At 46.2% G+C, this 69,123-nt stretch overlaps 6 protein-coding genes across 7 annotated transcripts in view; 3 read left to right on the top strand and 3 right to left on the bottom strand.

Moving 5' to 3' along the window:
- COQ5 (coenzyme Q5, methyltransferase) overlaps positions 1–1,959 on the top strand; it is a 28,593-nt gene extending 26,634 nt beyond the window's left edge. For both annotated transcript variants that reach the window (XM_032241775.1, XM_032241765.1), the window contains one exon: positions 1,435–1,959. In XM_032241775.1, the coding sequence (XP_032097666.1) occupies positions 1,435–1,452 (18 nt within the window). In that variant the 3' untranslated portion in view covers positions 1,453–1,959. The remainder of the gene's footprint in view (positions 1–1,434) is intronic.
- Positions 1,960–2,178: 219 nt separating this feature from the next.
- Positions 2,179–4,434, bottom strand: DYNLL1 (dynein light chain LC8-type 1). The gene is made up of 3 exons (XM_032241732.1): positions 4,285–4,434; positions 3,938–4,075; positions 2,179–2,380 (listed from the first exon to the last, which is right to left on the bottom strand). The coding sequence occupies exons 2-3, from the start codon at positions 4,067–4,069 to the stop codon at positions 2,243–2,245; spliced, it is 270 nt and encodes an 89-aa protein (XP_032097623.1). The 5' UTR covers positions 4,070–4,075; positions 4,285–4,434; the 3' UTR covers positions 2,179–2,242.
- A 28,294-nt stretch (positions 4,435–32,728) lies between these two features.
- Positions 32,729–40,874, top strand: SRSF9 (serine and arginine rich splicing factor 9). The gene is made up of 4 exons (XM_032241685.1): positions 32,729–33,060; positions 36,735–36,895; positions 38,407–38,579; positions 40,385–40,874. The coding sequence occupies exons 1-4, from the start codon at positions 32,873–32,875 to the stop codon at positions 40,526–40,528; spliced, it is 666 nt and encodes a 221-aa protein (XP_032097576.1). The 5' UTR covers positions 32,729–32,872; the 3' UTR covers positions 40,529–40,874.
- Positions 40,875–41,745: 871 nt separating this feature from the next.
- GATC (glutamyl-tRNA amidotransferase subunit C) lies at positions 41,746–53,527 on the bottom strand. The gene is made up of 4 exons (XM_032241700.1): positions 53,396–53,527; positions 53,120–53,292; positions 44,376–44,479; positions 41,746–42,512 (listed from the first exon to the last, which is right to left on the bottom strand). Exons 1-4 carry the CDS (start codon positions 53,474–53,476, stop codon positions 42,460–42,462), a joined length of 411 nt encoding a protein of 136 aa, XP_032097591.1. The 5' UTR covers positions 53,477–53,527; the 3' UTR covers positions 41,746–42,459.
- Positions 53,528–53,547: 20 nt separating this feature from the next.
- Positions 53,548–56,629, top strand: TRIAP1 (TP53 regulated inhibitor of apoptosis 1). The gene is made up of 2 exons (XM_032241723.1): positions 53,548–53,744; positions 55,635–56,629. The coding sequence occupies exons 1-2, from the start codon at positions 53,553–53,555 to the stop codon at positions 55,716–55,718; spliced, it is 276 nt and encodes a 91-aa protein (XP_032097614.1). The 5' UTR covers positions 53,548–53,552; the 3' UTR covers positions 55,719–56,629.
- Positions 56,630–59,634: 3,005 nt separating this feature from the next.
- Positions 59,635–61,986, bottom strand: LOC116525672 (cytochrome c oxidase subunit 6A1, mitochondrial). Its single transcript, XM_032241711.1, has 3 exons — positions 61,829–61,986; positions 61,546–61,685; positions 59,635–59,922 (listed from the first exon to the last, which is right to left on the bottom strand). Exons 1-3 carry the CDS (start codon positions 61,929–61,931, stop codon positions 59,839–59,841), a joined length of 327 nt encoding a protein of 108 aa, XP_032097602.1. The 5' UTR covers positions 61,932–61,986; the 3' UTR covers positions 59,635–59,838.
- Positions 61,987–69,123: the final 7,137 nt, after the last annotated feature.

Here is a 69,123-nt window from a genome sequence, read left to right as displayed (position 1 = left end):
AGGTGTGGTGGCTCATACCTGTAATCCCAACACCTTGAGAGGATCGCTTGAGCCCAGCCTGGGAAACACAGGGAGACTCCAGCTCTACAAAAAATTCAAAAGTTCACTGGCCATGGTGGCACACACTTGTGGTCCCAGTTACTTTGGAAGCTAAGGTGACAGGATCACTTGGGCCCAGGAGGTCGAAGCTGCAGTGGGCTGTGATCGCACACTGTACTCTAGCCTGGGCAACAGGTGACCTTGTCTCAAAAAAAAAAAAAAAGTTAGAAAAAAGATAGAATTATGGGAACATTTTCAGCTGTTTATGTAAGAACAAATATAAATTACCCCAATTGCAATCTTCTGTTTATTCCATAGTACCTCATCCTTTTTTGCAGACAGCAGGGAAAAAACTGCTACAATAAATAGTCAAAATTGTCAGGCGTGGTGGCTCATACCTGTAATCCCAGTACTTTGGGAGGCTGAGGCAGGCAGATCACCTGAGGTTGGGAGTTCGAGACCAGCCTGACCAACATGGAGAAAGCCCATCTCTACTAAAAATACAAAATTAGCTGGGTGTGATGGCACATGCCTGCAATCCCAGCTACCTGGGAGGCTGAGGCAGGAGAATTGCTTGAATCTGGGAGGTGGAGGTTGCGGTGAGCCAAGATTACACCATTGCACTCCAGCCTGGGCAACGAGCGAAACTCCATCACTCACACGCGCACACAGTCAAAATTTTACACCTCTACCCTGAAACCCTTCAAGTCCTAAAGTAGCACAACTTCACTAGGATTCTTAAAGCTACACATTCTGAAGAATAATAAACTTCCAAAGAGGTTACTGACCTAAGGCTCTTACGATGGGAGTTACCACCCATCAACTACAATCTATTGCCCTCTTCTGTGTAGCAGTCGCGTGGCTGCTGAGAAATCCCAATGGCATCTTAGAGATCCATGGGAACGGTGGGTGTGGGTTGTTTCAGCCTGTCATATTTCCTGTCTTCCTAAAAGTCTGCCCTATTTGCTTTTCTAAAACTGTAGTCCTCTAAAATTGATAGCAGGAAACCTTTGATGGCTATGCATCCCCAGCTTAATTGGGTCTTTTCAGGAAAAGGCATCAATTCACACTTGTTCCTGACCACAGCAAAGCAAAGCACAGCACGCCGATAATATAAATTCCTGCCAAGACTTTATTAGAAGAGAGACCATGAAGACTGCTGCTCAAAAACATTTACTTTCCCTTTTAAGGCCCCCTTCTTTCTAGGCAGGGGAGGGGGCTAGCCAAGGGTCCTTGAATCCATTTCATTATCCCAACTTTGAGTTGATTTCCATTTTATAGCCATAGAAAGCTTAAAGTACTACTACACATCCATCACCACCACCCAAGCCCAAAGCCCCAGAACATTCTGTAGCAGTGTCTTAACAAATATCCTTAAACACTCATTTTTTTCAGATTAGGATTAAGATTTAAATGTTTCTCTGCCATGCATTGCATTTCTCAACATGCACAACAGTTGCAGGATGGGTGAGAATGTGACTAAGAATACTGAAGTACCCCACAGAAACTTCTGTAAGGACGGACTCATCCCAACCAACCTGGAGATCTCATCAAGTGACCATCTTCAACACTATGTTATTTGAAAAAATTGTAATTCACACACATACACATCTGCAACATTTATTTTTTAAAGGAATGGATTTTGAGAGAAAACAACGTGGCGCAGAAATATGGAATAGAAAATAAATACAAATGTAGGCTATTTTGCTAATTGTTTTATAACCACAACAAACTAGTACAGAGAATGCCCTGTACAAAAAAACAAAGGTTCAAACATCAAGGTGTTCCCTTAGCAAGGCTGAAAATTTCAGTCTCTGGTATTTGGAATTTAGGCTGCAGTCCTTGTTTTTGGATGGATCAACTGGGTGTGTGGCACAACAGTCCATGCTTTTTTTTTTTTTTAAATGAGATGGAGTCTCACTCTGTTGCCCAGGTTGGAGTACAATGGCTTGATCTCAGCTCAATGCAACCTCCACCTCCCAGGTTCAAGTGATTCTCCTGCCTCAGCCTCCCGAGTAGCTGGGATTACAGGTGTGCACCACCACACCCGGCTAATTTTTGTATTTTTAGTAGAGATGGGGTTTCACCATGTTAGCCAGGCTGGTCTTGACTCCTGACCTCAGGTGATCCACCCACCTCGGCCTCCCAAAGTGCTGGGATTACAGGCGTGAGCCACCACGCCCGGCCTTTTCAGTCCATGCTTTTAACCAGATTTGAACAGAAGAATGGCCACTTGGCCCAGGTAGAAGTAGATGAAGTGTTTGGTTTCATGTGTCACATAACTACCGAAGTTCCTCCCCACGATGCAATGCCAGGTAGGATTGTACTTCTTATCAAATTCCTGGGGAAAAAAAAGAAAAAAAGTAGAATTTTAATTACCAGAGGTGTTTGAATTTTAATTACCTCCTGGATAAGCCAGAGCCTGCAGGGGCAGAAAGGAAGAACGTTAGCATCTGCAAATTCTTCTAATGAAAGAATGTTCCCCAGCTCCAAGTCGCCTACATAGTGCATTAATACAAACATACTTGCAGTCTGAGCTAAGATGGGAATGGAGGCTGAGGAGGTCAGAGGAAGAAAGGTCAGCCTTAAAGACAGGATGCTTTGTTACTCTGGTAATTACACCTTCATACCTTCTATAGTATTCTCACTCATTAACAGAAGGTGACATCAACAGGTGTAGTTTATCATGTTCCCTGTAAAGAACTAAACTACCCTACTGTGTTTGCCATGCCCCCCCAATCCAAGAAAATGGGTTAAAAAAAAAAAAAAAAAATTAGCACTTCCAATTCCTCATCACAAAGATCTTAACTGCACCCCTGCAACACTCAAACAAGACTTCCAAAAGGATAAAACTTCAAACAGCATTGTATACCGAATGATTGCTGATCAAAATTAAATTTTCAGGGACACGATACTTAAGCCCCCACCATTGCTGTAAACAGAATCCGACAGTCAACTGGCTCAATTTTATCCTTAATTATTACCTAAACAGCCGTCCTCTCCACATCTATCCGGATGATGCTAACCTACTGCACTGTCCACTAGGTTAGCAAGTTGTAGGAACAACTCTTTACCAACTCCCCCACCCTAAGAGGTACTGGGAGTAGAATGCCTGTTGGGGGCAGAGGGCGGCAATGGTAATCTTTCCCTACAAAATTCTTACAAGTGTTTGCGGAGAGTCACACAAGATTTAGCTACTCTAACTGCACGCAGTGCGAAAACCTCTTTTAAAGCTATGAAGAGGAGTAACGCTCTTGCAAGCTAGACGCACGCACTGCTGCGTTTGTCAAAAAAAGCATTTATTTCTGTTTCATCTAGTCTTTCATCTTTCCATTCTCGACTGGAACCCTCCCACGGCTTAGGCTGCCAGCTTTCTTCCCTTCCAGCAAACATTGCTAGAGAAGTTGGCAGTCCTGCCAGCTTTCTACAGACTGCCATTTACCAAGCCCCCACCCCAGTCCCCAGTCCCGCCACCACCCACTTTCCCTCAACTGCCGACTAACTCCCCACTGGAAGGCTGGCAAGATCTCCTCCCGGCCCGGCTGGAAACACCCACGCAGCTCCCCCCTCCGGAACACCCAGATGGATCCTCGGCGCAGGAATCACACAGAAGGGGGAACCGCTGCTCCCTGATCTTAGATACCGTTGCTAGGTGGCGCTTCCCCCCGCCGAGCTGGGTAATTAAAAAAAAAAAAAAAAAAAAAAAACTTCGGACGCCGAGGGTCTGGTCTTCTCCAGAGGAGCGCAAAATGCATCTGAGTCCTTTCTGGAAGCTTCTACGCCCCGAGACGCCCGGGGTGCTCCCGGGACCTGTCAGGCGCCCTAGGAACGCAGGATCGGGGAAAGGGAAGGAACCCCCGGCTCCCGGCTGCGCCTCGGCCCCCGCGCCCGTCCTCACCTTCTTGATATGAGCCGCAATGTCCTTCTCTATGTTGTATTTCTCCAGCGCCTGAGTAGCGCACTCCACCGAGTCCTGTTGCATCTCTTCCGACATGTCCGCATTTTTGATCACGGCCTTTCGGTCGCACATGGTTACCTAGTGGGCAAGGCCCCGGGTAAGGGGTGGAGGAGTTGGGCCGCGCCCCCCAGGCACTAGCTGCACAACCCCCCGGCCCCCGGCCCGCGCCACCACAGGACGACGCCCCCCACCCCACTTTTCAGGAAGCGCGGGCTACGCGGCGAGCTAAGTCCGGAGGGGGCGAAATGAGGCAACGAAGACACCCCCTGGCCTCCAGAGTTTCTCACCGTGGAGAAGGGGGCTGGCTGACAGCAAGTCTCCTGGAGGAGGTGCTAGCACTGCTCAGTCACAGATTGAGCTGCTGTCGCTACCGAAGCCGTGGCGCATCTAAGCCGCCCCACGCCAGTCGCCGCCGCCTAGTGCTCAGGCCCCGCCCTGCTCCCGCCGACCCCGCCCCTCGCCGCGCGTCCCTATTGGCTTGACGCAGTCCACGGCATTCTTCCATTGGTCCATGGACTCCATGGTTCCCTCAGGATCTTTCTCCTGCATTTTGTTGCAGACCACAATGCACCTCTCACGGCGTCGGTTGCCCAGGCAATAGGCCCCACGCGGCGAGGCCCACACACCCAGAAGGTGGAGCCCCGGCCGGGTTGCGAGGACCACCCAGCTGTCTGGAGAGGTAGGAAGGGAGCTTCTGCCGGGGCCAAGGGAAGTGATCCCAAATTCACGGAGGTTGTCCCAGGGTGTGCTCTCGAACGAAAGTCTCTAGAAGTTGGTGGCTACCACTGCCCCACCCCCCCACGTCAGGTCGCAGGATCTCCCACTCTAGGTCAGCAGGATTATGACAAAGGTGGCCTCTCCCTTTACGGAAAGGGTATGTGTGAAGCAGGGCCGGCTTCATGGGCAAACCAGCAGGGCAGTCGCGCAGGAGGGGCCCTTACGCTTTCATTTTGCATTGGGTCCCATTTGTAGTCGGTACCGCTCTGAAATACTTGGGAGAGAACATCCTCAGGATTGAGTGAGGGCTTCAAGGAGGGAGGATGTTTCCTTAAGAATTAAGGGATTATCCCCAAGAGTGGGGTCTCAGCCAAGCAATGCAGAAATCCTTTAAGGGGGTGGGGATGGGGATCCGGGTGGATTTGGGAGTGTTGAGTCCCGGGGTTTTTGTCCAGGGTAAGGCTTGTTGCTCAGGTGAGGCAGAGATTCTTGGTTGGGTTTTCTCTCAGAGGAGGAGGTATTCTAACGGACGAAAAAGCGACTATTAAAGAGATGATGTCCCCTCTACCTTAGGGAGGAGACACGAATTGGTTAAAAAAGCAAGATCTTGGGGGAGTTGAGGGACAAGTCAGATCTGGATTTAAATTCCAGCACTGTCATTTACTAGCTATTTGAACACGTCGTCTTTATTTAATTAAAGGGGGACTAAGTGTAAAAGGAAACCACTTCATATGTATGTTAGGAGTGTTAAACATTTGAAGTTCTCAGCACGATGTGTGGCACATAGTAAATGATCAATGAATCTTATCAATAATAATTGTCAGTTTATAGAACTATCCCAAAGGCCACAGCAAGGTTTTGATCAACCAACTCTGAAATGCCTATAATTATTTTTGAACCTGCATAAATAAGTTATCAGGTTAATCATGTAACTGGAAGCTTCCTATTTACATTTCTGCATTTTCCTCTTGACACCCTACTCTCATTACCCCTTTAAACAATTTGTGGCTGGGCATGGTGGCTCACACCTGTAATCTAAGCACTTTGGGAAGCTGAGTCGAGGGGATCGCTTGAGCTCAGGAGTTGGAGACCAGCCTGGGCAACATCGCTAAACCCCATCTCAAAAAATAAAAATAAAACCATTTGAGCGGAGGTACACAACTCCAGAAAGAAAAAGATGGGAATAGGCCAGGCACGGTGGCTCACACCGGTAACCCCAGCACTTTAGGAGGCTGAGGTGGGCGTATCTTGAGGTGAGGAGTTCAAGACCATCCTGGCCAGTGAAAACCCGTGTCTACTAAAAATACAAAAAATTAGCTGGGCACAGTGGTGCATGCCTGTAACCTCAGCTACTCAGGAGGCTCAGGCAGGAGAACTGCTTGAACCCAGGAGGTGGAGGTTCCAAGATCATGCCAGTGCACTCCAGCGTGGGCGAAAGAGTAAGGCTCTGTCTCAAAAAAGAAAAAAGAAAAAGATGGGAGTAATTAGAACCTCTTCAGGTTCAACATACGCATATCAATTAAGTCAACAGCTTTTTCCAGTTCCATATTTCTAATGGTGAGATTTGGGGTTTTAAGATTTATAATATTCCTATATAGTATGTCTCTTGAGGAAGAAGTAGGGTAACGACAAGTGAGGACCCTGGAAATGCAGATGACACTAAAGTAAAGCCACGGTGACTCCACTAAGTAGAAACCCCAAAGAAATGTCCTAAATCATCCTCATGTGTTGTTTTTTTTTTCCATGTCTACACTACCTCTACTATTATTTATTTAATTTTTACTATAATAATACTATCATTGGCCAGGCGTGGTGGCTCACGCCTGTAATCCCAGCGCTTTGGGCGGCTGAGGCAGTCAGGCAGATCAGGAGGTCAGGAGATCAAGACCATCCTGGCTGACACAGTGAAACCCCATCTCTACTAAAAATACAAAAAATTAGAGGCCGGGCACAGTGGCTTATGGCTGTAATCCCAGCACTTTAGGAGGCTGAGGCAGGTGGGTCCTGAGGTCAGGAGTTCGAGACCAGCCTGGCCGACATGGTGAAACCCTGTTTCTACTAAAGATACAAAAAATTAGCGGGGCATGGTGGCACACCCCTGTAATCCCAGCTACTCGGGAGGCTGAGGCAGGAGAATCTCTTGAACCCGGGAGTTGGAGGTTGCAGTGAGCTGAGATCGTGCCATTGCAGTCCAGCCTGGGCAACAGGGCAAGACTGTCTCAAAAAAAACCCAAAAAAACAAAAAAAAAAACCTATCATTATATATAGGATACCTCTCTCTATATAGGATACCATTATATATAATACTGTAATTGTTCATTAATAATACTTTATAGAATATATTGTTTAATATTTTTCTTTGAACTCCCTTTATTTATTTATTGTATTTTTAGTAGAGACTAAAAATACTATTGTATTTTTAGTCTCTACTAAAAATACTAATACTAATAGTATTTAGTAGGGTTTCTCCATGTTGGTCAGGCTGGTCTTGAACTCCTGACCTCAGGTAATCCACCTGCTTTAGCCTCCCAAAGTGCTGGGAATACAGGCATGAGCCACTGCGCTCACCTATTTTTTAAATAAGTATACTTTTTATTTTATTTTATTTTTTTGAGATGGAGTCTTGCTCTGTCACCTGGGTTGGAGTGCAGTGGCATGATCCGGCTTCAAGCAACTCTCCTGCCTTGGTGTACTGAGTAGCCGGGATACAGGCTCACGCCACCATGCCCAGCTAATTTTTCTATTTTTGTAGAGATGGGGTCTCACCATGTTGGCCAGGCTAGTCTTGAACTCCTGATCCACCTGCCTTGGCCTCCCAAAGTTCTGGGATTACAGGCATGAGCCATTGCTCCCAGCCTAATAAGTATGCTTTTAAAAGACAAATTTATATCATTACCATAAATGGAAAGCCAGTTTCATTTACCATAAATAGAAGGTAACTATAAAACATAAATATTAGAGTATAAAACATTGGTCTTTGCATTGTTAAACTGATTTCAGACACTACTAGTGATCTGTGTCCTGCACTTGGAAAATGCTGCCCTAAAGGAGGGAGGGTTCTTTAGATATCCACGGCTGGATTTCTTTCTTTTTTTTTTTTTTTTTGAGACGGAGTTTCGCTCTTGTTACCCAGGCTGGAGTGCAATGGCGCGATCTTGGCTCACCGCAACCTCCGCCTCCTGGGTTCAGGCAATTCTCCTGCCTCAGCCTCCTGAGTAGCCGGGATTACAGGCACGCACCACCATGCCCAGCTAATTTTTTGTATTTTCAGTAGAGACGGGGTTTCACCATGTTGACCAGGATGGTCTTGATCTCTTGACCTCGTGATCCACCCGCCTCGGCCTCCCAAAGTGCTGGGATTACAGGCGTGAGCCACCGCGCCTGGCCCCACGGCTGGATTTCAAAGGTTTCACAAGCCCTCTGCAGTTGTGCACAAAAATGTATGTAGTGCTTACAGGCATTTTTCCAAAGAGAGGATCCTTCGCGTCCATCAAATTCACAAAGGGATTCAGAACCTAAGGAGGATTAAAAAAAAAATAAACTGTTCTAGAATAACCCAAACTCCTAGAATGGATGTGAGATTCCTTCCCACTGAAGTGGCCCATATGGGATTCTGTAGCATCACACATTTTGGCAACTTACACTATCTACTCCTGCCTGGTAAGCTTGCTTAAAAATCCTTCTAAGCCTGAAAACCTGCATTTCTCATTCTTGCCACAGGAAATTATAACTAGGGCTTGTTAATGTTTCTAAGAGCACAGACTTTGGAATCAACCTAAGCTATGAGCTCCTTCAAATTAATTAACCTCTCCGAGGTACAGGTTCCTGATTTTTATTTTTTATTTTTATTTAATTTGATTAATTAATTAATTTATTTATTTATTTTTGAGTTGGAATCTCACTCTGTCACCCAGGCTGGAATGCAGTGGTGCGATCTCGGCTCACTGCAACCTCTGCCTCTCGGGTTCAAGGCATTCTTCTGCCTCAGCCTCCCGAGTAGCTAGGATTACAGGCACACACCACCACGCCTGGCTAATTTTCGTATTTTTAGTAGAGACAGGGTTTTACCATGTTGGCCAGGCTCTGGCCTCAAACTCCAGACCTCAGGTGATCCACCTACCTCTTAAGTTCCTGATTTTTTTTTTTTTTTTTTAATAAATAAAGACGGGGTTTCACCATGTTGGTCAGGCTGGTCTTGAACTCCCAACCTCAGGTGATCCACCCGCCTTGGCCTCCAAAGTGCTTGGATTACAGGTGTGAGCTACGACGCCCAGCCTAGTTCCTGATTTTTAAATGGAGATCACATCTTCATTACAGGTTAGTGGCGGGATTATATTAAATAATGCATCTGAAGACCTAGCCATGGTATAATAAATGGTAGCTATTGTCACTATATATTGAGACCCTACCATGTGCCAGACATTTTGGACACATTATCTCATTGGCTTCTCATAACAATTCTACAAGGTAAAAACTATTTGTCTCTTTATTACACAGATGAAGAAAATGAGGTTCAAAGAGATAAAGTTCCTTGCCTAAAGTCACAGTTACAGGAAGTGACAGAGCTGGGATTTGAATCTTGATTTGTCTGACTCCACAGTCCCACATGGTAGATGGAACCTCTAAGCTGTACCCTAAACAAAGGGACCTGATGCCTCAGAACAAAGTGACGTGCCCGGAGATGCTAAGCATCTTCGGCCCCCGGCAGGAGCTCCCTAAATATATGTTAGATAGGTGGATGGATGGATGGAAGAAAGGATGTATAGTTCAGACTAATTCAGCATTGATTCCTCAACAACAAATACCTCAAACTTGACCCTAGATTGGTCCTTGACTGTCGTGATCTTCCTTGGACAGAATCATCTTTCAACTCCAGTCATCAGACTTTCCAAGGGCCCTCAGAAAGCCCTTCAGAGTTGTTATTCACAGGCAGACTGAGGGATCCCTTGCAGGGCCTGCAGCTCTCCTCACCTCATCCACAAATAGGACAGTGGCCTGTGCCTCACTGCCACCCCAGGATCATTCTGTTCCCAGCCCAGTCCAGCAATCACTTGTCTAGCTTTCTGGGACCTTGAGTACTTTCTTGGACCATGAGTCCTGTGACCATCCTAGCAGCTCTAACCCTCCCTTATCTGAGAGGAAGTGTGAGGTGACCTTGCAGGCCCCAGAGTTGATTGAAGACCCCCGTCCAGAAAGGAGGCACCCTGTAGGAGGGAATGCAAGGCCTAGGTCTGAATCTGGAAGCTTCCACCCTCTGGAGAAGGGCTGGCATCAGCCTGGGGCTGGCAGGGGAGCTAAGCTTTAGAGCCAAGGACTGTACTGCAGTGCAGGGAGAGTGAAGCCAGACAGGCTCAGACAACTCAGGGAAGGAAAACCTCCCTTCTGACTAATAGCCAAGCATCTCCCAAGTGGACTGACACTCCTGTCCATGGGAACAGCAGATAAAAGACACATCCAGAGAGGACTAACACGCTCCCTCTGCTCCCAGTCAGTGGGCAGAGCAATCCAGAACAGACATGAAAGGAACAGACTTTGAGGTTAGGCACCTTGCATGTACATCTGTCCCTACTAAGGCATGTGACATCAGGCAAGTGAGTCCATCTTACTGAGCCTCAGGTTCCTCATCTGTAAAATGGGGATTGTAAGAGTCCTTGTTTCTCAGGGACAGTGTGCAGATTAAGTGAGATGGTGCACACAGAGAATATAGTTCAGTACTGGGCACATGGCAAAGATCAATGATGCTAGCTACCATTTATCATTAGTGTTCCTATAGACCAGAACTTCTCAACCTTGGCAGTATTCACCTTTTGGGCCAGAAAGCAGAAAGTTTTTTTGTTGTGGGGAGCTGTCCTATGCATTTGAGGATGTTTGACAGCACCCCTGGCCTCTACCCACTAGATGCCAATCACACTACACCCCCAGTTTCAACAACCACAAATGTCTGCAGATGGTGCCGAATGTCTTCTGGAGGGTGAAATCACTCCCCCGCAGTTGAAAACCAGCACCCTAAACAGTCTGGACTGAGTTTGAATGTCACAGATCCCAAGCTCACAGCTCCATGTAAAGGCCACAAGGCAGGCAGGCCTGCTTACAGATGAAGGATTGGAAAGAGCAACAATTACAGATCAAGCTGGCTAGCTCCCCTGTAGACTAAAAGGCAGGATCTGTAGTCTGCTCTAAGAGCTAACAAGGCCTCTGTGACTCAATAGGTGACCTCAGTGTCACTCTTTAATTATATGCAAAGTGGTCTTGAGTTAACTCACAATTATTCTAGGGCTCCAAGCAAGAGGATAGGTAGTTGGTATCTGATTTCTGGCACCTGGATTCTGAATCACTGGGAGAAAATCTGACTCTCTAAAACTCTTTTAGAGTTCATTTAGCCCTTTATTTATGACTATGGGGAGATTTCTGAGCGAGAATTAGGTGTCAGGCCCTTTCTAGGTGCTGGGGATGCACAAAAGAACAAAATAGGCAAAGGTTCTACTCCAGCTCTCTCCTGAAAAAGAAGAAAAAAAAAGTAGGCAAAGATTCTTCTTCATGGAACTCCTAACAGGAGAAAAAAAATAAAAACAAGCAACAATACTTAGAGCCTGATAAAGGCAATGGATAAAAATAAAGTAGAATAAGCCAGGAATGGTGGCTCACACCTGCAATCCTAGCACTTTGGGAAGCCGAGATGGGTGGATTGCATGAGCTCAGGAGTTCGGACCAGCCCAGGCAACACAGTAAAACCCCATCTCTACTAAAATACAAAAAATTAGCTGGGTGTGGCAGCGTGCACCTATAGTCTCAGCTACTTGAGAGGCTGAGGCAGGAGAATTGCTTGAACCTGGGAGGCGGAGGTTGTGGTCAGTCGAGATCCCGCCACTGCACTTCTTCAGCCTGGGGGACAGAGTAAGACCATCTCAAAAAAAAAAAAAAAAGTGGAATAAGAGAACCAAGCATGACTAGATGAGGGGTCTTGTGTTTGCTTTTCTTTCTTTTTTTTAAGACAGAGTTTTACTCTTGTTGCCCAGGTGCTGGAGGCACCTTGTTGCCCAGGATCGTGCAATGGCACGATCTTGGCTCACCACAACCTCCGCCTCCTGGGTTCATGTGATTCTACTGACTCAGCCTCCTGAGTAGCTGGGATTACAGGCATGTGCACCATGCCCAGCTAATTTTTTGTACTTTTAGTAGAGACAGGGTTTCTCCATGTTGGTCAGGCTGGTCTTGAACTCCCGACCTCAGGTGATCCGCCCACCTCGGCCTCCCAAAGTGCTGGGATTACAAGCATGAGCCACCACGTCTGGCCCGAGGAGTCTTGTTTTAAAGAGTTTTCTGGGAAGACCCCTCTGAGAAGGGACCATTTGAGCCAAGACTTGAAGACCTGGCTCCCACATGGAGGATGAAATGTGGAGAAGCTGATGGGAATAATAAGAGAGGTAGGAGCAGTTAGAGGCTATTGCAACAGTCCAGGTAAGAAGGAATGATGGCTTGGACAAGGAGGTAGTGGCAGAAATGGGGCAGAGATGGCCAGATTCCAGATGTAATCTGAAGGTAGAGTTGAGATTTGCTGAGGAATTTGATGTAGACTAGGAGGAAGCCAGGGGCAGTCAAGGATGACTCCGGACTTGTGAGGTGAACAATGAGAAGAATAGATTGAGAAGTGGGAGTCTGGCAGAGGAAACAAAAAGTTCGGTTTTGGCCATGTGAAGTTCGAGATTCCTATTAGATATTCCAAGTGGAGATGTCAAATATGCAGTTGGATATATGAGTCCTGGGAAGATGGCCAGTCTTGAGCTATAATTTGGAGAGTCATCAGCTTATAGATGACATTTAAAGCCATGGGACTGGATGAGATCACCACTGAGGGCAGAGTACGTGTATATGGAAGTTATGCTTATTCAGCTAGCAACATTCTCTGAGCATTTACCATGGGCCAGGCCCTGAGCTAGGTGCTAGGTAGACAGATGGACTTCCCTTGGCACCTGCCCAAAAGAAACTCTACTACTTACTTAATTTTTCCTGCCTAAGTGCTTTGGCCATGTAGAGGATGAGCCTTGAGTTCCTACCCTGCCTCTTAGTCACTTATTCATTTATTCTTTTTTTTTTTTTTTTGAGATGGAGTTTCGCTCTTGTCACCCTGGCTGAATCGCAATGGCAGAGTCTCGGCTCACTTCAACCTCCACCTCCTGGGTTCAAATGATTCTCCTGCCTCAGCCTCTCAAGTAGCTGGGACTATAGGCACGTGCCACCATGCCCGGCTAATTTTTTATATTTTTGTGGAGATGGGGTTTCACCATGTTGTCCGGGATAGTTTTGATCTCCTGACTTTGTGATCCACCTGCCTTGGCCTTCAAAAGTGCTGGGATTACAGGCAAGAGTCACTGTGCCTAGCCAATTTTTTAATTGTTACTAGATACAGGGTTTCTCCATGTTGGTCAAGCTGGTCTCGAACTCCTGACCCCAGGAGATCCACCCACCTTGGCCTCCCAAAGTGCTGGGATTACAGGTGTGAGCCACCACCCCTGGCCTCATTTTTTCAACAGACATTTGTTGAGCACCTGTTTGATACAAGGCCCCCAGCTAGGCACGAGGGACATGAAAGGAAGCGAGTCAGACACAGTTCCTATCCTCTTGGAGTTTACATTTTATGTGTGGAGGCAGACATTGAACAGGATGCACACACAGGATGTGGCAAATGCAGTGGAGGAGAAAGATAGGCTGGTGTGAGAGCTGTTAATGGGGGTTCTGCTCTAGCCTGGGAGGCAAGGAAGGCTTTTCCAGGAGTCACATTAGAAGAACAATCTATCCAAGCAGGGAACTGGGCTGGGGGAAGTGCAGTGAGCTTTTTAGGTGGAAGGAACAGCATGTTCTAAGGCCTGAAGCTGGAAAGAGGCTGACTTGGCTCCAGAGAATCTGTTGGGGGAGTGTTGGAGAGACAAGGCAAGGAATAGGGGTGGGCAGCAGCCAGACCTTTGGAGTCTTGTGAGCCTGCTAAGACATGTGGACTGTATTCTGTGGCCACTAGTAGCTCTGAAAGGTCTTGGGTAGGGATTCACATGATCAGAGGGCCACTGAGGTGGGTGGGTTAGTGGAGCAGCCAGGACACCAGTGAGGAAGTTATTGATTGTTGCCTCTTTGCTTTAGGCTCTTGGTTTCAGCTAAGGCAGGAGGATGGCTTACCCAGGAGTTGGAGACCAGCCCGGGCAATATAGCAAGACCCCATCTCTTCCAAAAAATAAAATAAAAAATTAACTAGTATGGTGGAGTGTGCCTGTATTTCCAGCTACTCAGGAGGCTGAGGCGGAAAGATCACTTGAGCCGAAGAGTTCAAGGGTACAGTGAGCTATGATTGCACCACTGCACTTCACCCTGGGCAACAGAGCGAGACCCTGTCTCAAAAACAAAAACAGAAACATCTGTTTGCAAAGCTCTGGTTCTCTCAAGGGACAGAGAGGGGGATGCAAAAAAGCTGCTGTTCTCTCTCAGTAAGAGCAGAACCCTTGGTACCCCAAACTTATCATCTGGGGATCACAAAGCCAGAGCTTAAGGCTGTACATAAAAATTTGTTTATTATACGAGCCACTTCCCCCAAGAAGCTCCAAAGGTATTATTTCATTAGCAGGGGTGCCAAGTGGTTTTGGCCAGAACCTCTGCAACTCTTTTCTCTGTGACCATATTCCATTTCAGCTCATATAAATCAGCCTACCTGAATTTATGGGTCCTTTACTGCCAAGCTATAAAGTAAAATAATGTAATTAGTGCAGCCAACTAGAGCTGTTCTCAAACTCAGTGTCACGGCCATTACACATGTGAAATATTTATAGGAGTTTTAATCAGTTTTCTTTCCTGACACCCATTTTTTATTAAAAATTACAAAAATAATAAATGCACCTGGTAGAAGATACAGAAGAACACAAGGAATAAATTATGTTAACTGTACAGAGATAACCATTGTCAATATTTTGTCCTAAATACATCTAGTCCTTTTTCTTTTTTAATTTTTTTTTTTTTTTAAAGACAGGGTTTCACCATGTTGGTCAGGCTGGTCTTGAACTCTCGACCTCAGGTGATCCACCCGCCTTGGCCTCCAAAGTGCTTGGATTACAGGCGTGAGCCACCACGCCTGGCCTAGTCTTTTTTCTACATATAAATACACATTCATATCACATGATACCTATCACACTATATGTATCTTTTTTTTTTTTTTTGAGACAGTCTTGCTCTGTCAAATAGGCTGGAGTGCAGAGAGGCAATCATAGCTAACTACAGCCTCAACCTCCCAGGCTCAAGTGATCCGACTGCCTCTCCCCAGTAGCTGGGATCACAGGTGCACAGCACCATACCTGGCTAATTCTTTTGATTTTTAGTAGGGATGAGGTATCACTATGTTGCCCAGGCTGGTCTCAAACTCCTGGGCTCAAGCAATCTTCCTGCCTTAGCCTCCCAGAGTGCTGGTATTATAGGCATGAGCCACTGAACCCGACCAGTGTATCATTTTTGTTACCTGCTTTTTGTAATCCCAGCTACCTTGGGAGGCTGAAGTGGGCGGATCATCTGAGGTCAGGAGTTCGAGATGTGCCTGACCGACCTGGAGAAACCTCGTCTCTTAAAAATACAAAAAAATAGCTGGGTGTGGTGGTACATGCCTATAATCCCAGCTACTCGGGAAGCTGAGGCAGGAGAATCACTTGAACCCGGGAAGCAGAGGTTGCAGTGAGCTGAGATCGCACCACTGCACCCCAGCCTGGGTGACAGAGTGAGACTCTGTAGCCAAAATAAATTAATTAATTAATAAAAGCCTTCTACAACATAACTATTTATTTATGGGTGTTTTTTTTTTGTGTTTTTTTTTTCTTTTTTTTTTAATCAGCCCCGCGGAAACAGGGCCTCAAAAAATTGGATTAAGTCTCAGAATTGTTTCTCTCCATGGAAATTTTTTTTTTTTTTTGAAACGGAGTTTTGCTCTTGTTACCCAGGCTGGAGTGCAATGGCGCGATCTCGGCTCACCGCAACCTCCACCTCCTGGGTTCAGGCAATTCTCCTGCCTCAGCCTCCTGAGTAGCTGGGATTACAGGCACGTGCCACCATGCCCAGCTAATTTTTTGTGTTTTTAGTAGAGACGGGGTTTCACCATGTTGACCAGGATGGTCTCGATCTCTTGACCTCGTGATCCACCCGCCTCGGCCTCCCAAAGTGCTGGGATTACAGGCGTGAGCCACCGCGCCCGGCCTGGAAATCTTTAGTAAAAGACAAAAGGTTTATACGATTTGAAGAGAAACCAGAGTATTTTTGTTTTGTTTTTTGAGACAGAGTCTCAGTCTGTTGCCCAGGCTAGAGTACAGTGGCGCTATCTTGGCTCACTGCAACCTCCACCTCCCAGGTTCAAGTGATTCTCCTGTCTCAGCCTCCCGATTAGCTGGGATTACAGCACATGCCACCATGCCTGGCTAATTTTCATATTTTTAGTAGAGACGGGGTTTCACTGTCTTTGCCAGGCTGGTGTCAAACTCCTGACCTTGTGATCTGCCTGCCTCAGCCTCCCAAAGTACTGGGATTATAGGTGTGAGCCACTGCACCTGACCTATTTACGTATTTTTAATGATGGGGTCCCACTCTGTCACCCAGGCTGGTGCAATCCTAGCTCACTGCAGCCTCAAAACTTCTGGGCTCAAGCAGTCGTCCTGCCTTAGCCTCCTAAAGTGCTGGGATTACAAGTGTGAGCTACTGCACCCAGCCCAATTTTAATAGCTTCTTAATAGTCCATGCATAACTTTTTGAAACAATCCCTTATTGATGGACACTTAGGTTGTTTCCAGTTTTTCTTTTTTTATTTTTTGAGACGTAGTCTCACTCTGTCACCTAGGATGGCGTGCAGTGGCTTGATCTCCGCTCATCGCAACTTCCACCTCCTGGGTTCAAGTGATTCTCCTGCCTCAGCCTCCTGAGTAGCTGGCATTACAGGTGTGCACCACCATGCCCAGCTAATTTTTTATTTTTAGTAGAGATGGGGTTTCTCCAGGTTGGTCAGGCTGGTCTCAAAGTCCTAGCCTCAGGTGATCCTCCCGTCTTGGCCTCCAAAAGTGTTGGGATTACAGGCGTAAGCCATGACGTCTGGCCTCCAGTTTTTCAGTATTGTAACAGTGCTTTGTTCTGAATATCTTTCAAATATAAAAATAATCTTTTAAATTCTACTTTCAGAAGAAATAGGAACTCATTGTATAAAAGTGAAACACTGTAAAAATTTAGAATCTGAAAAAGACAGTTCCTTTGTAAGATTTGTGATCTTACAACTCAAAGATAATGTCAAAATTCGATTTTTTTCCCCTGCATAAGACAGGCTTTTTTCCTTTTTACCAAAATGGGATGATTCTGAGTTTTCCCTGTCACGATATATAAATCTACTTTATTCTTTTCATAAACTTCCATACGTTTCCACCACTTGTCCCCACCCACCCACCCACATCTGTATATACACATTCTGCCTCCCTTGCCATTACCCTGTGTGAACCGTTCATGCTCCTATCTGAGGCCCTCTCCTCTCATTCCTATGATGATCTCTTCTCCCTCTCCTGCATCATCGCTTTCCCCTGTCTGCTGGATTATTCATCAGCATGCAAACATGCTGTAATATTCTTTTAAAAATGTTTCCCTTGCCTACACATTCTTCTCTAGCGACCACCCCATCTCGGCTCTCCTCCAAGAGTCGTCTGTACTCTCTGTCTCTGATTCCTTGTCTCCCATTCTCTCTTTAATCGTCTGCACCGAGACAGCTCACCAAGGTCACCGGTGACCACCATGCTGCTAAACGCAGTGGCCAATTCTCAGTGCCTTCGTGGCCATACTTGTCACAGTTGCTCTCTTCCTCTGAATCCTCCCTTGGCTTCCAGGACCCCACATTCTCTCAGCTCTCCTCCGGTCTCTTTGGCTGCTCCACCTCAGGCTCCTCTGTTTCTCCTTTTCTCCCTGATGTCTGAAGGAAGGAGTGGCCCAGGCCTTCTCTATTGGGCCACTTCTCTATTTAAACTCCTTTGGGAGTCTCCATTTTCATGGCTTTAAATACCATCTCTGTGCTCACGACTCCCAAATTTGTATTTTCACCCCAAACTTCACCCCTGAATGCCCATCCCATATCTCTAAGTCCTATTGGAAATAGCTCTAGGATGTCTAACAGGCACCTGTCTCAAACCTAACACATCCACAACAGACCTGCGTTACTCCCAAACCTGCCTGCCTATCCTGCAGGCTTCCTCATCACTATAAATAGCCACTGCATTTTTCCAGGTGCTCAGGAGAAAGATCTAGAAGTTTTCCTTGACTTGTGTATATTCCTTACACCTCACATCTAATCCATCAACAAATTCTTTTTTTTTTTCCTTTTTTAACTTACAGACGGGGTTTCACCATGTTGGCCAGGCTGGTCTCGAACTCCTGACCTTGTGATCTGCCTGTCTCGGCCTCCCAAAGTGCTGGGATTACAGGTGTGAGCCACCGAACCCGGCCAACAAATTCTTTAAGCTTAATCTTGAAAACATATCTCCCTACCTTCGCTCTGCTGATCTTTTTTTTTTGTTTTTTCTTGTTGATCTTTTTTTTTGAAACAGAGTTTTGCTCTGTCATCCAGGCTGGAGTACAGTAGCACAATCTCAGCTCACTGCAACCTCTGCCTCCCAGGTTCAAGCAATTCTCCTGCCTCAGCCGCCCTAATAGTTGGGATTACAGGCATGTTTCATCACACCCAGCTAATTTTTTTATTTTTAGTAAAGACAGGGTTTGCCATGTTGGCCAGGCTGGTCTCAAACTCCTGACCTCAAGTGATCCACCTGCCTCAGCCTCCCAAAGTGCTAGGATTACAGGCATGAGCCACCTCGCCTGGCCACTCTTCTGATTTTCGTTCAAGTTACTGTTGTTTTCCTTATAGACAATTACAGTAGCATCTAATGGGTCTTTCTGTGTCTACTTTTGCTGGGTTACAGACTATTCTTCACCAAGTGACCACAGTGAGCTTTTTAAAAATCCAGTCAAAACAAAAGATAAATAAAAAAACTCAAGTAAGGTTGGGCATGGTGGCTCACGCCTGTAATCCCAGCACTTTGGGCGGCTGAGGTGGGCGGATCACCTGAGGCCAGGAGTTGGAGACCAGCTGGCCAACATGGTGAAACCCTGTCTCTACTGAAAATAGAAAAAAACATTAGCCAGGTGTGGTGGTGGGTGCCTGTAATCCCAGCTACTTGGGAGGCTGAGGCACAAGAATCGCTTGAATCCAGGAGGCAGAAGTTACAGTGAGCAGCTTTAAGAGATGAGGCTTGCTCTATTTTCCAGGCTGAATATTGTAACTTTTTTTTTTTTTTTTTTTTGAATACTGTAACTTTATAGTGAGTCTTGAAGTTGGGTAATGTGTGTATGTGAGTCCTCTATTTTTTTTTTTCCAGAATTGTTTTGGCTAATCTAGTACCTTTGCCTTTCTCTATTGCCCAGGCTGGAGTGTACTGGCTGCTCACAGGCATGATCATGGTGTATGATAGCCTCAAAATCCTGGCCTCCAGTGATCTTCCTGCCTCACCCTCCCAAGTAGCTCCCGAGTGTGCAACTGGGACTACAGGTGTACAACACAGTGCCATGGCTTCTGTGTAAATTTTAGAATCAGTTTGTAGACAGTGTCTGGGAGGAAGCACTTTTTACCTACCCTCAGGTGTAGTCTTTGGGGGCCTGTGAATTAAACAGAGAAAAGATATATTAACAAGAAAAGGCCAGGCATGGTGGCTCACACCTGTAATCCCAACACTTTGGGAGGCTGGGGCAGGAGGATCACTTGAGTCCAGGAGGTCGAGGCTGCAATAAGCTAGGATCATGCCACGGTACTGCCTCCTGGGCAACAGAGCAACACCCCTGTCTCTGAAACAAACAAAAAGGAGAAAAGACAAAAGCATTTATTTTATTAACATGCATATGGGAGTTCACTAGAAAGACCATCCACATTATTAGAGATGGGAACTTTCAGCTCCATCCCCCAACCTCCAGGCAGGCGAGTAGAGCTAGAGACTGAGTCCCAAACACTCTTGAACAGGAGGTTCAGAGAGTCTGGAATGATGAACACACTGATGTGTTGGGAAGGGGGTGCACCTGGAAAGGACACGGAAGCTCCGTTCCCACCTCCTCCCACTGTGCCCTGCCCCATGCCTTGCCCTATGCATCGCTTCCATTTGGCTGATCCTGAGTTGTATCTTTTTATTTTCTTCTTCTTCTTCTTCTTTTTTTTTTTTTTTTGCTGCTCTTATGGTGGAAATTTGTTTATTAATATCCTTTATAATAAACTGGAAAATGTAAAAAAGTTACTGTCCTGAGTTCTGTGAGTCACTCTAGTAAATTACTGAACCTGAAGGGGGTGAGTGAGAACCTCTGAATTTGTAGTAGGCCCAACAAAAATGCGGGTATCTGGGGTACCTCATTTGTGCAGGCATCTGAAGTGGGGGCAGGCTTGCGGGGATTCCATTCTTAACCTTTGTTCGGGGTCTGTGCTCTCTCTGGGTAGTTAGTGTCAGAACCGAATCAAATTTTCAGAGGCCCAGTTAATATCAGAGAATTGAATAATTGATGTGGAAAAATAACATATATCTGGTGTCAGAGAAAAAGACCACACATTTGGTGTCAGAAATACTGTCAAAGACAAGACATCACAGGAAGTCACTGGGTATTAGCACAGTGTTATATATACAGACTTCAATAAATATAAAAATCATAAACTACAAATAGGAAAAAAGAAATTTAAAAATATATGCATAGATGGAAAGTGATATGCTTCTGGATGGGAAGGCCAAACAGAAAAATTTTTTTTAATTCCCATGTAAATTTAGAGATGTAACACGATTCCAGTGAAAATACTACAGGATGCCATACAGAACTTGACAAAATGATTCTAGAATGTTTCTAGAGAAAAATGCTTTGAGGAGGAACAAAAGGAGTAATGGGAGACAACGAGGCCTTTCAGAGGTATAAACTCAAAGGAAAGTTCTAGATTGGTTCACATAGGTCTGGGCACATTACTAACAAGGACCTGAAGGCCGAATAGGGCTTGGTGAGGCAAAGACTGTGGAGGCAGAGGTGGATGGGGCGAAACAGTGTCCAGGGAGAGGAGGCAGCCTGTGCAAAGACCTGGAGGAAAGAAAGCGGCACAGGCTTCTGGACTGCAGATCCTAGAGAAGCTGCCAGGAGTAGCGGGAGAGGAAGAGAAGCTGCTGCAGGTACATCCTGAAGGCCAAGGTAAGTGTGTGGAGATGGTGCTATCTCCAGGGGGCAGACACTCCATCCCCCTGCTGTGTCCCTAGCATGTAGCACAGTACACACTGTAGAAGTCAATATCTTGGAGATCTTTTCATATGTGCTCATATGGATTTGGTATTTCTAATGTCTGCTTAGTATTCAGAACTAGAACTGCACATTTCCTGCTTAACCAGCCCCCTCTGGGTGCAGATTGAGACGGCCAGATCACCTGAGGTTGGGAGTTTGAGACCAACCTCTAATTTTGGGGGGAAATCATAGGTATTAATAAACATCCTCACATTTTGAATCCCATTCCCCCTGAGGCCCATCTTCCTCACACGAGGAGGGATGATTATAGTTTTGCTTTGTCCCATTCTGCTCTTCTTCTGCCTTCCAAACAAGTACCCTTTTGGGCACTGTGAGACCATACTCCCCTCAGGGCCCCTGCCCCCGGACTGGTCATGCCACCCCTTTACAATCATCCTATTCAGGGATATACAATAAACATTTGTATGATAAAGGCAACTCATACTGATTGCCACTGAGCATCTGAAATACTTAGGACTGACATGTGTAATCTAACCCAGCCAGGCTCTGATTTACATTAGGGCATCTCACTGTAAGTAGCTTGTGGCTCTAGTGCAAGGAAGAACAGCCCTCATCTCCACCCTGTGCTCTAACTGTGCTGAACAATTTAGCTTCCTGAAAGCCTCAAGCTTGCCTCTGTCCTCCCAGCTTTCTTCGCAGTGCTTTCCTTCTGTCTGGAATGCTTTTCTTCTCCTCTCATTTACCTGCCTAGCACCATCTGGTTCTTCAGGTCTCAGTTTAGAAGCCACTCCCTCCAGGAAGTCTTCCCTGAACACTCCTCTCCAGCCTGAGTTAAGAGCTACAGGAGCACCCTGAATTTCATTTTGTTATAACTGCCTCTTTAAATTTAAATTTATTTTTTTACTTTATTACTATGATTTTTTAGACGGAGTCTTGCTCCATAACCCAGGCTGCTGTGCAGTGGCGTGATCTCCAGTCTCTGCAACCTCTGCCTCCCAGGTTCAAGCAATTCTCCTGCCTTAGCCTCCAAAGTACCTGGGACTACAGGTGCACGCCACCATGCCCAGCTATTTTTTTTTTTTTTTCCGCTCTTGTTGCCCAGGCTGGAGTGCAATGGCACAATCTTGGCTCACTGCAACTTCCACCTCCTGGGTTCAAGCTGTTCTCCTGCCTCAGCTTCCCGATTAGCTGGGATTGCAGGCATGCGCCACCACACCTAGCTAATTTTGTATTTTTAGTAGAGATGGTGTTTCTCCATGTTGGTCAGGCTGGTGTTGAACTCCCATCTGGCTGCCTTGGCCTCCCAAAGTGCTGGGATTAGTTACAGGTATGAGCCACTGCACCTGGCCTTAATTTTTGTATTTTTAGTAGAGATACAGTTTCACACCCAGGTGCAGTAGCTCACACCTATAATCCCAGCACTTTGGGAGGCCGAGTTGGGTGGATCACTTGAGGCTGGGAGTTCAAGACCAGCCTGGCCAACATGGTGAAATCCCATCTCTACTAAAAATATAAAAATCAGGCCGGGCGCGGTGGCTCAAGCCTGTAATCCCAGCACTGTGGGAGGCCGAGGCGGGTGGATCACGAGGTCAAGAGATCGAGACTATCCTGGTCAACATGGTGAAACCCCGTCTCTACTAAAAATACAAAAAATTAGCTGGGCATGGTGGCACGTGCCTGTAATCCCAGCAACTCAGGAGGCTGGGGCAGGAGAATTGCCGAACCCGGGAGGCGGAGGTTGCGGTGAGCCGACATCGCGCCATTGCACTCCAGCCTGGGTAACAAGAGCGAAACTCCGTCTCAAAAAAAAAAAAAAAAAAATATATATATATATATATATATATATATATATATATAAATCAGCTGGTCGTAGTGGCTGGCGCCTGTAATACCAGCTACTCGCGAGGCTGAAGCAGGAGAATCGCTTGAACTTGGGATGTGGACATTGCAGAGAGCAGGATCATGCCATTAAACTCCAGCCTGGGCAACAGAGCAAAACTTCCCCAAAGAAAAGAAAAGAAAAGAAAAGAAAAGAAAAGAGATATGGTTTGGCCAGGCTGGTCTTGAACTCCCGACCTCAGGTGATCTGCCCATCTCAGCCTCCCTAAGTGCTGGGATTACAGGCATGTGCCCAGCCTGTAATTGCCTTTTTATTTTTCAGGCCAGGCATGGTAGCTTAATGCCTATAATACTAGCACTTTGGGAGGCTGAAGCAGGAAGATCACTTGAGCTCAGGAGTTTGAGACCAGCCTGGGCAATGTAGTGAGACCCTGTCTCTGTTTAAAAAAAAAGAAATGGCTGGGTGCGGTGGCTCACGCCTGTCATCCTACCACTTTGGGAGGCTGAGGTGGGCGGATCACCTGAGGTCAGGAGTTCAAGACCAGCCTGGCCAACATGGTGAAACCCCATCTCTACTAAAAACACAAAAATATTAGCCAGGCATGGTAGCACACGCCTGTAATCCCAGCTACTTGGGAGGCTGAGGCAGGAGAATCGCTTGAACCCGGGAAGCAGAGGCTGCAGTGAGCCAAGATCTCACCATTGCACTCCAGCCTGGGCAACAAGAGTAAAACTCTGTCTCAGAAAAAAAAATATTTTATTTTTCAGAGATGGGGTCCAAGCATACCTCCAGATAAAAAAACCAAAAAACAAAAAACTGCTCTTGGCCGGGTGCAGTAGCTTACACCTGTAATCCCAGCACTTTGGGAGTCCGAGCAAGGCAGGTGGATCACTTGAGGTCAGGAGTTCAAGACCAGCATGGCCAACATGGTGAAACCCTCTCTCTACTAAAAATACAAAATTAGTCAGGTGTGGTGGTGGGCACCTATAATTCCGTTACTTGGGATGTTGAGGCAGAATTGCTTGAACCTGGGAGGCAGAGGTTGCAGTGAGCCAAGATCACACTACTGCCCACCAGCCTGGGTGACAGAGCGAGACTCCATCTCAAAAAAAAAAAAAAAAAAAGCGAAAAATCTGCTGTCTTTCTAGCACCTTCAAGGAGTGTGCCACAACAAGACAAACTGGCAGCCCACGAGAAGGATGAAATTACAAAAGAAACTGGCCCCCAGCTGCCTAGCAAGGAATGTCTGTCAATGTGACATTCACAGAAGCCCTGCACATGTGCTGGCTGAGGGGGAGAGCCAGCCTCAGGCAGACAGAAGGAAGTTCAGCCACTGTGCATGTGTTAGCATGGAGGGATGTATAGCCTAGAAGCTTCCCAGCTCTCAGTTAATTTTTGTTTTAACTTAAAAAAAAATCTCAAATAGCCTGGTGCGGTGGCTCATGCCTGTAATCCCAGCACTTTGGGAGGCCAAGGTGGGCAGATCACAAGGTCAGGAGTTCGAGACCAGCCTGACCAACATGCTGAAACCCCATCTCTACTAAAAATACAAAAAGTAGCTGGGCGTGGTGGTGCGTGCCTATAATCCCAGCTACTCAGGAGGCTGAAGCAGGAGAATCGCTTCAACCTGAGAGGCGGAGGTTGCAGTGACCTGAGATCACGCCACTGCACTCTAGCCTGGGCAACAAGAGGGAAACTACATCTCAGAAAAAGAAAAAAAAATCTCCAGATAATTCCCATATTTGTTTTTTACCTTTAAGGAATGTACTTGCCTTGGAGGTGCCATTACTGAATTATATTAACACAGTTCATTAAAAATCTTCTTAGTGTAAAACTGACTTGGGTCTAAATTGTTTAAGATCCTACTAAATAAATATGTCCCTTTTTGTTGCATTGAAAAAGACTGTTATTAATCTTTTCACACCTCCCTACCCTTTGCTTACGTTTCTGATTTACTTTGCTGTAAATAAAGTTTCCAAGGTATGTTACAGTGGAAAACATTTTGGACAAAGTTCTGGGTTGAGGGTAAGAAATTTAGGTCTTAGGAAATGAAATTTGGTGAACCTGATGAGCTCATTTGCCATTTTGTACTTCAGTTCCACTTTTCTGGAGCTAGAGTAACTCTTCTTTATATACTAGTTAATAAAATCAACAGGTATTTATTAAGCACTTACTATGTGCCAGTACTATAGGGCTGTAAAGGGAAGCGATTGGTTTCAGTGACTCTTGGCCTTTTTGGGGAGAAAGTGAGGGTACGGCTTACAGACCTTTGAGAATGATAAACGTCTACGCTGCCCTGTATGGGAGCCACTAGCCACATTTGGCTATTGAAATTAATTATTATTAAACACAATTTTAAAATTCAGTTTCTCAGTTGCAGTAGCCACCTTTTAAGTGCTCAATAGCTACATGTAACCAATGGCTACCAAGTAGAACTCAAATATAGAATGTTTTCATCATCCTAGAAAGTTCTGTGGGACAGTGCTGCATGGATATTCTTTTCAGAATAAAAACACTTTTCTGCCCACATACAATGTTTTGCATACAAATGTTACAACTTTGCAGGATCAGGGTCAGAAGGTGGAGGATGAAGGGGCAGGGAGGCAGTAGTTTAGTAAGTCCAGAAGCCCATTAGTCCAAGAAAAGGAAGCCCTGAAAGAACTGTTTGAAGACTGCATCTCAGAATTTAACAAGTTAGTAAAAATACAGCAACCGAGCTGCTACAAATATGGTATGCTCGCTTTAAGTAATTTCATATAAAATCAGGCCCTTGTCCCACCTGTTTGGCCGTATTCAAAGAAAACACCAGTTAATTATCCAAAAATAATCGAAAAATAATGTTGAAGATTTTCTGCAATCTCTGAAAAAAAACCTTAGAGGGGAATTATATTCACAATACACTGCACATCTTGAATTATCTTTCCCATCTTTCTCTTCTCATCCTCCCACACTTGACACTTGCTTTCCTAAGGCTCACCCCCATTCCAAACTCTAGTTCTACTGCTGTTTCTCTTCCTCCCCTGCATGGCTCAGTTCTTTATTATGTAGCTTTCCAGAATATGTTTTATTTTACTCCATCACACAAGTACAGTGGTAGAGAATGACAGAAAGAAAGCTCCCAGGGTGCTGTGACCATGAACATGTTTCCAGTGACTCAACCCATTGCTCTCCTGCCAGGCTGGACCAGTTCCTCATTTTCTCATGGATGGTCTACTCCCCCATCACTTCCTCTCTGCCCACTGATACCTAGGGCCAGCGTCTGGGAGGAGCTCCTGACTGAGCCTGACAGAGAGGAAAATATTTTGCTGGGATGCCAGAGGGAACTGATGTCACAGGGAAAAGGAGAAAACCAGATGGGCAGGTTTGCAGCATGTTTTATGCCTGGCATTGTTGGTTTTGTTTTAAAGTTTTATTTCAGTAGGTTTTTGGGGAACAGGTAGTTTGGTTACATGTATAAGTTCTTTAAGTTCTTTAGTGGTGATTTCTGAGATTTTGCTGCACCCATCACCCAAGCTGTTGTTGGTTTGGGTTTTTTTTGGTGGGGGGTGTTTTTTTTCATCTGGGCACTGCGCTACTCTCTGGTGGAGAATAAACGGCCTGGTGTGGGAACTGCATTAATTCTTAATAGTCTGCCAACATCAAAGGTTTCTTTTCAATTTGGTGAAAAGAAGGACAAGCTCAGCCGGGCGCGGTGGCTCAAGCCTGTAATCCCAGCACTTTGGGAGGCCGAGGCGGGTGGATCACGAGGTCAAGAGATCGAGACCATCCTGGTCAACATGGTGAAACCCCGTCTCTACTAAAGCTACAAAAAATTAGCTGGGCATGGTGGTGTGTGCCTGTAATCCCAGCTACTCAGGAGGCTGAGGCAGGAGAATTGCTTGAACCCAGGAGGTGGAGGTTGCGGTGAGCCGAGATCGCGCCATACCGCCCCCGCCTGGGTAAAAAGAGCGCAACTCCGTCTCAAAAAAAAAAAAAAAAAAAAAAAAAGAAGGACAAGCTCATTTCTGTGACAGGATCTCACTCTGTCGTCCAGGCTGGAGTACGGTGGCGCAATTTCAGCTCACTGCAACCTCTGCCTCCTGGGCTTAAGTGATTCTCCCATCTCAGCCTCCCAAGTAACTGGGACAATGGGTGTGTGCCACCAGGCCCAGCTAATTTTTGTATTTTTTGTAGAGACAGTGTTTTGACATGTTGCCCAGGCTGGTTGTGCCTTTCTTATAATCCTATAAGGAAGCATGAATATTATTGAGCTTCTTTGTATTTTAAGTGAAAGCGTCTCCTCGTAGCAAAGGCAGTCCTGTCCCAAGGAGCTGAGGACTGCAATGCCCATTTACCTCATCAGGTCATGCACCTAGAGTTCTGTTTTCAGTGGAGAAGGCACATAGAGCTAGGGCCATCGTACATCTTGTCCTTCCTTCTTATGTCGACAGGCAGCTGAACTCATCATTGTCCATCCCCTGCAGGTCAGTTCTTCTGCTTTATATCTCAGACTGATACTATCGACCAGCCAGTTCCTCAGGGCAGGAGCCTGGGATCAACATGGACTCTTCCTCCTTCCTCAGCTCCCACGACCAATCCACCTCCAAGTCCTGTGATTTCATCTCCTTGGGATCTCTTATCTCCTCAGTGTCTCTGCATCTTCATCACCCTGCATCAGGCAGTGGGCATCTGTCTCTTGCTTGGAGGACTGGCGTTCTCTCAGCGGTCTTCCTGCACTCACTCCCGTGCCTCCCACTTCCCCATTCCTTTCCCCTGTAGCCTGCTAGTCAATGGGCCATGTGGGGCTAGCCCTTACCCTGTACTCATTTTTAGACTAATCTGAGCACACTGGAACATTCCCTTAAAACAGTAAGAATTCAACTCCAAAATCATTCATGGATAACATAAATTTTTTTTTTTTTTTTTTTTTTTTTTTGGAGACAGAGTTTCGCTCTTGTTATCCAGGCTGGAGTGCAATGGCGCAATCTCGGCTCACCGCAACCTCCGCCTCCTGGGTTCAGGCAATTCTCCTGCCTCAGCCTCCTGAGTAGCTGGGATTACAGGCACGCGCCACCACGCCCAGCTAATTTTTTGTATTTTTAGTAGAGATGGGGTTTCACCGTGTTGACCAGGATGGTCTAGATCTCTTGACCTCGTGATCCACCCGCCTCGGCCTCCCAAAGTGCTGGGATTACAGGCGTGAGCCACCGCACCCGGCGGATAACATAAATTTTTAATAAAAGGATCTGTGAAGTCACAGAAGGACACTTACACTGCAATTACACAGTGATACTTCTTACACTGTCCCTTTAGTTAAGGCTCCAGTTTCCCCAAATTACCCCGATAATGGCATCTGTTGCCACATCTCTCCCTCAGTCCAGTTCCTTCCCCTATCCTGCAGCCGCCCTCTAGTCAAATTAGCTCTTTCTCCTCTCCTATCCCATTTCTCCAATCTCTTCTGCTGCTAATTCCAACTGAGAGGGTATCATCCAATCATAACTCCTAAAACCCTCAGTAGAGTCCAAATTCCATAATATGCTCCACTAGGCCTTACTCGCCCCAGCCTCAGCTCCTTCTTTCTTCCCTAAGTGAACTCCTTGCCCCAGTCAGTCACACTGGTAGGGACTTCCCCTGGTCTGCCACTCTCTCTCTCCTATTTGGGTGATCTCTCGTGGTGGTTTTTTTTTTTTTTTTTTTTTCAGACGGAGTCTCACACTGTCACCCAGGCTGTAGTGCAGTTGCGCTATCTCGGCTCACTGCAATCTCCGCCTCCTGGGTTCAAGCAATTCTCCTGCCTCAGCCTCCCGAGTAGCTGGGACTACAGATGTGCGCCACCATGCCCAGCTAATTTTTTTGTATTTTTAGTAGAGACGGGGTTTTACCATGTTGGCCAGGATGGTCTTGATCTCCTGACCTTGTGATCTACCTACCTCAGCCTCCCAAAGTGCTAGGATTACAGGCATGAGCCACCATGCCTGGCCCATGGTGGCCTTTTTTATGTTTTGAGACAGAGTCTTGCTCTGTTGCCCAGGCTGGAGTGCAGTGGTGCAATCATGGCTAAATACAGCTTCAACCTCCCAGGCTCAAGCAATCCTCCCACCTCAGCCTCTTAATAGCTGGGACCATCGGATGCAGTGGCTCATGCCTGTAATCCCAGCACTTTGGGAGGCCAAGATGGGTGGATCACTTGAGCTCAGGAGTTCGAGATCAAGTAGCTGAGACCACAGGTACTCTACCATGCCTAGATAATGTTTTAATTTTTTTTTTTTTTGAGACAGAGTGTCGCTGTTGCCTAGGCTGGAGTTCAGTGGTGCCGTCTCAGCTCACTGCAACTTTTCCCTCCTGGATTCAAGCAATTCTCCTGCCTCAGCCTCCTGAGTAGCTGGGATTACAGGTGTGTGCCACCACACCTGGCTAACTTTTGTGTTTTTATTAGAGATGGGTTTTGCCATGTTGACCAGGCTGGTCTCAAACTCCTGACCTCAAGTGAGTCACCCACTTTGGCCTCCCAAAGTGCTGGGATTACAGGCGTGAGGACTGCTGCCTGGTAATTTTTAAATTTTTTTGTAGAGATAGAGGTATCATTATGTTGCCTAGACTGGTCTCCAACTCCTGGACTCAAGCCATCCTCCTGTTTCAGCCTCCCAAAGTGCTGGGATTACTGCCACTGCACCTAGCAGTCACGCCTTCCTTTTTGTCTGAAATGCCCTTCCCTCTTCACCCTGGTTAACTCCTACTGGTTCTTCAAGACTCTATCTAAACATCTCCCAGAAGCCTTCCTTAGAACCTCTAAGACTGTGATAGGTGGCCCTCCAATGTAGTCTCAAGTAGCTTATCCTTATCACAGCTGTACTCTACATGACTGAATACCAACTTATATATACAGCTTGAGGATGGAGCTGCATTATTGCATGTCCTGGGCCTGAAACAGGAGCTAAATCACAAATGATGTTGAATATCTAGATAAGCAGCAAATTGAAAAGGGTGCCCCTGCCTAGAATCAATGGGCTTAGCAGAGAATGCAACCCATGAATCCTTTGAGCAGGAAGTCATAATTGTGGCCTCGTTTGTGTTCTAATCTGCTAAGTCAGTACAGGAATAAAGGGGTTTTCATGGATGATCATAAATGCCTCCTAATGATTTAGCTGTGCTCTGTCTAATCCAACAAGCCTGTACTTACTATAACCCTTATCTGGGCTCAACATTTTCTAGGTTGGGTAACTGAACTCCTTTGGAGATTGCATGCTGCAGGACTTTGTACAATTAAAGCTGAATTACTATTATTTGCAAGCAGTCCTCCACCTACAGTTCTGAGTCACTTAGCTGACTATTTCTCTCTCCCTAGGAGACTGCCCAATTGTCTCCAACAGCACTGTTTTTTTTTTTTTTTTTTTTTTTTTTTTTTGCCTTTCTAGGCAACGATCACATAGGAGTGGTAGGATTCAGAGAATGGTACTAATACACCTAAGCACACTACCCAAAATGACGCGGCATCTGGACTTTCGGATGCCTCTAGGATATGTTAGCTCCTGTAAGGCTTCATACTTAGATTCCAGATCACATGTTTGGCCAGGGCTCTTTCCTGCTTGCCTTCCGAAGCCCAGGAGAGAACAGTTAGAAGCTTTACACAATCCAGAATACAACAGACAGTTTGAATTGTTTTATTTTAGGAATCATTTATTGTGTTTTATTCCAGTTATAAAAGTAGTACATGCTCATTACAATTTGAGAAATACAGAAAAGCATAAGTAAAAATATAGAAATCACTGCCATCGAGATATCTCCACAACATTTGGAAAGCTTTTCTCTTCTATTTTTTCTTTGTTAAAAGCAGCAAATACACTATATATGTGTACACATTAAACACCACTTTCAATTACTTTAACTAGTGTGACTTTAACATCCTGAATGTCATATTAAAAAAAAAGACTTAATAATTTGTCTAACATTCAATGTTGTTAATGTGTTGAGCCACTCCCTTATCAAGTTTAATTTTAATTGCACAGAATGCTATGATGAATATATACATGTAATTTGTGAGAATCTCTTGCTTATTTCCGTATGATAAAAATCCTACAAGCAGAATTACAAGATCAAAGGGTACAGCTGCATTATCAAAGCCTGATGTATACTATCAACTTGAATTCCAAAAAGGACATATATTCAGTAGTGTATGTGGGTGTCTAATTTTTGGTTTTGATTTTAAAACTCTCAAATGGTATAATGATAATCAACTACCTTGTGATTAAATGTTTGGTTTTAGTCCCTTTTTGTTTTCGTTTCGTTTTGTTTTGTTTTGGAAACAGAGTCTCCCTCTGTCACCCAGGCTGGAGTGCAGTTTTACAATCGTGGCTCACTGCAACTTCTTCCTCCCAGATTCGAGTGATTCTCGTGCCTCAGCCTCCCAAGCAGCTGGGACTACGGGTGTGCTACCATGCGAGGCTAGTTTTTTAAATATATACATATATTTTTAGTAGAGATGGGGGTCTTACCATGTTGGCCAGACTAGACTCAAACTCCTGGCCTCAAGTGATCCATCTACCTCAGCCTCCCAAAGTGCTGGGATTACAGGTTGGAGCCACCACACCTGGCCAGGTTTCATTTTTAACAAGAAAAATATTTATTTTTGAGACAGTCTCGCTCTGTCGTTCTGTCACCCAGGCTGAAATGCAGTGGCGTGATTTCAGCTCACTGAAACCTCTGCCTCCCCAGTTCAAGCAATTCTCCTGCCTCAGCCTCCCACCAACCTGGGATTATAGGAACATACCACCACACCTGGCTAATTTTTGTATTTTTAGTAGAGATGGGGTTTCACCATGTTGGCCAGGCTGGTCTCGAACTCCTGACCTCAAGTGATCTGCCTGCCTTGGCCTCCCAAAGTGCTGGGATTACAGGCACGGACTACCGCACTCAGCCTGAAAAATCTTTAGATTAGGAGTCTTCCAGCTGGATGCAGGGCTCACGCCTGTAATCCAACACTTTGGGAGGCCAAGGCTGGAGGATCACTTGAGCCCAGGAGTTCGAGACCAGGCTCTTTAGACCCCTCACGGTGCTCCGAGGTGGGAGAATCACCTGAGTCCAGCGAGATCAAGGCTGTAGTGAGTCGTGTTTGCGCCACCGCACTCCAGCCTGAGGACCCTGTATCAAAAAAAAAAAAAGTCTTCTCGTGCAAAGCCTCACTGTAAGGTCCCTGGGTTCAATGCTCCGCGCTCTGGGATGTCAATGTGGAAAAGTAAGTGCCAAGGGGGGTGTCTACCTGAGCTCCGAAGGACTAGGTACTTAGGGTAATAGCATGGCTCTGGGTTCCAATCCTGACCTCTCTGTGACCTCAGTCTCCTCCCGGGAGAGGATGAAAAGCGAAGCTGGATGCACTCTATAGTGATCGCTGTGATAGTCATTATGAGTCTTACTCCCCCAGATTCGGACAAACTCAAGACCAAGCTATGGAGTCCATTTCATGCTGACACCGTCAGTTCTGAGCAACTGTAAAATGGAGACATGGTGGCCCAGGTGGCTACTGACCTGAGGCTGGGGGCCGCGACAGTCCAGCCGCTGGGGGCTCCATGCGGCGCTGCGGGATCAGCCTGCGGTCTCCGCCAGACTCCAGCTCTCCAGCGCCCCGCACGCCTTGGGCGCTACCCGCGTCACCTCAGTGAGTGCTCACACGTCTGTGAGGTAGGCGGTGCCACAGAGAAACTGAGGTGCGGTAACCCAAGGCACCTGTCCAGTTTCTCAGCCGAGCGTGAAACGCGCTCGGGGCTGGCATCCACACGGCCCGGCTCCATGCTCTCCCTATCAGCGCCTGAAGGCTCTTCGCACCTCCAGGGGGCGCTGGCCTGCGCGCACGCGCAATGGTCGCAGCCACCTCCCCTTTAAGAGGATTCCTTTTGCCTCCTCCGACTCCTTCGCTTCCGCTCCGCGTTCCCACAATGCAGTGCGGCTGAGCGCCTCGGAGCCCGCGGGGACGCTGCGGGGGGACCCGTGCTGAGGCGGCGGCGGCGGCGGCGACGTGGGCTGCGGCGGGCCCGCGGCGTCGGGCGGTGCGGATGTCGGGCTGGGCAGACGAGCGCGGCGGAGAGGGCGACGGGCGCATCTACGTGGGGAACCTTCCGACCGACGTGCGCGAGAAGGACCTGGAGGACCTGTTCTACAAGTACGGCCGCATCCGCGAGATCGAGCTCAAGAACCGGCACGGCCTCGTGCCCTTCGCCTTCGTGCGCTTTGAGGACCCCCGGTGAGTGCCCCGCGCGCGCGCCCGCCTTCGGGGCCTGAGGCCCCCGCCTTCCCTGCTCTCCCCTCCCCCCGGCCTCCCCTCCCCCCGCGTCCGCGCAGACCCCTCACGGCGCCCCCTCACGGGTGGAGGATGAGGCCGCCTCTCGCAGGCCGGGGCCGTCCTTCGCGCCGTCGTCACTTCCTTTATTTTTATTATTCCAGTGTTTTGCTTAGAAACCCAACAGCTGAGCAAGGACCCCAGCCCGCCTGAACCGGTCTCGGGGCGTCCAAATGAGCCCTGTCCCCCTCCCGCCTGGGGCGGCACCGTGAGGGGAAGCAGCCCCGGGGCCGCGCGGGGGTCGCCGTTCGCCCTTCCCGCCTGCCCCTCCCCCGGCCGTAGCTCGCCGCCTGCAGGGTCGCGGGTGCCGCCGGAGGTCGTGGAGGGGTTTCTGGTGGAACAGCTCGCCGTCCGCGCGCCCCGCCCGGCGAGGCCAGGGCCCGGGCTTTGTAAAGGGATCAGGGATTTGGGAAAACTTCTAAAACAGCCAGAGTGGGGCTCTGATTTCACTTCCCTCTTTTAATGAGGGAGGCTGGGCGAGATGCTAAAGATTCCAGGGATTTGGAAACTCTGGATTCCTAACCCGGCTCGAAGGAGTTTGTGATTTTGCAAACAGTGTCAGCCGTCTGGCCGCAAAAAGCCCAGGAACTTTCAAAACTGTGGTTGCTGTGGTTAGAAGCCGCGGCGCTGAACTGGTCACTCCGCTGCGGCCAAGTAAGAGCCTGCTCCGTTTTCCTAGCATCGTCGGTTCCCGGGGAACACAGGGAATGTTCGTAGGGTGTCCAGCCTACCTGGGGTGGACGTATTGATAGCAAGAAGGACATCTGAGGAGGGGCAGGCAGGAAGCACCGCGAGGCTTTGATGGCTGAAGAGTCGACTCTGACAGCTCATCCCTGTTATCTTGTCATTTACCTCAAAACCGAAACTGGGCATTTTTACACCTAGCCGGAGAATGCTATGCCTCGCTTATTTGGTAACCGTGCTATTGTGGTTTTTCAACAGTTGCTATGGGTTGAGTGCCATGGCGTGTATTTAACTTTTTTTCTTTCCTTCTTATTTTTTTCGATTAATAAAATAGGAAGTTTCACCATGTTGCCCAGGCTGCTCTCGAACTCTTGAGCTCAGGTTATTTGCCTGTCTCAGCGGATCAAGGTGTTAGGATTACGGGCGTGAGGGACTCACCCAGCCTGTATTTTGTGGTTGGTTGGTTTGTTTGTTTTAATCAATTTATGAGGTGTAGCTACTATTAACCACATTTTACAGATCAGGATCTTGAGGATTTAGAGTTAACTGATAAAAAAAGAAAGCTAGTGGCGGGGCACGGTGGTTCACACCTGTAATCCCAGCACTTTGGGAGGCCGAGGCAGGTGGATCATGAGGTCAAGAGGAGAGACTGTTCTGGCCAATATGGTGAAACCCCATCTCTACTAATAATACAAAAATTAGCTGGGCGTGGTGGCGCGTGCCTTAGTCCCAATTGCTGGGGAGGTTGAGGAAGGAGAATTGCTTGAACTTGGGAGGTGGAGGTTGCAGTGAGCTGTGATGGCGCCACTGCATTCCAGCCTGAGGACAGAGTGAGTCTCCGTTTAAAAAAAAAAAAAAAAAAAAAAACCCACAAACACAGAAGGCTAGTAAGGGATCAGGGGATTTGTTATTTATTTTTTTTGAAACGGCGTTTGGCTCTTGTTGCCCAGGCCGGAGTGCAGTGGTACACTCTCGGCTCACTGCAACCTCCGCCTTCTGGGTTCGAGCTTTTCTCGTTCTTCAGTCTCCCGAGTCCCTGGGATTACAGGTGCCCACTGCCATGCCCAGCTAATTTTTGTATTATTACTAGAGAAAGGGGGTTTCACCATGTTGCCCAGGCTGGTCTCAAACACCTCACTTCAAGTGATCCGCCTGCCTCAGCCTCCCAAAGTGCTGGATTACAGGCTTGAGTGACTGTGCTGGGCCTGAATGCAGGCCAATTTTTATTCAAAGTCTGCTCTGACATCCTGGCACTTCTGCCTCTCCTAATCTGCATTTTACATAGTCAAAGTTGCACTGGATGTGGTCCTTGTTGCTTTTAGTTCTAAAATCTTATAAATGATTATGTGCCTGTGACACTGAACAGTGCCTTCATTGGCACATTCAGCTCCTCTTGTCCACCCAAACTCCAAGGTCACACTTTACCAGCCAATAGTGGAGAATCAATGTGGCATTCCTGACTCTCCTAGAGTCTTAGGAAAGACTTTAAGTAATTTTATTGAATATTTATCTCTTTTGGCAAAATTGTATCCAGAGAGTGTTTTTTTGGACAAAATAATTCTCCAAACCAAGCTGAAAAAGTACACTTAGGAGAGTTCCAAGGCCAGTTGCAATGTCTTATGCCTGTAATCCTAGCACTTTGGGAGACTGAGGTGGGAGGATCGCCTGAGCCAAGGAGTTCAAGACCAGGCTAGGCAACATAGGGAGACCTGTCTCTACAAAAAAAATCCAAAGATTAGCTGGCCCTATTCAGGAGGCTGAGGTGGGAGGATTGCTTGAGCCGAAGAGTTACAGGCTGCAGTGAGTTATGCTCTAGCCCACTGCACTCTGTCTTGGTGACAGTGCAAGACCCTGTTTCAAAAAAAAAAAAAAGTTCCTTCCACATTCATCACAAAACACTCATTTGCATTTATCTTTTGAGCCTTATTTTTATTTTTTTTGAGATGGAGTCTTGCTCTGTTGCCAGGCTGGTATGCAGTGGCACAATCTCGGCTTACTGCAACCTCCACCTCCCGGGTTCAATCGATTCTCCTGCCTCAGCCTCCTGAGTAGCTGGGATTACAGGCATGCACCACCACACCTGGCTAATTTTGCATTTTTAGTAGAGATGGGGTTTCTCCATGTTGGTCAGGCTGGTCTCAAACTCCTGAACCTGAGGTGATCTGCTTGCCTCAGCCTCAAAAAGTGTGGGGATTAGAGGTGTGAGCAACCGCGCCTGGCACGTTATTTTTTTTTTACAAGACAGGGTCTTACTATATTACCCAGGCTGGCCTTGAACTGGGTTCAAACACCACGCCCAGCTACTTTATTTATTTCCCTCAAATATTCTACTATCCAACTGGCTACTTTTTTTTTTTGAGACAGGGTCTCTGTCACCCAGGCTGGAGTACGGTAGTGAGACCTTGGCTCTGCACTTCCATCTCAGCCTCCTGAGTAGCTGGGACTACAGGTGTGCACCACCATGCCTGGCTAACTGGCTGCTTTTTTCTTTCCATAGACTTTATGGCACTAGGCCTTTTAGAACAATATTAAGGGGTTAGTGTGTGGTATGCTTTTTGAGAAGATGCTCACCAAGTTTAGAAAAACACTAGTGGTTTATTGGCAAAATCAATCTGTCAGCAGTTGATTCTTTTTTCTCTGAATTAGCCCTCTTATATAAATAAACTATTTGACCATTCATTATAATTTCAAACCTATAAAACTGTGTGACAGCTATAAAGGTTAATTCCAGTATCATGAAACATCTCCAGACCAAAGCAGAAATGCATCAAGATCCTAATTTGTGTTTTTCTTCCTTCACTCTCGGTTTCCCTTTTATGCTTACTACTTGTGCTTCTCACTGGGAAGTCACTCAGCCTCCTGAACAGCACTAACTCCAAACTTTTTTTTTGCAGAGATGCAGAGGATGCAATTTATGGAAGGAATGGTTATGATTATGGCCAGTGTCGGCTTCGTGTGGAGTTCCCCAGGACTTATGGAGGTCGGGGTGGGTGGCCCCGTGGTGGGAGGAATGGGCCTCCTACAAGAAGATCTGATTTCCGAGTTCTTGTTTCAGGTATGTTCCTTTCAAACAGAATGAAATGATACATGTAAAATACTTAACACAGAGTCTGGCTTCCAAGAAATGATAGCTGTTATTCTTCAGTGCATGGGACATGTGGGCTTTCTTTTCAGTAGCCTGTGTGCAGTGCCAGTCTGAAGCCCTGCCCTGGATTGCCAACGAGGCAAGTATCCTGCAAATGAAATTGCGCTGGGAGTGCAGCCTTGGAAGAATATAAACATACTTCTTGTAAAGGCGTTTTCTAGTGGTGAGAAGGGAAGATGATGGCAAAACCCCTTGAGCTACAATTATAAAGACTCTTCTTTTGGAATGTACTTGGCATCAGACTTGGTAGAAAGGCATTCCAGGAGCCAGATTTGAACAGCTTACCCAGCCTTGGATCCTGAAGAAGATCAAATTTTGTGGTGGTTTTAGAATTAAATATTTTTTAAAACCCTGTAACTTGGAGTGTTAGAGATTTTATTGGAAAGTATAGACTGTTTTCTGTCTAGTGTTTATAAGTGATGAAATGCTAAACTGGGAAGTTTATGTATCTTCAACATTTTAACACACTGGAAAGACCTGGGGCTTTCTGCATATTGCATGGGAGTTTTAGGGCCTTGGTGAAGTGAAATGTATCAAGGAGCCTAGCACCTTTTTAAGATGTGAATGTCACACAATCACAGCATACTCCCATGTGCTTAAGAGTGACCCTCTCAGTATCTGCCTATCTTGTGTCCCTTTGTAATTTTTTAACCCCAGAACTCTATTCCCTCCTTCAGGATGTCATACATTATCTTTTTTTCTCTCCATGCTGCTCTGAAATCCTGCTTAGAAAACTATTAGGAAATGGCTGCAGTCCTGAGCTGTGAGCGGTAAACACAGCCTTTGAGAGCAGGAGCACATTTCCCTTTCATGACTTCAGGTAGGGTTGTATGACTCCCGACTAGTTTTAGCATCTGAGCCTTACCTTTCCCCCTACTGTATTGAAGAATGTTGGTGATCTCTTAAGAGGTACTTTGTATAGTTTGTCACTCACACCTATAAGAAAACTTTAGTTTTGTTGTTGTGTTGTTACCTTCAGCTACTTTTTCGTTGGTTATTTCGTTGTCTGGTTTCAAAATTCTCATGTCCTGTGAAACTCTGTCAGGCAATAAATAATTGGTACTGTTAAATTTCATAATGGAAAAAAATTGGAACTCAAAAGTATTAGGAGTTTGGTATTGATTATAAAGAACAAAGAAAGAGGCAATGAATTCTCAGAGACACTAAACCTGTCATGGGATGGACTTCTTGCCATGTTGAAAAGGCCTGGTCTCTGGAAGATGGACTTAAAACCAGCTTCTCAAGGTGGTTTATTTACCACACATACTTCAGTGCTCTTTTCCGATTTCATGTCACTTATCAAGCTTTATGATTTGGGGATCCTAGTGATCATGCAGAAGGGACCGTAGGCAGTGCTGGCTCTCAACAGGGCAGTTAACATAGCTGAAGGATGTGGGCTTTCTTATGTTCTCCATGCCTAGGACTTCCTCCATCAGGCAGCTGGCAGGACCTGAAGGATCACATGCGAGAAGCTGGGGATGTCTGTTATGCCGATGTGCAGAAGGATGGAGTGGGGATGGTTGAATATCTCAGAAAAGAAGACATGGAATATGCCCTGCGTAAACTGGATGACACCAAATTCCGCTCTCATGAGGTAAGTCCTTGCCTTCTGTTGAGCTTGTACTCAAATCATTCCACTCACCTGACCTAGCAGAGGTAGCAATAGGCCATGCCAGTTGGTGACCTGACAGTACCATGAAAGATCTTAAGTGGACAAAGCCATGGAATTTGCTGTGCCTAAGTCCTTCAGGGTTATAGTTGACAGAAGTGTTCATTCATGTTATGTTTTTTTAAAAATATGCTTTATTCTGTCTATTGGTATCACATGACACAGTTTGGTCATGGTATTTGTAACTTGGAGAAAATACTAGTGCAATCGTCTTCATGTGGAGAGTCATTTTGTGATATCACCCCATTCCCAACCAGCTTAAACAGCAGTATCCCTCTGTGAACCCAGCTGCCCCTCCTGTGGGTCTAGGCTGGGCTCTACAGACCAGTCTCCTCATCTCAGCCCTTCTAGGTCCCGCTGTCAGGGCTGAGCTGTCACTTCACTTTTCCTTTCCCAGAGTAGTACAGGATCCTCTCTGAAACCTGAGCTATCATGACATTTTCTTTTTTAATTTTGTAATTTTTATATTTCTCTAGTTTTTGATTTTAGAGACAGAGTCTCATTATGTTGATTGCCTGCGGTGACCCTGAACTCCTGGGCCCAAGCAGTCTTCCCACCTCAGCCTCTCCAGTACTTGGGACTGCAGGCATGCACCACTGTGCCAGGCTCAACCATGACATTTTCTTGTTGTTGATTACCTCACCCTTGAGACTCAGTGGTTCTTGATGTCCTTCCTTGTAGGAAAGCAGCTGCTGTTTTGGATCTCAGTTTGATTCAAGTGGTGACTATCCCTTTGGTACCACTGAGACCAGATACCAGACTACCAATTGGACATTGTTGTTTGTTGTTGTTGTTATCCTGTCCTGCCTTGCTGTGGGATTTATGGATGTCTGGGGACATTGACCTCTGGGCTCATTTCTTTTTCTGAGGATTCATATAATTCCATAGTTTTTGGCTTAGAGGTTGGTCCTTGGATGGTTTAATGATGCTTTTGCTCAGACTGTCCTCTAGGACTTGAATTTGGAGCAGGAACAGAACAGCCCCTGATCCTCAGTTATACTGCAAAGCAGGACCTCAGAAAGGGTAACTCCAATTACTGACTTTCACCTAAGGTGAAAAAGCATCTAGCTTCTTTCCTCTTGAGATCTTTGGATCTTCTGAGAATGGTGGCTGAAGGCAGAGGGCTTGGAGACATGACTCCTCTGCTACTTATTAATTCCTTACCTGAACTGAACTACTCTTGGAACCTCGATTCCTTCATGGGCAAAATGGTCACATAAAAGCACCATCATAAGACTTGCCAGGAAGCTAGAAGATGATGATAACATCTAGAGCATCTAGCTGAGATCCTAACACCTGGAAGGTATTTAATTACAGGTAGCTCCTTCCATAGATGCCCATCCGGAGATGCATATATGAAGTGGCAGAGAATTAAACTATATGACCCGAGATCCTTTCCAGTTCTTAGCTTGGGGGTGGGGGTGGGGGTCAATGGCAGTAATTCAGATACATTGTTTATAATAGCTAATTGAGTATTAACATGTCAGGTTGGCATTTATTATTTGCGTTACCTTGGGCAAATGATGTAACTGAAGTCTGAATTTTCTTCATTCTTGAAATGGGATAGTAAGAGTACCTACCTCCTAATGTTATGAGGGTCTGATGAGATAGCCTCATGCCAGGCACAGAGTATACAGTAAGTGGTTAATACTTAACTGTTAGATGTTCGTTTGCTTATTCTTTTGGCTCTGATTTTTTTCCCCTTTACTCTGTTTTTGTTCACATTTCAGGGTGAAACTTCCTACATCCGAGTTTATCCTGAGAGAAGCACCAGCTATGGCTACTCACGGTCTCGGTCTGGGTCAAGGGGCCGTGACTCTCCATACCAAAGCAGGGGTTCCCCACACTACTTCTCTCCTTTCAGGCCCTACTGAGACAGGTGATGGGAATTTTTTCTTTATTTTTTAGGTTAACTGAGCTGCTTTGTGCTCAGAATCTACATTCCAGATTGATCATTTAGTGTCTTAGGAAATTTTTTTAAATTTTTTTTTAAAAGAAAAAAAACTACATAATTTCTACCAGGGCCATATTAGCAGTGAAACATTTTAAACTGCAGAAATTGTGGTTTTGGTTCAGAAGCAAGTTGTATATTTTTCACCCGATTATGGGAAAAAAAATCAGTTTTGTCTTTGTGGGTTACTCTGCTATGGAGATCAGCAGTTACTGTTACTGAGTTGGCCCATTCTGTTTAGAAATATATTTTAAACGTTTAGTAATTGACATGTGTGGTTGTCCTTGATTAAGTTTATAGATTTCAACAAATAGGCACACCAATTTTAAAAATCATTGAGTTGACCGGGCGCGGTGGCTCACGCTTGTAATCCCAGCACTTTGGGAGGCCGAGGTGGGTGGATCACAAGGTCAGGAGTTCGAGACCAGCCTGGCCAACATGGTGAAACCCCATCTCTATTATTACAAAAAAAAATTTTTTTTTAAATCATTGAGTTGTAGTCATAACTCATACTCAGTTAGTAAGGAGATAACTTTATTTATATGGGGATAGATAGTTGCTTTGATGTTGGTTTGAGAACTTCAACTCCAAAAGCAGGTTCTCTTTTAATTCAAGGCTAAGCTTGTAAATTAAATTGCCTTAAAGAAGAAAGAAGCATTGCAGAAAAAGGAAGGGAATGGGAAAAAATAAACACATGGTGGCCAATGCCTGTGATCCCAGCACTTTGGAAGGCCAAGGCATGCTGGAGGATCCCTTGAGGCCAGGAGTTCAAGATAACATAGGCAACATAGCAAGACCCCTTATCTACTTAAAAGAATTAACTGGACATGGTGATGCACATCTGTAGTCCCAGCTACTTAGGAGGCCTGAGGTAGGAAAATCACTTGAGCCCAGGAGTTGGAGGCTACAGCGATCTATGATCACGACACTGCACTCCAGCCTGGGTATCAGAGCAAGACCCTGTCTCAGAAAAATTAAAAAAATGAGCAGCAGTGCAAATATCATTGGGAATTTCTTAGCCAAAACCAACTTTGGCAGTTTGGTTAGAGGAAAAAGTCTCTCTCTGATTCTATCACTTTTATCCCTAAATAGGTTTTATTAATCCTTAGTATCTGTGTTTTAAAACAAAAAAACGCATAATCTTGGACTCATCTCAATTTAATAATCATTTTGGGGGTGCTTTGTCCCAGGGCTAATTTTAGGACAAGTTCTCTTTTCAGAAAGAGAAACACTAGGTATGACTAGTGTCCCTTTTGCATATAATCACTTTGTGGGATAGCAGATAGCTCTAGGTTAGGAGTTCCCAAGCTCTAGTCTACTTTGAACACTCTTCAGACCTTAGCAGGAAGTTAGCCCTTTTCTAGGAACAAAGTGGGTGCCCGGGAACAAATTCAGGTATGTTTGGTCAAGATAGGCCTGCTCAAATCAATGCAAGTGGCAACTAAAAGGGACAGCCAAGGTTGTCACATAGTGATCAAGATGCTCCATCTACCAGTTACATAGATAGAAAAGTTCACTTTCATGCAGTTGACTCAGTCTTCTGGGGTTAAAGGCAGATAAATAGTGTCTGTCTTACTGAACAGGCCTGTTTAGTGAATACCTTGGAAGCTGAGTTTTTGCTTTCCTTTCATTTCAGTTAGCATCAGGAACTCACTTACAGATCTTTGGGCTCTAGAACTCATTGGGCTAGATCTTTCCCAATTCTGTCTTCAGAAGAGCCTGTTATTAAGAAATGCTTAAGTGTCCATTTTTTTTAGGTGACTTAGAAAAGCAGAAACATTAGTGTTCACAGTAAGAAAATACTGTCATTGTGCTTCCACGTGTTCAGAGTACCCCCTTTCCAGAAGGAGTTACTCAGCTGTGTGGGAATGGCTCTTGTTCATCCAGCTTTGGCAAAGGGATGTTACCTGTTTGAAAACAACGAAAAAGAATGTTATAGCTGAGCCTGCCGCCCAGCTGGCTTTACTGAGCTAACCAGTCACTTAGTTTCTCATGGAAACTAGGGAAGTAAGTGCAGCTACTATCCCGTTTTCCTAACTGGGGGTATCTGGAGGAATCAGTTCTAAGTGAAGCCAAATTAATGCACATTTTTCAGGAAGGAGTAGACAGGTTGACTAGCCACTAATATGCAGATAGGAGTAGAAGGAAAGACTATGATCATGAACTCAAGTGGTCCCAAGAAGCAAAATGCGAAGTAAAGTTCTGTGTAGGCGATATCACGTATGATCAATAGATATACCTGCTAAAGCCACAACTATGAGGCTCTGAGATTGAGAGTCTCCTTTCTCTCCACAGTTAGATGGTTTAGTAGATTGGAGGCATGAATAAGAGTTTGGCTCACAAGTTTTCTAGCTTTCTTTCCCATCCTTGCTTTAACCAGAGCCTGATTTTAACTGGCACCTTGAGCTGACCAAGGCCAGTGTCCTCTGTGGAGTCTGCTCAGAATGATTCTCTCTCAGGGGATGTCCTGAAGTGTAAGTTGGCACTTAGCAGTCTACCTGACTGCTTTTGGTTAGTCCCACTCCTAAATGCCCAGAGAGGTAGTACACAGCTCTGATACTCACCTACCCTCAGAGGAGATAAAAAGTCAACCTATCCAAGGTTCTGGATTTTACTCTCAGCCCAGAGTAATTTAAAGCTTCTATTTAAAATATTTGCAGTGAGGTAGATGATGCAAATCTCTACACCAGCAGTTGCAAACTGGTGGCTCACAGATTGCACCTGTCTTGCAGGTGTGTTTTATTTGGCTTGGATAGTATTTTATTTTTTAAATTTTGAATTGGTTGCCAGCACTTAAAATTTCAGAAATATCACACAAAATGCCAGGTATCCGGGTTCTCTGGAGAAATGAGCTTACATTCCTGCCTGGCACCACTGAAATGGTAGCAGTCACACTCCTCCTGCTTTGAGTGGGCACAGACTGAGGGCAGACCCTAATGACGTTTGAGTGATGTCAAAAAGGGGCAAAGATGTGACTTTTTTTTTTTTTTTTTTTTAAGACGGGGTTTCACCATGTTGGTCAGGCTGGTCTTGAACTTCCGACCTCAGGTGACCCGACTGCCTTGGCCTCCAAAGTGCTTGGATTACAGACGTGAGCCACCATGCCCGGCAAGATGTGATAACATCTGCGCCAAGGCTGCACATGATAACTAACTTGTCACAATAAGATTCCTTTAGGAAAGGACTGGTTCTTTTTTGTGGCACCCAGCCCAAAGCTAGACATAACAAATATTTATTCATGGTATGAATACTAGAAAGTTGGAGTCAATTACAGGATCTGGCATGGTCTTAACTGTGGCTTTGAGAAACAGTGAATGCCAGCTGCCCCTTTAGGGAGATCTTGAGCTCCAGATTTCCACCTACTCTAAACCCCACCCCACCCCCCACATCCTCTTTTGCACATTCCTGTTACTGTCTCCTAGAGGTGAGTATGACCCTCGCCTGGACTCTACTGCCACCTTAATGCCACCATCTATATGTACTTTATCCTTTTCAAAGTGCCTTCACATAGCATCTTTGGTCCTCACAATTCGTGCTTCATTCCTTTTTTTTTTTTTTTTTAAATTTTTAATTTTTAATTTTAATTTTTTTAAAGATGGGGTTTTACCATGATGGCCAGGCTGGTCTTGAACTCCTGACCTCAGGTAATCCACCCACCTCAGCCTCCCAAAGTGCTAGGATTACAGGCGTGAGCCACCATGCCCGGCTTCCTGCTTCATTCCTAAGGTCACTGTGAGACTGCCTGTTAAACCACCCTGGGCAGCACATACCTGGAGGGGCCACAAAGTACTCCTCCACGACACGGTGGGAGTTTTGTAGTAATTCATCAGCACAGTTGCCTTCTACTACATTGTCGGATCTCAGGTATAGACATCTACAAAACCCAGAAGCTCAAGGTTACCCTCTCAGAGAATGGGGCTTTTAGGGGATGATGGAGAGGGGCAAAAAAGGGAGAACAAGGAAGCAGTATATTCTTGTGTTAATAGGCACTGTTCAAAGATAGAGAAATGGATCAACAGTAGACCAAACAGCAGCCTGCAGTTGATAGATTGCCCCAACAACCCTGTGAAGTAAGTGCTAGTTACTTCTCTGGATTGATTTAACAAGTAGTTTCGGATGATTATACAGCTAGTGCTCGACTTACGACCACGATTGGGACCGGCAGGCCGGTCGTAACACGATTTGGTCATAAGTTGAGTAGGCTATATGTACAGTTGAAATGGTGCACGTGGAGATGGTGGTGCTGCTGGAAGCTGGTCCGCACTGTCGTACGCCCAGCTGGGCAACGTTTGCGCTGCCAGATGCGGAGCAGTCGTGGCTAGCGATTGTGGTTGTAAAGTCGAATGGTCGTAAGTTGCATAGGTCGTAAGTCAATCAATACCTGTATGGGCAACTGCCTTTTGGTGAGGACAGGTAAAGGCAATTACAAAACAATATTTTAAATCTAACAGAGGCCGAAGTGGGCGGGTCACCTGAGGTTAGGAGTTCAAGATCAGCCAGGGCAACATGGAGAAAAACCCTGTTTCTACTAAAAATACAAAATTAGCCAGGTGTGGTGGTGCATGTCTGTAGTCCAGCTACTCTGGAGGCTGAACCAGAAGAATCGCTTGAACCTGGGAGGCAGAGATTGTGGTGAGCCGAGCCTGGGCAATAATAAGAGTGAAACCCCGTCCCCCTAACAAAAGATTTCTTAAATCTAACAGGTTAGCACAGCCTGCCAAAGGATAGAAAGGGTACCTAGTTCAGCCTGGGTGAGTAGCACATCCTCAGAATAGCTGATGTCACCGCTCAAGGATGGGCAAGAAATAGCTGGATTGGGGGATGAAGGGATGAGAAATGGACTTCCTGGCATGTATACCAGCACGAATCCCAAAGCAAGAGAGCCCAGAGATTCAGAGAGGGGCAGGGAGTTTAGCAGGCTGGGGTGTGGTCTCCTGGGGTGGAAGATGAAGCTAGAAACCTAAGCAGAGATGGGGCAGCAAACTTGCCTCAAGAGTGACTGACTTAAGGGTACTGGCTCCTAAGTGAGAGAACTGGGATCTGAGGCCAATCTGGTACCCCTAAGATGAATGCTTTTTCCACCACAGCCACTTTGGTGGATGTAAAAGTGCCTGCCCTTGAGCAAGATGTGCCACAAACAGCTCAATCTCCCAGTGTCCTGTGGGTCCTAGTGACTTTACTAAAGCCTTCAGATGGCAAACCAGTAAAAACACAGGAGCTTGAACATATGCATGAAGCTTCACTGTTGTTTCAAGGTACAAAAGTGTGTAAGCTTGCTTCCAGATATTTGGACTAAAAAAATAAGCAGTCTGTTAAATCACTGATATGGTAATCAGTAGTAGCCATGCTCCTGCTTTGAGTGGGCACAGACTGAGGGCAGAGCCTAATGGCGTTTGAGTCATGTCACAGAGGGACAAAGATGTGACAGGAACATCTGGGCTAAGGCTGCACATAAGAACAAAGTTGTCACAATAAGATTCTTTTAGAAAAGGACTAGTTTTGTGTGTGTGTGGCACCTAGCCCAAAGCTAAACACAAATATTTATTCATGGTATGAATACTAGAAGTCTATTATAGGATCTGGCACGTTCTTAACTGTGGCCTTGAACAAGTATGATCTTTTCAGACATTAAATTTCTTGTTTAAAAAAAAAAAAAAAGCCTGGTGTGGTGGCTCCCGCATGTAAGCCCAGCACTTTGAGGGGCTGAGGCAGGTGGATCACCTGAGATCAGGAGTTTGAGACCATCCAATATGCTGAAACCTTGTTTCTACTAAAAATACAAAAGTTAGCCAGGCATGGTGGTGCATACCTATAATCCCAGTTACTCAGGACACTGAGGCACGAGAATCACTTGAAGGATTCTCTGCTTCGTGGGAAGCAGAAGTTGTAGTGAGCAGAGATTGTACCACTACACTCCAACCTGGGTGGCAGAGTGAGATAGTGTCTCTCACACACATAAGAGTCACACTGGATTTTTTTTTGTAATAGCACAAGGACTGCACTTTGTGAAAATTTGGGAGAACTAAAGTAAAAATCATACCATTCAAAGGTAACCCCTGGACTTTGGAGTTTATATTTTCTGTTGGAGACTATTAAAAAATGACCAAGAGTTTAGGCTCTCAAGTCAGCTCAATTCAGATCCCAATGCTAACGTTACTTATCCTCTCCATATTTCAGTTTCCTTGTTTGTCAAATGCCTCAGGATTTCTGGGATGAGATGAATCTAAAAAACAAGATCTGATAGTGCCGAGCCTGCACTCACAGCAGTAAGAGAGGGGTCTGAGTGGCACCTGCTCCTTTCAGAAAGCCTTAGTGCACCCCAGTATACCCAGTCCCCACCACTCATTCAAAGTCTGCACTTGTGACCAGGCATTACCTGCCTAGCTCTGAAGGTTTTGAGAAGATTCTACTACTGTCAACAGGCGGTTAAATGCTACTGCTTCCCCAAGAGTAGATCTAATATCAGCTAATTTATTTACTCATCATCAAGTAATCAAGTTTGGTAATCAAGTTTCCTGTGTAAGTGGAATTTCCAGGAAAACAAAATTCACCCCTTTATTTACCACATATTTCCATTAGTTACTGGTTATGATGGAGTTTTGTTCCTAAAATAGACCCATGTCTTCTGAGGTTGTCTTTTTTTTTTTTTTTTTTTTTTTGAGACAGGGTCTTGCTGTGTTGCCTAGGCTGGTCTCAAACTTCTGGGCTCAAGTAATCCTCTTGCCTCAGCTTCCCAGGTACCTGGGATTATAGGTGTGTACCACTATGCCCAGCTTTATTTTCTTAATTATGGGCTACTGAACCCATAGTCTCTGACAGTGGTACAGCAAGCATACCCTTCACTTGGTGAGTTGCTTCACTTTCTTGGACCTCAGAATTGTATAAAACACCAAACAGGACCAGATGAGCTCTTCAGATTAACTGCTGATTGACTAAGCTTCTACCTCACTTCCTGTCTTTCCTAATCAGTGTTCTGTAAGGTAAGTTAGCCCACATACCCCAAGACACCCATTCTGATGATAAATTAACTTCTCTCCTATGTGTTTGGGCTAACATTTGTCATGTACTGTCCTTGGGAGAACTGAAAAAAAGTCACTTGAAGCTTTGTGTTCTGGTTTGAATGAGGAACCCTGGTTGAGAAAGACTTCAGCTGTAAACTAGAAGTCCCTGCTGACTAAAACTCACGAACAATAACTTAAGTAACTGTGGGAAATGCTGCTACAATGGCATTGGGAAGTGTTGTGGCATCAGGGAGGATAAAGTGGCTCCATTTGTGATCCTGTCAGGCCTTGGACTGACTGATGGGACAGTTCTCCCAGTGCTTTTGTTTCCTTGAGCCTCTTCCCTGGTATCTGGCTGGAAGGAATAAATCCTTTTTTTTTTCCGAGATGGAATTTCGCTCTTGTTTCCCAGGCTGGAGTGCAATGGTGCGATCTCAGCTCACTGCAGCCTCCACCTCCTGGGTTCAAGCAGTTCTGCCTCAGCCTCCCGAGTAGCTGGGACTACAGGCATGCGCCACCATGCCCAGCTAATTTTTGAATTTTTAGTAGAGACAGGGTTTCACCATGTTGACCAGGATAGTCCCGATCTCTTGACAAGTGATCCACCCGCCTCGGCCTCCCAAAGTGCTAGGATTATAAGCGTGAGCCACTGTGCCCGGCCTAGGAATAGATTCTTATGGACCCTTCTACTTCCATCTAAAAGCCTTTTCCTTTTCTCTTAGTTTATTTCTAGTTTGGTGCAGACTGGAATAAAAATTATAATTATAGAGTCGGGCGTGGTGGCTCACGCCTGTAATCCCAGCACTTTGGGAGGCTGAGGTGGGTGGATCACCTGAGGTCAGGAGTTCCAGACCAGCCTGGCCATCATGGTGAAACCCCATCTTAAAAAAAAAAAAATTATAATTACACCATTCAGAGGTAACCCTTGGTTAAAAGTTCTGGCCAGGCAAGGTGGCTCACATCTATAACCCCAACACTTAGGGAGGCTGAAGCGGGTGGATTGCTTGAGCCCAGGAGTTTGAAACCAGCCTAGGAAACATGGTGAAACTCCATTTCCCCTAAAAATAAAAAAAAAGCCAGGGGTGGTGGCGTGTGCCTGTAGTCCCAGCTACTCGGGAGTCTAAGGTGGGAGGATTGTTTGAGTTCAGGAGATGGAGGCTGCAGTGAGCTGTGATTGTACCACTGCACTGCAGCCTGGGTGACAGAATGAGACCCTGTCTTGGAAAAAAAAAGGTCTGGGTTCAGGCCAGGCATGATGGCTCATGCCTATAATCCTAACACTTTGGGAGGCTGAGGCAGAAGGATCCCTTGAGCCCAGGAGTTCGAGACTCCTGGGCAACACAGCAAGACCCTCTATTTACAAAAATAAAATAAAAATAAAAATAAACCTTAGCTGGGTATTGTGGTACACACCTCTAGTCCCAGCTACTTGGGAGGCTGAGGCAGGAGGATGGGTTGAGCCCAAGAGTTTGAAGTTTTTGGTTCAAATAAGACTGAGGGACATGGGACATTTAAGTATTTGGTTGCAATCAGAGTTGCTGTAAACTCATTCTCTGGATTTCAGATGAAAGAGAATAAAGTTCCTAGGAACTGACTTTAGCTGGCATCTCTTAGAGCAGTATTTGGGAGCAGAAGCTCTGAGTTCCAAACCCTCCATTTATTACTGTGAAACTCTGGGCACATTACATAACCTTTCTGAATCTCAGTTTTTCCCATCTATAAAACAGATAACTTGTATTGACCTTCTAGGACTGTATGTAAAAACCGAGCCCCTCTCACATAAGTACACTAATGTTTTTAGCTCAAACCAAGTGACATGTTATTAGTGTGCAAAGAGATTTCTATTAACCAGTCAGGGCGTTTTTTTCTTTTTTTGGAGACCAAGTCTCACTCTGTTGCCCAGACTGCAGTGCAGTGGCACTGTCTCGGCTCACTGCAACCTCTGCCTCCTGGGTTCAAGCTATTCTCCTGCCTCAGCCTTCAGAGTAGCTGGGACTATAGTCACATGCCACCATGCCCTGCTAATTTTTGTAATTTTTGGTAGAGACACGGTTTCAGCATCTTGGCAAGGCTGGTCTCAAACACCTGACCTCAGCCTCTCAAAGTGCTGGGATTACAGGCATGAGCCATCATGCCTGGCCAAGTCAGGGCTTTTATAGCTAAGATGGCTACTACCTAAAACCATTTAAGCAACTTGGGATCCTGCAAAGAAGGATGGTGAGAAGAATATTGGCCATTTTGCCATCAACTAAGTGGTGACCCAAGAGGACACCATCAACATTCATAAGCATATCCACTGAGTGGACTTCAAGCAGCATGCCCCTCAGGCTCTTAAAGAGATGGGAAATTTGCCACGAAGGAGGTGGAAAACTCCAGATACATTCATTGATACCAGACTCAACAAAGCTGTCTGGCCAAAGTAGTAAGGAATGGCCATACTGTATCCATGTGCAGTGGGTGGTCCAGAAAACATAATAATAATGGAAATTCACCAAACAAGCTCTATACTTTGGTTACCTATGTACTTGTTACCACTTTCAGAGATCTACAGTGTGGATGTGAACTAACTTGCTGATCATCAAATACATTAATAAAGTTATAAAAACTGCCAAAAAAAAAAAAAAAAAAGGTTTAATACCCGTCTTCACTTTACTGGATTCTGTTAGTGTTTTCAAAACATTAAAGTCCTACAAATGTCAAGTTAAAATGATTAATGGGAATCATTAACCCAAACTGGTTTCCAAGTTTATGAAAAACAGTACAGTACAGATCACTGAATACCAGGTTGAGATGCTAGCTACTAGATCCAGATTCCTCGTCATCTTTTTTCACGACCTCTTCCCTTATTAATAATGGTTTTATTTCTTTATATTCACCCTTTAGATTACTTGGGAAATTCTGACAACTCTGTGCTTCTAGTCCCTTCTTTCCTAGAGATATTAATAAAGAACAATGGATGGGTGTGGTAGCTCATGCCTGTAATCCCATCACTTTGGGAGGCCACAGTGGGTGGATCACCTGTGGTCAAGAGTTTGAGACCAGACTGGCCAACATGGTGAAACCCCATCTCTACTAAAAATACAAAAATTAGCTGGGTATGGTGGTGGGCACCTGTAGTCCCAGCTACTTGGGAGGCTGAGACAGGAGAATTGCTTGAACTGGGGAGGTGAAGGCTGCAGTGAGCTGAGATTGTACCACTGAACTCCAGCCTGGGAAACAGGAGACTCCATCTCAAAAAAGAAAAAAACATTTACCAAATACTCAGTGCCAACCACTGAAAACATGATGAGCAAAAACAGATATGCTCTGGAAAACAGGTGAGCAGGAGAGGGGCAGAGACTCAATATATCCCTTACATAGATGTGTAAATACATGTAAATAGCCCTTTTGGATACCATGAGAGCCACAGGTAGAGAACATAAGTATAAAAGAATGAAGTTTTTTTGGCCAGCAAATAAACTTGATGCCTATAATCCCAGCACGTTGGGAGGCCAAGACGGGTAGATCACTTGAGACCAGGAGTTCAAGACCAGCCTGGTCAACATGGTGAAACCTCGTCTCTACTAAAAATACAAAAAGTAGCTGGATGTGGTGGTGGATGCCTGTAATCCCAGCTACTCAGAAGGCTGAGGCACAACAATCGCTTGAACGTGGAGGGTAGAGGTTGCACTGAGCTGAGATCGTGCCACCGCACTCCAGCCTGGGCAACAGGCAGGACTCCATCTCAAAAAAAAAAAAAAAAAAAAAAAAAAAAAAAATGGAAGTGGGAGGCTGAGGCGGGACGATGCTTGAGACCAGGAGTTTGAGACCAGACTGGGTAACATAGCAAGACCCTGTTTCTACAAAAATTTAAGAATTAGTCGCCGGGCGCGGTGGCTTACGCCTGTAATCCCAGCACTTTGGGAGGCCGAGGCGGGTGGATCACGACGAGGTCAAGAGATTGAGACCATCCTGGTCAACATGGTGAAACGCCGTCTCTACTAAAAATACAAAAAATTAGCTGGGCATGGTGGCGCGTGCCTGTAATCCTAGCTACTCAGGAGGCTGAGGCAGGAGAATTGCCTGAACCCAGGAGGCGGAGGTTGCGGTGAGCCAAGATTGCACCATTGCACTCCAGCCTGGGTAACGAGGGAAACTCCGTTTCAAAAAAAAAAGAATTAGCCAGGTGTGCACCTATAGTCCCAGCTACTTGGGAGGCTGAGACAAGAGGATGTCGAGTCCAGAAGTCTAAGACCAGCCTGGGCAACACAGCGAGACCCTGTCCCAAAGAAAAAAGAAAATTGCAAAGTGGAGAAAAGATTTGAAAGAATCAAACACTAGGCCGGGCACTGTGACTCATGCTTGTAAATCCCAGCACTTTGGGAGGCTGAGGTGGGTGGGTCGCCTTTGCTCAGGAGTCAAGACAAGCCTGGACAACATGGCAAAATCCTGTCTCTACCAAAACCAAAAAATTAGCTGGGCCTGGTGGTACGTGACTATGGTCCTATACTTGGGAGGCTGAGGTGGGAGGATCTCTTGTGCCTAGGAGGCAGAGGTTGCAATGAGATCATGCTACTGTACTCTAACCTGGGTGACAGTGTGAGACTCTGTCTCAAAAACAATTATTAAAAAAAATCGAGGCAGGAATACAACAGTAACCAAATAAGATAATGAGTTCACATTGTAATAAAAGAGACAAGAAATGAACAAAAGTCCATTAAAACGTCAGGAAAAAACTCAACAGGATGAGTTACCGACTACAAGGGGAGAAGGGATTTGGAGCGGTTAGGAGAGCCCTTTCCGAGAAGATAAGCTGAAACCTGTGCCAAGAGGGGAACAGCCATGCAAATGCCGAGAGGCAGGAAAAAACGAAAGGCCAGTGCAAAGATCGAGAGAGGGAAAGAAGTTGTCTTTCTGGAGAAGCAGTGAAGGACGCCAAGGAGGGTACTGAGAAGAGCAGTACCTTTGAGTGAGTAGGCAGGGACTTTATGCATAGAGTAGGGCCTCAAAGGCGATGGGGTTTTGTTTCTGCTTAGCTAGGAGGCCCCAAGCGAGAGCATCCGTAATGAACACGGGGAAGAGGAAAGCCACTGACTCGCAGGGTGACGGTGGGCAAGTTCCTGAATCTCGCCAACGCTCTTTCATCCCCTGGAAAATGGTTCGCTAACTGCCACATTAAACACCTGCGAGCCGGGCGCGTTGGCTCACGCCTGTAATGCCAGCACTTTGGGAGGCCGAGGCGGGTGGCTCACCTGAGGTCGGGAGTTCGAGGCCAGCCTGACCAATATGGAGAAACCTCGTCTCTACTAAAAATACAAAATTAGCCGGGAGGTGGTGCACACCTATAATCCCAGCGACTCGGAAGGCTGACAGGAGAATCGCTTGAATCCTGGAGGCAGAGACTGCAGTGTGCCAAGATCGTGCCACTGCACTCCAGCCTGGGCAACAGAACGAATCTCTTTCTCAGAAATAAATAAATAAACGGCTGCGAACTGGCCACAGTCAAGGCTTCGAGGCTGCAGCCGCAAGTTTACCTGTCCTCCAGGACCGACTCCATGGGCTCCACCCCGTCGGTGTCCACGGCGCGTAGCCGGTCGGCGAAGGCGATGGCTTTCTCCAGCCGCGCTACTGCCTCCCGGCTGCCGAAGTCCACAAGTGCTAGACGCTCCAGGTGCTCGATCATCTCGGCCGTGATTCGGCCACTGCCCTGGAAGAGGAATGAGGCGGGGACCCGGTGAAGGTGAGTCACCGACGCTCCGGAGCGCTTCCCGGTTTGCTTCGCCACCCACCTAGATGGCCCTGGCCTTTACCTGAAGATCTGTCTTGGAGGTGAAGCCCCGGGGCCCGCCCAGCGGGGCCCGAAGGCCCAGCCACAACGCCCGCGCCCACATTTCTTCCTTCCTTGGCCCCCGTAGCGTGTCCGTGCGTAACGAGCGGCGTAGTGCGTCCGAGCGGCGCGACTCAGTGATGACATCAGAGTGCGCCGCCGTCGCCGCCGTCACCACTATCGCCATGAACAGTGTGGGGGAGGCATGTACCGACATGAAGCGCGAGTACGACCAGTGCTTCAATCGCTGGTTCGCCGAGAAGTTTCTCAAGGGGGACAGTTCCGGGGACCCGTGCACCGATCTCTTCAAGCGCTACCAGCAGTGTGTTCAGGTGAGCCCTCGCGCCTCAGTGCCTAGGCCCCGCGCTCTTCGCGCTGTCTCCGCCACACTCATCATACTTTACGGGGCTTGGGACTGGGAGGTTGGAGAAAAGCTGCAGTGAGACCAGTGGGAGGAACCTTATCCCTTACCATCACCACCGAGGCCACTTGGGTGTCTCTCCGAATGACAAATATTGGTGCAGTGCTTTTCTTTTTAGGAAGCACAGTCGGCCGGGCGCAGTGGCCCACACCTGTAATCCCAGCACTTTGGGAGGCCCAGGTGGGCGGATCATCTGAGGTCGGGAGTTCGAGACCCGCCTGACCAACATGGAGAAACCCCGTCTTTACTAAAAATACAAAATTAGCCGGGCATGGTGACATGCCTGTAATCCCAGCTATTCGGGAGGCTGAGGCAGTAGAATTGCTTGAACCCGGGAGGTGGAGGTTACAGTGAGCCGAAATCGCGCCATTGCACTCCAGCCTGGGCAACAAGAGCGAAACTCCGTCTCAAAAAAAAAAAAAAGACACAGTCACATCCTTCGGTTCATTTGGTGTTCATCCTAAACTTGCAAGGTGGGCATCCTCATTTTTTTTTTTTTTTCTTTTTTTTGAGACGGAGTTTCGCTCTTGTTACCCAGGCTGGAGTGCAATGGCGCGATCTCGGCTCACCGCAACCTCCGTCTCCTGGGTTCAGGCAATTCTCCTGCCTCAGCCTCCTGAGTAGCTGGGATTACAGGCACGCGCCACCATGCCCAGCTAATTTTTTGTATTTTTAGTAGAGACGGGGTTTCACCATGTTGACCAGGATGGTCTCGATCTCTTGACCTCGTGATCTACCCGCCTCGGCCTCCCAAAGCGCTGGGATTACAGGCTTGAGCCACCGCGCCCGGCCGCATCCTCATATTTTATAGATAGAGAACTAACACACAGAAGTAGGAAGTGATTGGTCCTGGTTCACTAGAATCAGGTTTCCTTGATTCTTTCGCAGGTGGTGCACTTTTCCACTATTACTGCTGGAGTCTCGGCGGGGTTATACTTCAGACTGGAGGATCACATTGTTTTGTCGTTATAAACCCTTCGATAGTTTCTCTCTCTCTACCAGTACCCCCAACTGCAGATAGGAAATGGTCATTCTAGCCTAATGGATGTGGAACTGCTTTGAACTGTAAGAACAGCACTGGGCAAAAGCACTTCCAATAAGTTAACCTCATACATCCTCACGGTAGTTCCCCGAGGTAGTCGCTGTCTTTATCCCATTTATAGTTGAGGGAAGCGAGGGTGGCTCATAGCTAGTAAGTCCTGGAACTCAGATTTTAACCTGAGTCTTTCAGTAACAGAAAGTGATACCATTTTTCAAACTTCACTTAATTTTAACGGTTCCCTCACAACTCCTTTTCCAGTCTCCCTCAGGTCTTAACGCTTGATTTATTCATTATGGTACTTCCGGTTTTTATTTATTTATTTTTGAGGCAGAGTTTCGCTCTGTTGCCCATGCTGGAGTGCAGTGGCATGATCTCAGTTCAGTGCAGCCTCTGCCACCTGGGTTCAAGCTATTCTCTAGCCTCAGCCACCTGAGTAGCTGGGATTACAGGAATGCGGCACCATGCCCAGCTAATTTTTGTATTTTTAGTAGAGACGGGGTTTCACAATGTTGGCCAGGCTGGTCTCTAACTTCTGGCCTCAAGGGATCCACCTGCCTCTGTCTCCCAAAATGTTGCAATTACAGGTGTGAGCCACCATGCCCGACCAGTACTTGTTTTTTAAAAAGTATGTAGTTTGAATAATGGTTATGAATCTTTATAGTCAGCTTGACTTTACTTTTGTGCTGTCATATTTTATTTACAAAGCTTGCAACTCAAGCTTCATATAGGTCTTCAAAATGTGTTTTCTCCTCTTACCAGAAAGCAATAAAGGAGAAAGAGATTCCTATTGAAGGACTGGAATTCATGGGCCATGGCAAAGAAAAGCCTGAAAATTCTTCTTGACCTTGATAGTCACCATGAAGGAGTCCTCAAGTCCAGAAATTGAGAACTCTGGATTTTTGTCACTTGAATCTGTGAAGATAGCCATCAGATTTGATGAGGAACTGAGGCGAGAGGAGTTTTATTTCCTCCTTCGATGTTTTCCTCTCAATTGTAAAAGATGATGAACTCTTTTGAGATTATTTTTCACCTGCTCAGGCATCTTGCAGGAACTCAGTGTGCTAAAATTGAACAATTTTTTGAAATTATGGTTGCAATACTTGGTCTGGAATCAACTTCACATAAATATACCTTGTATGCAAATAATGATAAACTAGTTAGAATGAGCAGAGGTGCCTGACCTCTTGATTTCTGCTGCAAAGGACATTATATGCACTGTACTGGGGTCATTGTTCATAAAAGCAATTGGTTAGGGCCTCTTTTTTCTCTCAGGGAACTAATGCTCTGAAAAGGGATCTGGGCACAAGAATTTCAGGAAGTGCTTTTGAGCACACTTTTATTTTTATATGGTGACCAGTGGTTAAGATTGCTGGTGGCCTGGATTAGCAAAGAGGAAGACAACTTTTAACACAGTTCCCTGCCTTCACAAGAGGTGTCAGATTAAGATGTGTAAGCTACAAGAATGTTGCAGTGAACACCATTTCAGAGCTCTCAGTGCTGTCTTAATTCTTAGTTCAGGAATTAAGATACTTGGAATAGCTGTGGAGGAAGAACCTAAATTGCAAAGGTCTGCTGTTGCCAGCTATTAACCCAAGTCAGTGAATTGTCAACTGCATATCCTAAAAATGTCAAAATGCTGCATCTGGTTAAATGGGGTGGGAAGCTGAAGGTGCTTGCTTTATTTGCCTTGTACTCATCCTGCCCTATAATGTCTGTAATCATGAAGATGGAATAAATTGTAACATTTTCTATCATTATATGCCTCTGGAACTCAGTGCATTTTACGGAACTATTACCCTGTTATCCTACAAACCTCATATATACACAGGGAGTTTTGTGTTTTGTTAAAGGTGAGGGAAAAGTGACTTGTCTAAGCTAGGTGGTACTATATGGCCATCAGAAACCTCACTGTTTTTGAGACAGTCTCACTCTGTCACCCAGGTTGGAGTGCAGTGGCGCAATCTCAGCTTACTGTAACATCCACCTCCCGGGTTCAAATGATTCTCCTGCCTCAGCCTCCCGAGTAGCTGGGATTACAGGCGTACACCACAATGCTTGGCTAATTTTTGTATTCTTAGTAGAGACAGGGTTTCACCATGTAGGCCTGGCTGGTCTTGATCTCCTGACCTCAGGTGATCTGCCCGCCTCCGCCTCCCAAAGTGCTGGAATTACAGGCATGAGCCACCACACCCAGCCAAAACCTCACTATTTCTAAAATTTATTGCCACAATGGGCTACACAAATATATTATGGTACCAAAAATCAGGCTCAGAAGATAACTTGTGGACTTTAGAACATCACGTAATCCCCACAATTGTGTAATTTAATTTTATTATATGCCCCAAAATAGTATGAAGGTTGAATTACAGGCCGGGTATGGTGGCTTATGCCTGTAATCGTAACACTTTGGGACACCGAGGTGGGTGGATCACTTGAGCTCAGGAATTCGAGACCAGCTTGGGCAACATGGCGAAACCCCATCGCTACAAAAAAATTAGCCAGGTATGGTGGTGTGTGCCTGCAGTCCCAGCTACTTGAAAGGCTGAGATGGGAGACTCACCTGAGCCTGGGAGGTGGAGACTGCAGTAAGCTGTGATTGCACCGCTGCACTCCAGCTTGGGTGATAGAGCAAGACCGTCTGAAAAATAAACTTGATTTATAGAAGGCCCTAATTCTATTGTCTTTTCTCCACTTTACCAATTGCTACATCATATTTAATGTGACTTGACTTTAGACATCATTTCAAAACATTCTTCATTTATATTTTATGACTGGCTAGGGTCCGTTATCCAAGGATTACAAAAGATGTTTGGAACCCAGCCAAGTGAGGCCAGGCGGCAAGCTGAAGTACATATAATACATCTATCTTAAACTTAGACTGGCTTCAAGCAAAACAGCTCTATAGGGACTCAGAAGTGCAGGCTGTTATATCACAAAATAGCAAAGATAATGAAATTCTCTATTCTGTACTGTATATACCTTACCTTTGCATTACCAGTTTAATGTAATATACTATGAAATACCTCATTGCCTCTTGAACCTTACCACAGGTGTTCCTTTGAGCCTTAAGAATAAACCAGCTCTGGCCAGGCACACTGGCTCACGCCTGTAATCAGGTCTTTGGGAGGCCAAGGCAGGCAGATCACCTGAGGTTAGGAGTTCAAGACCAGCCTGGCCAACATGGCAAAACCTCATCTCTACTAAATATACAAAAAAAAGTAGCCAGGCATGGTAGTGCACGCCTGTAGTCCCAGCTATTCAGGGGGCTGAGGCAGAAGCGCTTCAACTCAGGAAAAGGAGGTTGCAGTAAGCTGAGATTGTGCCACTGCACTATGGCCAGCATGACAGAAAGACTCCATCTAACAAAAAGTGGTTTAAAAAAAAATTTTTTTTTTGAGAGAGTCTCATTCTGTTGCCAGGTTGGAGTGCAGTGGCGCAATCTCAGCTCACTGCAACTTCCACTTCTCAGGTTCAAGTGGTTTTCCTGGCCCAGTCTCCCAAGTAGCTGGGACTACAGGCACGCGCCACCATGCCCAGCTAATTTTTATATTTTTAGTAGAGATGGGGTTTCACTATGTTGGCCAGAATGGTCTCCATCTCTTGACCTCATGATCTGCCCACCTGGGCCTCCCAAAAAGGTTTTAAATTTTGATGTGCAATTAATTGCCCTCTCAGTGGTTTTCTAACTACTACTACTACTACTACTACTACCATTTCTCCTTTTTTTTTTTTTTTTTTAAAGATGGGATTTCACCATGTTGGACAGGCTGGTTTCGAACTCCTGACCTCAAGTGATCCACCCGCCTCAGCCTCCCAAAGTGCTGGGATTACAGGCGTGAGCCACTGCGCCCAGCCTTTCTTTTTACTTTTTTTTTTTCATTTCTCCTAATTCTTATGGCTATAGGATAGTTTTATTTCCAAAAACAAAGCCAATACTATAAGCAGAAATGTGTCCCACTCCCTTTATTTCTTAAGATTTCTGACCCTACCAGCCTGGAAGATTACCTCAAGGTAAGAACCTGACACATTGGAGAAAATTATCTGACTACAGGGAAGATTCTGCAGCAAATGGTAGTGGAATGGGACAGGAAAAAGATGAGACCCAGAGCAAGCATTTCCTCTTGAGAAACACAGGTACCTCTTTCAGGTATAAACTGCAGACATTCTGCTAGCCATTAAATGTCTCTTGACATCTCAGGCCTGTCAAGGAACTATCTTTTGTTTTTTTTGTTTTTTTTTGAGACAGTCTCACTGTCGCGCAGGCTGGAGTACAGTGGCACAATCTTGGCTCACTATAACCTCCACCTCCCGGGTTCAAGCCTCTACACCAAGATACAGATGCATGCCACCACACCCAACCAATTTTTGTATTTTTAGTGGATGGAGTTTCTTCATGTTGGCCAGGCTGGTCTCAAACTCCTGACCTCAAGTGATCCACCCACCTCGGCCTCCCAAATGTTGAGATTACAGGCATGAGCCATGTGCCTGGCCAAGGACCAATCTTGATGCTTAATTAGCACCACTCCACTTGGTCCCTTGGCTTTACTCACATCAGGCACAAGAAACCAAGGGGGACTGTAATAAGCACTTATTCATTGGGCTGAATTGGACCTGTAATGCTAAACAGCAGCCTGGACCTTCACTGTGGAAACAAATTACTAATGCCAATTTCTTTTCAATTTGGCACTGACTTGAAACTCAAATGCTAATTTCTGCAAAAAAAAAAAAAAAACCACCACCAAAGAATATAACTCTCAGCTCATGACCAATCTAAGTTTAAGTTATTTATTTAAGCCATCTCCTGCCACAAGCAAGGAATGGAAGATCAGTATACCAGTCATCATTTGATACAGGTAAAGAAGGTGAGCTTAAGGTCCCATATACTTTTTCTGGTCCACGTGCAGAGTAATGGTCCAAACCAGTGCTGTGGTCCCTGGTGCCCAGATAGTGGTCCAGATTCTCTTTATTCATCTTCGTAGCCAGTTGGAAGTGGATTCACATGAGAGTTATGGAATAGGGTATGGTTACCATCTCCCCAGGGAAACGGCTGTGGAATGAAGATGTCAGTTAGATAATTCCAGAAAATAGTTCAGAAAGAACACTGCCATGAACTGCTTAAAACAGGTGACAGATCATATATAAAAACAAAATGGAAATTAGTCCTTTATCTACTGGCATAGTTCAACCTTCCACTATTTAAGGGAGCTCTTCAAGTTATCCCGGCTACAGGATAGTTTTAACTGCAGAAACAAATATGGATGGCAGAAAATGCAAGCTCAAGTTAGTTACTCATAATCCTCTCCCTAGTAACTAGTATATCCAATGCTGTGTTTATGAAAGCATAATCCTCAAATCACCTGTATAAAAATCGTGGCAGTGAGAATTAGGGGAGGGAGATAATTAAATGCACATTTCTGGCACTATCCCAGACTTCAAACAGTATCTGGGCTGGGAAACTGCAACCCACCCTTAATTATCTTACCCATTACCTTTGAAAAGCATTACTTTCGGGCAATGATCTCCAACCCAGGGTGATTTTGCTCCTCCAGGGAACACCCGGTATCTAGAGACACTGATGGTGGGGGTGGGGGGTCTGCGCAGGTACTACTGCCACCTAGTGGGTACAGGCCAAGGATACGGCTAAACATTTCACAGTGCACAAGATAGTCCCCCAACAAGAATTATCCAGCTCAAATGTCAACAGTGCTGAGGCTGAGAAACCTTTGCTGTTTGGCTTCTAATTCCACTGTCCAAGGGTGGGAGTGCTGCTCAAAGACTCAATAATTCAAGAGTCTAGGTTAAGTTTCAATGAGGCCAATCCTATATGGGGTAGGTGATGTAATAATTTTTTTTCATCGCTTCTTGGTCTTTTGGCTAAGATCAAGTGTATTATTATTATTTTGAGACGGAGTTTCACTCCTGTCGCCCAGGCTGTAGTGCAATGGTTCGTCTCCGTTCACTGCAACCTCCACCTCCCGGGTTCAAGCGATTCTCCCACCTCAACTTCCCAAGTAGCTGAAATTACCGGCGCCTGCCACCACGCCCGGCTAATTTTTGTATTTTTAGTAGAGACGGTGTTTCGCCATGTTGACCAGGCTGGTCTTGGAGCTCCTGACCTTACGTGATCCGCACGCCTCGGCCTCCTAAAGTGCTGGGATTACAGGCGTGAGCCACCAAGCCCCCGTTAAAGATACAGCAAACAACAGAGGACAAATCACTGTAATATATCTACATCAACAGCCAAATGGTAAAACAGTCGAGAAAATAAGGTATTGGTAGGGAATACAGAAAGCTGTCTCTTCATTATGCAACTAGTAGCTGCCAGATGCCCAGGTCTTAGGCGAACCACCTTCAGACTTTGCCACTCTAATAAGATCTCCCAAACGCCAGGCTTTACACAACGGACACCTGTTTCAGAACTGTATCAGACGACAGGAGGCGTGATGAATCGGAGCAACGGGAAACTGAAGGGCACTTACTGTATGACCTTGAAGAAAACTGAGACGTAATCCCAAGTCTCAGTTGTCCTTCCACAAAAGAGAAGAAAATACATGTTCTGTTTGTGAGGATTAAACGAGCTGTACACGCCTGGCACCCACGCTTTTAGAGAATGAAGAGCTTGCACTATGGCACAGAGAACGGACGCTTGAAGAGATATGCAAGAGCGTACCTTGGTCCTGATGCGGAGATGAGGGTAGGCGACGAACTCGGGTCTCTCGTGCTCTTTCTGCGACTTCAGGTACACATTCAGCATGCTGACTCCCACCCCGGGGAGCGCGACGAAGAAGGTGAGCATCTTCCACATGCGAGCTGCGGAGAGGCCACAACCGCTCAGCCCCCGTGCGGGGCGGGCCCGGGTCTCACTTTCCCTCCCGCAAGGCCTTGGACCAAGGTCACAGTCCCGCCCTACCTCACCCGAATGGGACTGAGGCCCGACCCGTCGACCCCTGTACCTGAACCTTCTCCGCTACGGGCTGCACTCGACATAGGCCGCCCCAACTGTGGGCGGGACCGACCCAGCAGCCTAGAAAGCCGAGACGCAACAACTACCGCCATGTTCTACCAGGACCTCCGCAGCACCGGAAGCGGAAGTAGAAAATTGGCTCTGTGGGTGGGACTACAAGCTCCAAAGGAAGTTTCTATTGGGCAACGCCTTCCCACTGGCAGCAACCAGAGCATTATCATGCGGGCCGACCGAGTCCCTGTCAAAATCCTCGGCGTCTCGGGCAAGAGACCGCATGCGCTCTGCACCTCCCTTCGGGCTTTGCCGTTTCCTTCTTGCGCATGCGTGTGCCCTATGGTCTCCCTACTGTCCCCACCTGGGCTAGGCGAGGCGGAAGCGCAAGAGAGGTTTGTGTAGGGCGCCCTGGCACCTGGGATTGCTCCCTTCGTTGGAGTCCATTGATGGCCATCTGGAGGTTCTGAGCCCAGACTGCCCTGTCTAAAATTCCGTTCCCCTTCCTCGCCATCCTCTGGCTCAGCGTTTTTTCATGGCACATACCATTGTACCGTCGTCGTTATACTACTATTTTGTCTGTCTTCCCCCACTAGAGTATAAATTCTGTGATACCAAGAGTTTGCCACTGCAGCATTCTCAGAATAATCTGGGAATAGTGTAATTTGGAATCATACCCGGCACATAGCAGATACTTGATACGAATGAATAGCAGCAGGAACTAGAAAGAGCACTGGAATTGGTGCCAACAGATCTGGATTCTAGCCTGACTCAACAGTCTCATCTTTTGACCTCTAGTCACACTGGGTTCTCTTCCTTGAAATTCTGGAAACAATAATTGACATCTGGCCGGGAGTGGTAGCTCATGCCTGTAATCTCAGCACTTTGGGATGCCGGAGACCTACGGATCACTTGAGGTCAGAAGTTCGAGACCAGCCTAGCCAACATGGTGAAACCCTGTCTCTACTACAAGTACAAAAATTAGCCTGGCATGATGGCATGCGCCTGTAATCCCAGCTACCCGGGTGGCTGAGGCATAAGAATCGCTTGACCCCGGGAGGGGAAGGTCGCAGTGAGCTGAGATTGCGCCACTGCACTCTAGCCTGGTCCACAAAAAAAAAAAAAAAAAAAAAAAAGGACATCTGTTAAATTTTTTCTGCACAATTCTTTCCTACTCAACCCCTTCTTCCTTCTTCTTCCTTCTATTGCCTAAAAGCAGTTTTAAAATAAAACTTTTAAAAAGTATATAACATAAAATGACAGTAAGCTTTTTTTTTTTTCTTTTTGAGACGGAGTTTTGCTCTTGTTACCCAGCCTGGAGTGCAATGGCGCGATCTCGGCTCACCGCAACCTCCGCCTCCTGGGTTCAGGCAATTCTCCTGCCTCTACCTCCTGAGTAGCTGGGATTACAGGCACGCACCACCATGCCCAGCTAATTTTTTGTATTTTTAGTAGAGACGGGGTTTCACCGTGTTGACCAGGATGGTCTAGATCTCTTGACCTCGTGATCCACCCGCTTCGGTCTCCCAAAGTGCTGGGATTACAGGCTTGAGCCACTGCGCCCGGCCTGCTTTTTTTTTTTTTAATTATAGGCCCCTTTGAGAATGTAATGAAAATCCGCGTGGTGGCTCATGCGTGTAATCCCAACACTTTGGGAGGCTGAGAAGGCTGAGTCGGGCAGATTGCTTGAGCTTGGGAGTTTTAGACCAGCCTGGGCAATAAAGCTTTTTTTTTTTTTTTTCTTTGAGATGTAGTCTCACTCTGTCACCAGACTGGAATGTAGTGACACCATCTCGGCTCACTGCAACCTCCGCCCCCCCGGGTTCAAGCGATTCTTCTGCCTCAGCCTCCCGAGAAGCTGGGACTATAGTCGCCCACCACCACGCCCAGCTAATTTTTGTATTTAGTAGAGACAAGTTTTCACCACGTTGGCCAGGATGGTCTCAATTTCTTGACCTCATGATCCGCCCGCCTTGGCCTCCCAAAGTGCTGGGATTACAGGCGTGAGACACCTCGATCGGCAAGTTTTTTCTTTATTTGAAAAAAAAAATAAAGTAATGAAAGCTTTGAACTCTTTCCTCCAAAAACACACCTACGTGTAAACACACAGTATAGCAGATATTGTTGGGAGAAGAGGTTACCATAAAATATATTCGGACACCCCCAAGTGTCTTTGTGCCTCAGATCAAGAGCTCCTGGGGGCTGTATGTGGTGGCTCATGCCTGTAATCGCAGGACTGTGGGAGTCCAAGGTGGGTGGATCCCCTGAGGTCAGGAGTTCGAGACTAGCCTGACCAAGATACTGAAACCTCGTCTCTACTAAAAATACAAAATTAACCAGGCTTGGTGGCACATGCCTGTAATCCCAGCCACCCTGGAGGCTGAGGCAGGAGAATCACATGAACCCAGAGGTGGAGGTCGCCGTGAGCGGAGATCGCACCATTGCACTCCAGTCTGGGTAACAAGTGTGAAACACCGGCTGGGCGCTGTGGCTCACGCCTGTAACCTCAGCATTTTGGGAGGCTGAGCAAGCAGATCACAAGGTTAGGAGTTTGAGACCAGCCTGACCAACATGGTGAAACCCCATCTCTACTAAAAACACAAAAATTAGCTGGGTGTGGTGGTACAGGCCTGTAATCCCAGCTATTCAGGAGGCAGAAGAATCACTTGAACCTGGGAGGCAGAGGTTACAGTGAGCCAAGATCATGCCACTGCACTCCAGCCTGGGCAACAGAGCAAGACTCCAACTCAAAATAAATAAATAAAGTGATACTCCTCAAAAGAAAGAAAAAAAGAACTCTTGGGTAGGAGAACAAACAGGAAGTCTGGTGTGAGAAGACTGGGCTCATGTTCCCCTACAGCCTGTGTGGCCTTGGGCAGGTTAGCTGAAATTGATGCTTTAGGTCATGCAATTTCATGAAGACAAAAACTTAGGATCATATTACTAGAACTTTACAATCTGATTTAACCTTCAGTCTTTCTCGAGTAGCCTAAGTTTTTACACTACATGGTGCAATCAGGATCATCAAATCTGTCAAACACATCCTCAAACACAGCCAAAGGGTATCTGAGGCCCCACAGTGGGGCCCTACAAAGGGTCTCAGCTAGCCAGACTCATCTGTAGTCCTAGCTACTTGAGAGGCTGAGGCCAGAGGATCCCTTAAGCCCAGGAGTTCAAGTCCAGCCTGGGCAACATAGCAAGACATTGTCTCTAAAGAAAAGAAAAAGAAAGTGTTCAAGACCAGGGATCAGGAACTCCTGGGTTCAAATCTCTGGTTTGCCACCAGCTATGCTTTCTCTTCTCTAAAATAGGAATATAGTAATGTAATATGCATTTATTCAATCATTTATGTAACAATTTTTTTTTTGAGACAGAGTCTTGCTCTGTTGCCCAGGTTGGAGTGCAGTGGTGTGATCTCGGCTTACTGTAACCTCTGTCTCCTGGGTTCAAGTGATTCTCCCGCCTCAGCCTCCAAGTAGTTGGGATTACAGACGTGCACCACCACGCCTGGCTAATTTTTGTATTTTTTAGTAGGGATGGGGTTTCACCATGTTGTCCAGGCTGGTCTCAAACTCCTGACCTCAAGTGATCCGCCTGCCTCGGCCTCCCAAAGTGCTGGGATTATAGGCATGAGCCACCATGCCTGGCCTACAACAAATATTTATTAAAACCCAGCTCCACCTTGGGAAGTTACTCAGTCTCCATCTCTGTTAATGTAGGTGTTCATTTAATAAATATCAGCTAAGGTGACTACCATGTGTTAAGTGTGTACACTAGTCCGCAGAACTGTAAGCTCCCTCTCTCATGCAGTGTACAGTCTAGTGGTGGAGACAGAATTAAGTGAAAAATACCCAATGCCTGGAATATGTTAAGAAATTGAAGAAACGTTCATTTTCAATTTTTTCATACACCTTGCAGGGCAGCCCTTCTAAGTAAAGATTCCGTCTACCATGTGCTTGAGAGTATATATTTACAGTGCATGCAGAAGCATGACGGCTATGCTTTTTTTTTTTTTTTTTTATTTTGAGATGGAGTTTTGCTCTTGTTACCCAGGCTGGAGTGCAATGGCATGATCTCGGCTCACCGCAACCTCCGCCTCCTGGGTTCAGGCAATTTTCCTGCCTCAGCCTCCTGAGTAGCTGGGATTACAGGCACGCACCACCATGTCCAGCTGATTTTTTGTATTTTTAGTAGAGACGGGGTTTCACCATGTTGACCAGGATGGTCTCGATCTCTTGACCTCGTGATCCACCCGCCTCAGCCTCCCAAAGTGCTGGGATTACAGGCGTGAGCCACCGCGCCCGGCAGCTTTTGTTTTCTTTTGAGATGGGGTCTTGCTATGTTGCCCAGGCTGGAGTGCAGCAGCTATTCACAGGCAGAATCCCACTACTGATCAGCACTGGAGTTTTGACCTGCTCTGTTTCCAACATGGCCCAGTTCACCCCGTCTTAGGCAACTTGGTGGCCCCCCACTCCATCAATGTGGCCCAGAGGTCACCATATTGATGCCAAGCTTAGTGTAGACACCCAATTGGCATAGCGCACTGCAGCCCAGAACTCCCGGACTCAAGCGATCCTTCTGCCTCTGCCTCCCAAGTAGCATCACACCCAGTGATAGTACGATGTTATTGCCAGGTTTGCTCATCATTTGCAGTGCCTTGGTTGACCGAAGTTAGACTGCTTAGGAAACCAAATCACTAATACAAAGAATATCTAAAGAATATCTGATATTTATTGAGCACTTATTTTCTGTCCATATCTGTGCTAAGCACTTTACGTAAATTGTTTTCCCTACCTCTAAATGACCACTCCTTAAGTCAGGTTGAGCACTCTAGAATCATCTTTGACTCCTCTCTCTCTCTCTCCCTCCCCTTTCTCTCTCTCTCTCTGTCACACACACACACACACACACACACACACACACACACACACACTCCTCATATCCAATCCATCAATAACAAACCTTGCCAGTTTTCCAATATACCTAGCGCCTGACTATCTGACCACTTTTTTTTAGACAGGGTCTTGCTCTGCCACCCAGGCTGGAGTGCAGTGGTGTGATCACAGCTCATTGCAGCCTCAGCTTCCTGGGCTCAAGCGATCTTCCCACTCACTTCAGCTTCCCCTGTAGCTGGGACCACAGGTGTGCACCATCATGCCCAGTTAATATTTTAATTTTTATGTAGAGACAGGGTCTCACTTTGTTGTCCAGGATGGCCTCAAACTCCTTGGCTCAGGTGATCCTCCTGCCTCAGCCTCCCAAAGTGCTGGAATTACAGGAAGGAGCCACCAAGCCCAACATCTGACCACTTCTTACCACTTACATTACGAATTGGTAGAGTTACCAATTTGGTCAAAGGTATTCATGTCATCTCTTACCTGGACAATTTCTTTTCTTTTCTTTTTTTTTTTGAGACAGAGTCTTGCTCTGTTGCCTGGGCTGGAGTTCAGTGGTGCGATCACAGCTCATTGCAGCCTCAGCTTCCTGGGCTCAAGCAATCTTCCCACTCACCTCAGGTTCCCCTGTAGCTGGGATTACAGGCATGAACCACCACCCGGCTAATTTCTATATTTTTAGTAGAGATGGGGTTTCACCATATTGCCCAGGCTAGTCTTGAACTCCTGAGCTCAAAGTGAACTGCCCGCCTCAGCCTCCCAAAGTGCTGGGATTACCGATGTGTCAACATCTTTAATTCATTCAATTAGGGTCTCAAGTGAGTCCTTGGGCTGGTGCCACAACAGTGGTCCCCATAGAACACCCAGTCCAGACGGAAAGACTGACAGGTAACCAGGTTATAACAACCAGTGTGATGAGCTCTACAATGGGAAGGCAGGAAGGCATGGGCGTTGGTGTCAAGTTCAAGTATCAGATCTGCTGCTTAGCTGTGTAATCGTGGGTAAGTCAAATTACCTCTTAGAGCCTCATCTGGGAATTGCAGTTATGACAAGGACTTTCCAGGATACAGATATTAGCTAACCTGTAAGCATTTACTGTGTCATGGGCCCTTCTCATGTATAATTTAGTCATTACAACACAACACTCCCACTTTATGGAGAAGGAAACTGAGGGACAAAATGGTTAAGTCATTTGCCTGTTCCACAGCCCTTTAAGTGATAGAGTCAGAATTTTTCTTTTCTTTCTTTTTTTTTGAGATGGGATTTCGCTCTTGTTGCCCAGGCTGGAGTGCAATGGTGCGATCTCGGCTCACTGCAACCTCTACCTCCCGGATTCAAGTGATTCTCATGCCTCAGCCTCCTGAGTAGCTGAGATTACAGGTGCACGCCACCACACCCAGCTAATTTTTGCATTTTTAGTAGAGATGGGGTTTCATCATATTGGTCAGGCTGGTCTTGAACTCCTGACCTCAGGTGATCTGCCTGCCTCAGCCTCCCAAAGTGCTGGGATTACAGGTGTGAGCCACAGTGCCCAACCTGGAATTTTTTTTTCTTGCTCTGTCACCCAGGCTGGAGCACAGTGGTGTGATCATGGCTCACTGCAGCCTCGAACTTTTGGGCCCAGGTGATCCTCCCACCTCAGCCTCCTGAGTAGTTAGGACTACAAGTGCATGCCACCTCATCCAGCTAATTTTTTTTGGTAGAGATGGGAGTCTTGCTATGTTGCCCAGTTTGATCTCCAACTCCTGAGCTTAAGCAATCCTCCCATCTTAGCCTCCCAAAGTGGTGGAATTACGTGTCCACCACTGTTCCTGAACCAGAGTCAGAATTTAAATATGGAAGTCTGGCCTCAAAGCCTCCATGTTTAACCACTCTGAGATAATGCATTCAGCACAGTGCCTGGCACAAAGTGAGGGCTCAATAACTGTTAACTGTTAGAATTGTCTTGACCGAGGAGTCACGGAGTCAATGGAAGCAGATCAAAATTGCATTTGGCTTTGGAGGGGCAGTCAGTCCAGTTAGTCTGCCCTCCTGTAGGAGGTGACATCTAAGTCACCTACCCCCAAATAAATATCAGTGAGTCAGAAACAAGTTTGGGTTGGGATGAGAAGAGTGTTCCAGAAAGATATCTTTCTAAAGGATACCACCAGAGAAGCTGGGTGCGGTGGCTCACGCCTGCAATCCCAGCACTTTGGGAGGCCAAGGCAGGAGAGTCACCTGAGGTCAGGGGTTTTTGAGACCAGCCTGGCCAGCATGACGAAAACTCAGCTCTACTAAAAATACAAAAATTAGCTGGGCATGGTGATGCATGCCTGTAATCCCAGCTACTCGGGCGGCTGAGGCACGAGAATCGCTTGAACCTGGGAGGCGAAGGTTGCAGTGAGCCAGGATCATGCCA

The sequence above is a fragment of the Sapajus apella genome, unplaced genomic scaffold (genome assembly GCF_009761245.1).
Source record: "Sapajus apella isolate SASKATOON/1434 unplaced genomic scaffold, GSC_monkey_1.0 scaffold2, whole genome shotgun sequence".
NCBI classification, from domain to species: Eukaryota; Metazoa; Chordata; class Mammalia; order Primates; family Cebidae; genus Sapajus; species Sapajus apella.
This window is presented reverse-complemented; position numbering and strand designations above follow the sequence as displayed.

Coding starts and splice junctions, on each gene's coding strand:
- DYNLL1 (XM_032241732.1), bottom strand. CDS start 4,069: ATGTGCGACCGAAAGGCCGTGATCAAAAATGCGGACATGTCGGAAGAG. Junction 2,381..3,937: donor TTGCGGCTCATATCAAGAAG/GTGAGGACGGGC, acceptor TTTTTTCCCCAG/GAATTTGATAAGAAGTACAA.
- SRSF9 (XM_032241685.1), top strand. CDS start 32,873: ATGTCGGGCTGGGCAGACGAGCGCGGCGGAGAGGGCGACGGGCGCATC. Junction 33,061..36,734: donor GTGCGCTTTGAGGACCCCCG/GTGAGTGCCCCG, acceptor TTTTTTTTGCAG/AGATGCAGAGGATGCAATTT. Junction 36,896..38,406: donor TTTCCGAGTTCTTGTTTCAG/GTATGTTCCTTT, acceptor CTCCATGCCTAG/GACTTCCTCCATCAGGCAGC.
- GATC (XM_032241700.1), bottom strand. CDS start 53,476: ATGTGGGCGCGGGCGTTGTGGCTGGGCCTTCGGGCCCCGCTGGGCGGG. Junction 44,480..53,119: donor GAGTCGGTCCTGGAGGACAG/GTAAACTTGCGG, acceptor TGGGTTTTGTAG/ATGTCTATACCTGAGATCCG. Junction 42,513..44,375: donor GTACTTTGTGGCCCCTCCAG/GTATGTGCTGCC, acceptor GTTTTCAAACAG/GTAACATCCCTTTGCCAAAG.
- TRIAP1 (XM_032241723.1), top strand. CDS start 53,553: ATGACATCAGAGTGCGCCGCCGTCGCCGCCGTCACCACTATCGCCATG. Junction 53,745..55,634: donor GCTACCAGCAGTGTGTTCAG/GTGAGCCCTCGC, acceptor TCCTCTTACCAG/AAAGCAATAAAGGAGAAAGA.
- LOC116525672 (XM_032241711.1), bottom strand. CDS start 61,931: ATGGCGGTAGTTGTTGCGTCTCGGCTTTCTAGGCTGCTGGGTCGGTCC. Junction 61,686..61,828: donor CCGTAGCGGAGAAGGTTCAG/GTACAGGGGTCG, acceptor GCCTCTCCGCAG/CTCGCATGTGGAAGATGCTC. Junction 59,923..61,545: donor ATCTCCGCATCAGGACCAAG/GTACGCTCTTGC, acceptor TTCATTCCACAG/CCGTTTCCCTGGGGAGATGG.